Source organism: Vespula vulgaris, chromosome 1, assembly GCF_905475345.1.
Source record: "Vespula vulgaris chromosome 1, iyVesVulg1.1, whole genome shotgun sequence".
Taxonomy (NCBI): Eukaryota; Metazoa; Arthropoda; class Insecta; order Hymenoptera; family Vespidae; genus Vespula; species Vespula vulgaris.
The window spans coordinates 19262744-19323691 of record NC_066586.1 but is presented as its reverse complement, the minus strand read 5'-3'; the positions used below and the strand labels follow the sequence as shown (position 1 = coordinate 19323691).

The 60948-nt window shown below is 38.8% G+C and overlaps 4 protein-coding genes and 1 non-coding gene across 22 annotated transcripts in view; 3 read left to right on the top strand and 2 right to left on the bottom strand.

Annotated features, from left to right (window-relative positions):
• The first annotated feature begins 8786 nt into the window (after positions 1 to 8786).
• Positions 8787 to 8868, top strand: Trnas-cga (transfer RNA serine (anticodon CGA)). The gene has a single exon. It is a non-coding gene; the product is annotated as a tRNA-Ser (tRNA).
• A 2621-nt stretch (positions 8869 to 11489) lies between these two features.
• Positions 11490 to 16772, bottom strand: LOC127065911 (splicing factor 1). 3 transcript variants are annotated; one of them, XM_050998951.1, is made up of 10 exons: positions 16532 to 16675; positions 16303 to 16447; positions 15907 to 16059; positions 15164 to 15239; positions 13293 to 13445; positions 13058 to 13164; positions 12817 to 12983; positions 12572 to 12730; positions 12214 to 12491; positions 11490 to 12127 (listed from the first exon to the last, which is right to left on the bottom strand). In XM_050998951.1, the coding sequence occupies exons 3-10, from the start codon at positions 15959 to 15961 to the stop codon at positions 11569 to 11571; spliced, it is 1554 nt and encodes a 517-aa protein (XP_050854908.1). In that variant the 5' UTR covers positions 15962 to 16059; positions 16303 to 16447; positions 16532 to 16675; the 3' UTR covers positions 11490 to 11568. The 3 variants fall into 3 exon arrangements, with proteins under 3 accessions (XP_050854908.1, XP_050854918.1, XP_050854897.1); XM_050998961.1 differs by lacking the exon at positions 16303 to 16447 and having other exon boundaries at positions 16639 to 16772; XM_050998940.1 differs by having other exon boundaries at positions 16303 to 16653.
• A 236-nt stretch (positions 16773 to 17008) lies between these two features.
• Positions 17009 to 27315, top strand: LOC127065867 (uncharacterized). Of its 4 annotated transcripts, none has more exons than XM_050998846.1 (13): positions 17009 to 17143; positions 18331 to 18446; positions 18535 to 18716; positions 18962 to 19224; positions 19347 to 19542; positions 19645 to 19934; positions 20012 to 20412; positions 20525 to 20670; positions 20784 to 21109; positions 21207 to 21341; positions 21426 to 21607; positions 21747 to 21901; positions 22761 to 27315. In XM_050998846.1, the coding sequence occupies exons 2-13, from the start codon at positions 18368 to 18370 to the stop codon at positions 23682 to 23684; spliced, it is 3279 nt and encodes a 1092-aa protein (XP_050854803.1). In that variant the 5' UTR covers positions 17009 to 17143; positions 18331 to 18367; the 3' UTR covers positions 23685 to 27315. The 4 variants fall into 4 exon arrangements, with proteins under 4 accessions (XP_050854803.1, XP_050854772.1, XP_050854792.1 ...); XM_050998815.1 differs by having other exon boundaries at positions 19642 to 19934; XM_050998835.1 differs by lacking the exon at positions 17009 to 17143 and adding an exon at positions 17154 to 17900 and having other exon boundaries at positions 19642 to 19934.
• On the bottom strand, positions 27305 to 30909 carry LOC127065922 (cytochrome P450 4C1-like). Of its 6 annotated transcripts, none has more exons than XM_050998974.1 (14): positions 30747 to 30909; positions 30226 to 30397; positions 29742 to 29900; positions 29533 to 29642; positions 29283 to 29373; positions 29017 to 29208; positions 28842 to 28935; positions 28655 to 28757; positions 28452 to 28566; positions 28266 to 28381; positions 28117 to 28185; positions 27856 to 28024; positions 27599 to 27778; positions 27305 to 27533 (listed from the first exon to the last, which is right to left on the bottom strand). In XM_050998974.1, exons 3-14 carry the CDS (start codon positions 29893 to 29895, stop codon positions 27370 to 27372), a joined length of 1557 nt encoding a protein of 518 aa, XP_050854931.1. In that variant the 5' UTR covers positions 29896 to 29900; positions 30226 to 30397; positions 30747 to 30909; the 3' UTR covers positions 27305 to 27369. The 6 variants fall into 6 exon arrangements, with proteins under 6 accessions (XP_050854931.1, XP_050854956.1, XP_050854938.1 ...); XM_050998999.1 differs by having other exon boundaries at positions 29742 to 29833; XM_050998981.1 differs by having other exon boundaries at positions 30226 to 30357; positions 30747 to 30908.
• A 26766-nt stretch (positions 30910 to 57675) lies between these two features.
• Positions 57676 to 60948, top strand: part of LOC127070393 (mucin-5AC-like) — a 183238-nt gene continuing 179965 nt past the window's right edge. For 4 of the 8 annotated variants that reach the window (XM_051008349.1, XM_051008340.1, XM_051008286.1 and 1 more), the window contains exons 1-2: positions 57677 to 58278; positions 59394 to 60317. The gene's annotated coding sequence lies outside the window, so the exon portion shown is untranslated. Of the gene's footprint in view, positions 58296 to 58328; positions 59071 to 59393; positions 60318 to 60948 lie in introns of those variants that run through there. The other 4 variants (XM_051008324.1, XM_051008315.1, XM_051008306.1 and 1 more) reach the window with 3 other exon arrangements.

The following is a 60948-nucleotide window of genomic DNA, read 5'->3' as shown; positions in this document are numbered from 1 at the left end:
TGAAACGAACTCGGAAACGGGTAATGTCGTAGGTAGACCGTGACGGTAGAACGCAATTAATTATGCGGTATGATCGTTCACGGTGAACAGAACCAACGTCAATGTTCTTTCAAGACGATTAACTGGTAAACTTTGTCACGAAAGAAAATTCAAGAATCAACGATCAAACGTGTTCTTTTTTTTCCTTTTTCTTTTTTTTTCTTTTCTTTTTCAAAAGAAAATGAAACTTCGTCCTTGCAAGGATCGTTCGATCAGGCGATGAAAATAACAAGGAGTTCTTGCGTTTACTTCGACACGCTAATTGCGAGCTTTCTAAACGTCCGACACGATTTCAATGAAGTTCGAGCGTACTACATCTTGCTATCTATTGTAGCAATATGCAAATGGAGTTGATGTTAAGAAATTAAAGAACATCTTGTAAATCCGTGACACCCAGTTGTAATCTTACTAGTAATCCGTGTGTAGCTCTTTACCATTTAAATGATTTCCAAGAGATATCGCGGTGGTTATTTCATAATTAGATATTTATATCTTATTTATTTTATACGAAGAATAATAAAAATAGATATATCCATTAGATTAGATTTCGTTATATCGGATTTAATATTTCTACGTTATCCTCGTCTATCGTTATCGAAAAATCTCATCTCCTTATAATACTTAAATTTAATCTTTGTCAATTTAATTGGAAAGTCGAGGCGAAACTTGCTATTAGTTTTTATCGAGCACGTTCTCTTTCGAAGTTACATCCGGAGTGAGTTAGCGAAGCCGAATCAACGCGCATTTAACGGTTCCGAGAAAAAAATCGAGTCGAACGAATCGCGACCGGCAACCGGTTAAAATCGCATTCGCATAATCGAGATTATATCGAATAAGATAAAATACTTTCACGGTAGTTGCGTCTGTGTTGTTCGAGATCAGTCTGTAAATACGTGCAATCGCGTAGAATGCGTTTGTGATCGTGGAGAATGCCAAAGCAGGGCGTGGTAGAGCAGGCAGTGATCGGCTCTCCTCTACAAGGCCGTAGATATTCCGGCTGTGAACTGTTAGCGACAAGTCAGCACCGTCGTCGTCCTGTTGGTACCTACTTACTACTATCTCGAGTTCAACAATTTCCATCTCTCTATCTCTCTATCATCGCTATCGTCGTCGTTGTTCTTGCTATTTCAAAAATAATTTCCCTCCCACTGTATACTCAAAACTTGACAAACACTTGAATTTTTATTTTTTGTATGAAAGATAAATATCTTATATCTCTGTGAAAACAAAAAAATTGAAGGTTATCGGAATTATGGATGATACTTTTACAAAGAAAAAAATATTGGCATATTTTCGATAAACAACGATTTGATTTTTATTAGGGCGAATATGAAAGAAAGGCCACGTTTCAAATAATCTGATTATGTATACCACCCAGGTACACCAGGTACCAACCGGTTTCGTTACGACCCGATCGTAGCGAAAACTAGATAAGCGGATACGAATCGTGAATAGTAAGAACAACCGAAATGAGATTAAATTATCGTATAAAAATTTTTCTATAGAAAGCATTTCGTGGGTATCACTTTTGATCGTATATGTGTGAACGTATTTATTTATACGTATTTTGCAACGTAGTATATATATATATATATAATAGAAGAAAAATACGAGATATCTTCCTGACCTTTTTAATTAAGTATGTCATACACAACTCGATGCACTTCATTTAATTTCGATCGATTATGCTAATTTTTAAACGTATCTAATCTCGACGGAATAACAGAAACTATCAATGAAATTCATTTGTACGTGTAAAATAATTCTTTCTTTTCGATCGTTTTAATTCAAGGAGAATTATTCGGACGTAAGTACGATAATAAATCGTAAATACATATACTCGAATCTCCATTGAAGTTTACATCATTCGTCACTACCATTCGTGTCTTGTGCAGGCGTTCACATCTCTGAAAAGATGTTGGACGACTTAACTAAAAATCCTTGCACGAAAAAGATTAAAAAAAAGAAAAAGAAATAACCAATTGCTAATGAGTATAATAAAGATTTTGTGAAAAAAAAAAAAAAAAAACATTTGCCAATATAAATATACAAGGGTAAGTAAGTATTTAATGTACCTGTCCTTTTGTAATATCGGAAAGTACTCGGCGAATCATTAAGAAACATAGTCGGATTAACAGTCACGAAGGATACGGTGACAGAAAGTATTAGGATTAGAATTAATCTTGAAATTAGAGTAGACGTGGTGTTTCCTAACTGATAGAGACGTAATGCTTACTCCGTACTGTCTAGTGTCTAGAATCACGTAGACCAATTCGACCGCCGCCTAGTCTATATCTACGTTTACATGTGACTTTTATTTTTTCTTTTTCTTTTCACTTTTTCTTTTTCTTTTTCTTTTTAACCATGGCGACGACTAAAGGATCACAGGATCGTATTCGTAGCCGCGTGGACGCGTTTTAAGAACATCGGTAACATAAGGACGAGATATTAGACGCCATCGTACGCGTGTAAATCTAGACGGTCAGAATCAGAAATCAAAGTCTCATTAACAATAAGAAAATATCATCGATGGTAACGAAGCGTTTAAATCGACTGTTACAACAATAAATCGCTCATCGATCGTTAATCGCATCTATCGTAATCGTACATTGTATCTCGTGCCATTAACTTCAATTAATACTAGTATCAACGATCACGCATTTTTCATCGATATTAACACAAGATTCTTGCCGCTAACCTTTACTCGCAACTTATGTACATCGACATATAATATTTCTACATCAAACTCATCATTCGCGCACGCTCGATTTATAATCATTGAGAGATACTTAGCGCGGCATTAAGTCTATAGAAAAGACCGTATCGATGATCCTAACAGATATGTAATTATTTACGATCGATGCGAGGAAGAAAACAAAAAAAAACAAGAAAAAAACAAAAAATAAATAAATAAGTAAATAAAAAAGAAAAAAAAAACTCGTCCGAGTAAAAGTCAGAAAATCACTTTCAATTAATAATCGTTACACGGTCAATTAAGAATTATCGAGATATGCATTTCGTAAGCCGATACGATCTTACGTACTTACATATCCAAAGCGAAAGAAGGACGAATACATATATGTACGTATAACCCATCTATCCTTCGATCGATGGATCGATCGTCAATTGCAATTTCATATGTCAGCGTATTGAAAGACGGCGAGATCGATGACGGATTCTATCGAAAGGAACCGTGGAGAAACACGAAAATAAGTAAAAGAAGCAAACGATAAGTACGGGCAACTGTAAATCTTCGAGGCGATTCGTGCAACTTACCTACCTATGTATGTTTCGCGTATCGAATATCCACGGATCGCGTTTGCTTACGAAATAAAGATATACATATACATACTTACGCGTTCACCAAGCGGTTCGAGCAGTTTGAGTAATCGCCCATCCTTTTAGCTTTTTCCTTTTTCCATCCTTTTTCCCTTCCACCGATTGTCGTCTCCAATCTCTTTCTCGTCTCTCTTTTTCTCCTCCCCTCTCTCTTTCTCTCTTTCTCTTTCTTTCTTTCTTGCATAGGTCGCTCTCACTGCTTCTCTCCTCTCTCGTCTCGAAGTCGACATCGTCGACCTGAATTGGGTAAGAGAAATTACGCTCCAGGCGAGGGCGGATTATCTCTACCGTAGAGAGGCCACATCGTGTTCTTCTTCCCTTCTTTTTTTTTTTGCATTTTCTTTTTTTCTCTCATTTTTTCTCCTCGTCCACGAGACCGCCATTAATCAGCCATTATTTCGTATCCTCGCAATTCCTCGTTCGCTTGAAATTTCACCTGAAATTGAAAAAGAAAAATTGCATCCTTAAACGAGACTCCCGCATGTATTTTTTACGAATTCGAAGCAATATATATATATATATATATATATGCGAATGTATGTGTATATATATATATGTATATGTATATATATCTTGACATCGTTTATGAGAAGATATTTACTTTCTCAAAGAAACAGTGATCACTTAACTAAATTAGTGTTATATGTCAGCATTCTCATACATGCTCTTTTCTCTTATTACGCATCAACGATAAATTATACGCGTTCCTTCTTATAATTCTCTTCTCGTGCCGCTCGACGAACTACTCTAATTACATTGCGATAATATCGTAAAAGAGATCGATTCTGACAGTTTTACTTATTCTTACCGCATGTAGTAACACGAGATACTTTCGGATAATAAGGAAAATACGTGTACGAGAGAGATAGAAAGAAAAAGGGGAGCTATGTCATTGCGTAAGTAAAATTTTCTATACGCTTTATACGTCTTCCGTGTACCTAACTCTTTTGCGCGGTCGAGCAATTCGAAATTAAAACGTTGCTTCGTACTATATACGGTACGTGTCACGTTTCATGGATATAATATTCTGTGGGGTGTCGGTGTTAGTGTCTCTAATGGATGGAAAATATCTTCTATCTCGCGAACAAAATTATATAAAAGTATTTAAGAATTAATCGATTGAAGAAATTAATCAGAAAAGAAGAAAAAAGAAAATGAAAAACAAGGAGCTCTCGCAGAAGTGTAATGCAGATTCGAGGTTGATATTATCGGAGCATCACATTTGTGTGTTTCCACTCACGCACGAACAATCAAAAACTTATAACATTTGTGTAAATACGAGAAGATACTCTTTGGAAAAAAAAGAAAAAGAAAAAGAAAGATAAAAATAAAAAAGAAGAAAAAAGAACGTATACCGTTAGTAATACAGGTGTGAAATGTATAGCAAACTATATTCTATCTTATTTTCTCAGTCCTCCCGGGTTTTACCGAATAACGTTTAAACGATCGAGAACTACAACCTTGGAAATTATTTTTACAAACGTTACACTCTTTACATCGACGAACGAAAGCAAAAAAAAAAATATTTGGAATAATAAGAATTTTTTGAACAAAACGAGGATCGACTTTTCTTCCAACGAAGGTAATAAAAATTGTCTCGGCGATATCGATACGCGGTGTAATCTGGCTACCATCGAAATTAATATGCATAAAATCGTTCGTTCGATACGAAACCTTTCACATTTCCAAGACGGGAGAGGATACCGATGGCGAGGGATTAAACTTGGAAAGCAAGATCGGGTTAACGAATCAAGCAAGCACCGATTCGTTTACAAGCGACTCGAACTTTACACGCGGATACATATGTAGATATAATACATACGTGTATTCGGTTTTTCGTTCGAACGATGGCCTGTATATTATATTCGTGCGAGGTAATCGCGCGAGAGAGCTGAACGAACGAGAAGAAAAATGAGTTTGAATCGGTTTTGACCGCGTTCTGACCCAACTGACAAGTCTCGGTGGTACTTGTCGAGCGTGCAAAAATAAAAGAGAAAGAGATAGAAAGAGAAAGAGAAAGATACAGAGAGAGAGAGAGAGAGACCCGCCTTCTTCGAGAGATCGAAGGAGAAAAGTGCGGTGCGTGCCAGGTCGTGCCGTTGCCTGGAATGCAACAGCGTGAAAAGGCCTTGGCGGCGAATATAATTAATGGAGGAAAAAATCAGCGACAACTTTCAATCGTTTCTAGCCGACCCTAACGAGAAAGATAGATAGAGAAAAAGAGAGAGAGGGAGAGAGAGAGAGATAACTCGAATCTCGTTTCGTTTTTGATCTTAACTCTGGTCACGTGGCCGTGTAATCGAAAGGGAGATATCGTTGCAAGCTGTACAGTTAGAAATTACATAATTGTAGGAGGAAAACTATAAAGAAAAATACATCGATATTTCACCCTTCACGAGTAAAATTACAATCGGCTGGATTTGTGATCTTGAGTCGAGTACTCAATGCTAAATGTAAGTTGAGAAAGACTCCGTTCGACGGCTTTTCCACTTTCAAGATCTTTAAGATCTCGCGGAATTAATCTTATCCGCGTCACGTGGCCGTGGAAAGTCGCGGTTTTTCAGATATCACCGAGTAAAGCTAGGAACACAAATTCCCGCTTGAGTGGATCGTAAGGTTAACTCACAATCGGTGGATATACACTTTCTCCGTGTGCACAAACGCCTTTCTCGTTACACGCTCACACGCGCGTCTACACGTGCGGATAGGAATAGATATACGAGAGTCGTGTGTAGATTGACTACCACACGCAAACGCGTATGAGAGTTCGGCCATCTCGAGTCCTTGCGAGTCCGCTAGTTTGATTCAGGCCAGGACAAGCTCGAAAATAGTTTTGTAATTGAATTTCAATTGAATCGACCCCTCCGGCATCTCGCACACATCCTGCCTTGCGAAAGCATTCCCCGATGGGCAGGCTAGACGGCTGGCGATCTAATCGAGTACCGTTCGTTCCTGGTTGAAGTAAAAGTGAGCAGCAGCAGCAGCAACAGCAGCAGCAAAAGCCGATGTGTTTCTTTTATTTCTATTTATCTTTCTCTTTTTCTCTTTTTCGCTTTTTCGCTTTTTCTTTCCCAGACTAGCGGCGCTCAATCAACGTTACGATTACGGCTCGCTTTAAAGAAGAATCTTAGAAAGAAAGTAACATCAAACGATATTGTTTACTTCCTTAAAAATTATATTATCGCTAACGAATGAAAGAGATTTTGATAAATTTTGAAGGGACGACAAACGGAAGAAAGAATAAGAAAAATAGATACGGATCTTGTGCACAGTTACGTTGGCCCGCTTGATCGTTCATCCGTCCACCGGGCGTTCTATTCCTTCTGCTCCGCTATAACGTTGCAAGAACTGAAACTGTGCGATCGACTCGCGTGAAAGTCCGTATCTCGGCGATTAACGGTAATTGTATCCCGATGTTATCTGATATTTTGGACGAGGAATATACGTCGCTCGGTTCTTCGATCTATTTTATTCTTTCCTTCGACTTCTTGCCCCGTGAACGTTATATCATTACGATTATTGCTTAACGCGGGGAACGAATAAAGTTATCAACCATGGAACATCGATGTTAAAATGACAAGAGTAAATGAAGTCGTATTAATTATAACTATATACGAGAAGCCATCTGAATTCATGAATAGATCTATTATGAAAATAATCAATTTTAAAATGACAAATGATGAATTTATTACGAAAAAAAAAGAAATAGAGATTATCACGAATTTCTATCTACTTTTCGTACTCGATTATATTTGGAGAAATGCGAAAGTAGTTCATAGTTTGGTAAATGTTATAGTAACATATATCAATCGTAAGCTGTCATATTGCGTACTACGCTCTTGCAAAATGACATTTGCTTCTCATCGGTTATAATCAATCGATTTTGTATTTTACGAACGATATGCGAACGCATGCGTAGACAACTACTACTATATATATATATATATATATATATATATATATATATATATATATATATAAAACATAAATTATTACAGTGTATTTACACACACAAACGTGTAAATACATAGAACACAGTAAGGTTCGGTTCCAAATGATTGTAGACAGATTGGATAGGATAGAGTCGGCAACGTATATAGCCTAAGCAAAAACGTGTATACGTATACTTATATCTATATACATACGTGTGTTCGTTCTGGAATTTACTCTCGAAACTGTTGTGGGTGAGAGTAAGAAAACTGGGACTTGTACAACTCGTAAGAATGCAAGTGTAACGGGTGACCGACGATATAAAGATCAACCGCCTGTGATTTATCACAACGACGTATCGCGATGATCGCCGATCCGGGATAAAGAAAAATTGGCCGTTGAAAAAAATTAAACGAACCCGCATAATTTCGTAACGCTCGATTCGATGCCAAATCGTTAACCTTCTCTTTCTCTCGTTCTTTCTCTCGAGCTCGCGCTTTAAAAGGAAATCTCGATCGCGCGGTGTTCTGTTGGACGAAGCTCTCCAAGAGTTTTTGTAACGTTACTTCCGCATCATGTCCTGTCAATTAAATCCTCTTTCTTACGCGGAACAGGTAAAACGTCAGCGTCGCTTTCTTTTTGCCACTCTGCCTATCTACATATATATATATGCGTAACGTGCGCATGTATATTTCATTTGGTCCCTCTTCATTCTTCCTTTACTTTTATTTAACGGTTTACTTTCACGCTCTCGATCGATTCGTGACATCAAGAAGCTTTCTACGAGAAGATATTTTTCTTCGCCTAAAGGAATCTTTTGGTCAAACGAACTCTACAAATAAATATCGTCGAGGAATATAAGAAAGCTCGCGGAAGAGGAAATTTCTAAAATGGGCATTTTCGAACACCCGTTATATCATCACGTACGCACATGCCGTTGCACTTTATACGGCAAGGACGCAATCTGGAACAGCCGCAAACGGACTCGACTACTTGAGAGATTGCTGATTGCAAAGTTGACGGCTAACTAGGCAGCTGCTTTATCGGCTTGCACGTAAATGCATAAACATGCTTCGCGAGAGACAAACATATATACATTCTAGAAGACGTTTCCTCTTTCTCTTATTCTCTTTTTCTTTTTCTTGTTCTTCTTTTCTTTCTTTCTTTCTTTCTCTCTTTTCTTTTTCTTTTTTTATTTTCCTCTTTTTATACGTTCTCCTTTGCCATTTTACGACGAATTATATCATTTGTAATTTATCGTCAAAACTTTTTAATCGACATCTATCTAACGATATATATGTTAAAAAAAAAAAAAAATTAATGAAATAATTCAACGGAACGAATAAATCATTAAACCTTTCGCTCTATACATGATTGTTAAAATTTTCATTTTAATTCGTTAGTAATTTGACGAACAAATGCTATATCTATGAGAGGGTTGTTTCCACCCTTGTGGCCGCAAACTATTGAAATATCAAGCAGTCGTGGCCGAGTGGTTAAGGCGTCTGACTCGAAATCAGATTCCCTCTGGGAGCGTAGGTTCGAATCCTACCGGCTGCGAAATATTTTTTTCTTTCTTTTTAAAAGATCGATTTAACAGAACGACCATCACAAAGATTTTTAGAATCCTCCTCTTACACATCATTATCCATGTAAGAAACTTACTTATAAATTTTCCATTCTAACCGAGCAACATAAAATATTAACGCGAGTTAAGTAAATCGGATAACCTTGTTTATTATTTTGTCGAAATTGATCGTAATATTGAAAGGAATAAGTTAAATAATTAAATACGATATAATAACGATTCTAATAGTTGACAGTCAAAGGTCAGTCATCTATAGTCAATTCACTTACCATGCCGCGAAAATGGCTTGGCTGTTGACCGCTGCTGATTGGCTAACTGTAAAATGGCAATTCCGCTATTCTAGCCGACAGGAAAAGGACGATCGTGCTGTCTCGGAAGGCGCGGAGAGCCAAGGTGATTATGTGGCCTTGTCTCACGTGATCGTTCATTAATGTTTATGCGGGGCGCGAATGAGAGAATTTGCATTGTTGTTTATTTAACGAACAAAACGACGGAAGGAAATTCTCTTGTTCCTGAACATTTGAAAAAAGGAAAAAAGAAAGATCGACGTTTTAATCGAATAACGTCGTAGATCGAAATTTCAACAAATTTTTATGAACTTCGTAATTTTGCACGAACGATCTCATTTTTCACCATTGGAGATCGTCGTGTTTCTCACGTAACTACAATTTTTTTTATTTATTTTTTTTATTTTTTTTTTTTTTTTAGGGGGAAGGGAGAGATATTTTCTCTAAGCAAGACTTCGAAAAAATTAACCTTTCACCGCATTCGCGCTATTGCAGGAGCGTGAGTAGAAGAAGTAGAGAGCGAAGAGGGAACGGAAAGAGAGAGGTCCATTTGTTATATTCAGGGACGCGTCAAAATGATCAGGAAAATATGCACGTGAACTTAGAAATATGAAGATGATTATAAGCAAAATTGAAGAATTTAATGTGTGTGTGTGTGTGTTTCTAGTAACGTGCGTTGATTTGAAAATATGATTTACTATGTATTATTTGTCATAATTTGATAGGATTATATTATTATGCAATCGTAGTGTCTCTTAGAATTACTTACTTAAATCATTAGAAGTTGTAGTACGAAGAAACGACGTTGACTCGTCGAAGTATCGCGATAGACTGTGGTAGAACATCCGACTATTTGTTGAAGTTCACATGTAAATATTACTATTTTTAATGTATACCTTTATTGTGTACAGATTACACATTAAGCAAACTAGCATTGTCCCCGTAAATATTTTTACATTTTTTTACTTAATACGTAATACTACTAACATTAATATCCATTAAGATTATGAATAGGAATTTAATTATTTTATTCACATCATTACCAATCCAATAGCAAATCCAATAACAAAACTACTTTAATGGAATAAACTCGTAATAATAGCTTAATACTATAACCTTCAAAAGAATTCGGTGATTAGCCAAAATAATATTTATAATTCCTTCAGCAATGGACATATCTAACGTATACTATATATAAGCAAAAATTTAGACATTTACTTTTCGTAACTATGTATACAATGTTTATGACTAATTATATATATCTTATACTTTCCTTTATTCAATAGTTTCTTTATGATCACGCACGCAATCGATCTATCGGTAATGTTCTTTCTAAATTGAATCTTGCTATCGTATATAAATAGAACGAACATCGACATGAAAAATAAAATTATCGTTTGTTGGAAAAAGCAATACTATTAATTTATAAATATGTCCATTTACTTTAACTGATACTTTGCGTGGTATTAAAACTGACTATATTTTTCATGATGTAACTACAATAACTTGTATATACTAAAGTAATGTTATCCTATCGTATTTAAAACATACATCATCCGTGTTCACTACCTTTTCATGTTTGTGCACATATAAATTTAGGTATTTCTCTTCTCTTATCCTTTTCTTCTCGTATAGAAAGCTAAGAAATATTTTTTCTTCCGTAAAATCGATATCGCAAGATCATCATTTTCCCTTGGTTCTTTTTTCTGATACTTCGTCCATGTATATCGGTGGAATTTTGTAACATTATATGCACAAACAATACATTCTGGGCAAGTTTGTACTAATAAGAACAGTACTTTACTACTATTCTTCGTAATAAGCTTAATATTAATGTGCAGTGCAAAGAACCTGAGTTAACAGGCGAATAGCACTATAATGACGACATCGTACGAAATAACAAACAAATGATATTCGTATAATTAGATGTGCAATGTCAACAACGTTTTTATCGTGAAATTAACAGGGACATTCTGCATTATAAAAATGCGTAACGTATGACGATCGGTTTTTTGTTGTTGTAAGAAAGATTAGTTGTATTGTTTAAGTTTATAAACAATGATAAACAAATCTAGATATTTCAGCTACATTATAGCAACGGGAGTAATTAATATCCTCGCGCAAGTTAACATACTGTTCGTATTCCATACAATACATTATACAGTTATATTAAGAACTTGGGTCTTCGTTATGCGCAATGCTATTTGGAAAGAACAAAGTTGCACAGAGCATAACGTTCTATTATAATTATATAAACCAATACATCAAATGTATTAACTATTCCTATAATTCGATGATCAAGTCTCTCAATGTAACAAAATCGTATAATTTATCTTACTACAGGGTTTAAAAACATTTAATCGTGCGATAGAATTATTTTTCACACTAACTAGTGGGCGGCGGAGGTGGTGGTGGTTGAGCCAATAACGTAGGTAACGTGTTCAGATCGATTCCCGGTGGAGCAGGAGTTTGTTGCTGCTGTGGCGGAGGTGGAACGGGAGCTGCCGGGGGCCAGCCACCCATTTGTTGAGGTTGCCATCCTGGAAATCCTGGAGGTGGTGCCGTTCCTGGAGGGGGTGGACGCATCGGTCCTTGCTGCCCTTGTTGCCACGGTGGAATACCCATTCCAGGCGGTGGAATTTGCGTTGGTGGCATCTGTCCTGGTGGAGGTGGCTGATTGTTTCCAGCCATCCAAGGCATCAAGGGAGGGATATTTGGCTGAGTGGTAGATCCGGGAGGTGGCGGAGGTGGTTGCATGACACCCGGCGGTGGTGGCATACTAACCGGTGGTTGCCATTGCATGTTCATGCCATTCATGTTATTGACGTCGCCTTGACTCCACGGTGGCGGAGCCATGCCCGGTGGTGGCATCATAGGTCCACCTTGCATCATTTGAGGCGGCGGATGTGCCGGAGCGGCCATCAAGGCGCGAGGTGCCTGTTGTCTAGATTGTAAAGACGAAACGAAAGGATTTCAAATGCGAAATACGAGTGTTACATGCGTTACATCTTTATAACAGATGGTGTATACCTATCGAAAAGTCCAGGATAACTTGGATTTGGTGCAGGTTGTCTAGTTTGACCAGATTTCGATCTATCCGGTGGAGGACCCTCGCCCAATTCTGCCATAAGAGACATATATTCTTCGTCTATCTTTGCCTTATCTCCACCAGGTCCCATTCCTCCCATTCCCGCAGCTGCTGGACCGCCTTGGCCAGGGCGTTTAGATCTACAGTCTCGTGCGATGTGCCCAGCTCCTCCACAACTTGAACATACTATATTATTGGTAACATTTGGTTTGTCCGGACACTGCAACGAAAATGAACACATTTTTAGTAAGCGTGTAATAGCAATCTCGGATTCTTCGATTATAAACAGGCACTACGTACAAGCCATGATTTGTGATCGGATGCTCCACAATTCGTACATCGAGGACCATCGTTTTCGCGCAGTGTTCCATTAAGTAATGCTAGCTCTCTTAATTGATTACGTCGTAAATCATTTTGACCTTCAGGAACTTCTACACCTTGTCTTATGATTTCGTGGATCTGATAAGAAAATAAAAGTACTCTTTAGAAAAGTTACGAAAGGGAGATACGTAATCACAATCTAAAAGAAATAACATTAAACTTACTCTTTCAACAGCCTTCTTTACGGCATCTAAATTATTTGCAGTTATATAAGCATGCAATGGTTCATCTTCTCCAGGTAAAGGTTGTCCATCTTTTCTACCTACTTTGCCTTCTTTTACAGAACCTTTACCGCGAATAATAATTTTTGCGCCAGTCTCCTTTTCCATTGCTACAAATACGAAACAAAACGATGTTAAATATAAAACAAATAGTGGAGATATTACTTAATTTACAAATTCCTACATTTCAAAGTATTTCCACGTGGTCCAATAAGTAAACCAACAAAGTTTATGTCTGGATGTTCTTCTTGTGGAATCATTACTTTATCATGGACACGTATTATCGGAGGCCTAAAAATATATAAGCGTTTTACATACATTTTGGTCAGTAAATACCATCTATCGATATATATTATTTATATATACAAATAACAGTGAAATATAAAAAACGTTAGATAACGAATAATATGTCTATATACTTGTAATCTGGCGGTGGCTTAAATTCTGGATTTATTTTGAGAATCTTCTGTATGAGATTGTGTCGTTCTTCTTCCAATTTACGTCTTGTACGATATTCTCTTGTATTTAACCGTTTACCATCACTACTGTATATTGGCTCTGGTGATGGAGACCTGAAAAAAAATAAACAACCGTAAAGATACAAAGTTTTCATTAAGATGGTACTAGCATACAAGCAACCTGAACCTACTACGATTGTGTGATCAAGTGAATAAATTTTAATGGAGCAGTAATTTTTTTTTTGAAGTCTAAATAAATTTTGATTTCAGTGAATTTTTATTATTAATAAATTTTAGACGAATTTTCTTTACTATATATCTGATACTCTTTGACTATGTTGGAAATGTATTCTATATATAATTTTAATGTAATCGCGAAAAGTTGAATAAAATAAAAATAATAAATTAAGAACATAATTTAAAAAAGTCGGTATAAAATACTTTCAATAAAAATAACAAACAAAGATTTTTCAACTATATAAGATAATGAAAACTTTATAAACGCGATGGATTACTTTTGAAATTAAGACAAGATGAGATAACTAAAAGACTCCGTTGTATTGATTAACGATGCAAATATATTTCGTTGTAATCATATTGCTTAATAATCTGATTGCTTGAGATTAGAAGTTGACATTATACAAACAATACAAAGTTTGCCAACAATGCCAAAGTATCAGAACAGAAGATGAAAAATATACTATCGTTAATAGTAGAATTGCTATATGTTTATTATTCTATAGTAGGTAACCACTGGAAGACTGCGCGTTTGTGCACGGCAGATATCGGTATGATGTCAGCTGCTAAGAGATAGATCCTGTGATTATTAGGAAATAATTTCTGACAGATTAGTTATCATCATCTTAAATACTTTACTATGATGTGTAATACTAATGAAACACAAAGACATAACATAACGGTTCCAGCTAAAATCAGAGAAGTTAAACCTATTGGAGTAAATCAATTTATTAGAAAAATTATTTAAGTTTATTTCAAGTTGCACCTGAAAGTAATGTAACAATGAAAGTTACAAAGATATGCTTATGTTAGCAGATGTTATTTTTATAATCCAATATTTTCCTGAAATCTGCTCGATAAAATCGTAATTAATAATAAAATATCTGCTGTGGTCGGTTAATAATAAAATTTCCCTATTATATTATTATAACCACATTAAAATTATTAGTGTCTGATAGATTGAAATTGCCGTGCAAGTCACGGCAGCCTAAATAGAGAAAAAAATTTATGCTCGAGGTGACCCATGCATCCCTTTGCATTATATCTTAAGTAAACTTTTTATGTTTAAAAATAGTGAATTGCCGACTTGGAAAATACGTTTTTCAATAACTTTATAAAAACCCCATTTGCATCAGACTATCTCAGATTCTACATATGCAAGACAATGACTATTTAAAAAATATATGAACTAGGATACCCACTGCAGATTAAGCACTGCCACTAATGTTTCATTTTCTCTATGTAATATATATATTCATATATATATCGAATATTGAATATTTATATAAAAATGTCAGAACTTTAACTGTACTTCTAGCGATAGCAACAATTTATCTGGTAGCAGTGCTTAGTAAAAAATGAATTAATAAAAGAAATTGATTAGGGCAAACCAATGTTATCAAAATTCATCTTCTGTGCTGCGTGATGGCTATTTACTAGTCCATTCTTTTCAAATGGACATCAGTATCCCATATTAATTCAATTGTAGCCATTTAGATATTTTAAGACCCCTGTATTATGGGCTGCAGTATGGTCAGTAGATAGGTATTGTAGATATGTAATGGTCATTTTTGGTATGTAAGTTTCGTTCAAACCTTTCCTCAGGATTAAGCGGTATTCCAAGGTCTCCAGTACGTAGCTTCCTGCTGATTTCCTCAATTTGCAGCTGAACTGTAAACCAACGGGTTAGAGGGGGCAGAAACCCCAACAGTTAGATATTGCCAATTTGCTACAACCGTATACGTTTTATAATTTAAGCATGATTTTAAAATATAAAACAACACATAAACCTTCAGAGAATAAAATTCCTATTAAGCTTGGAATATATCCAAAGCTGAAAGATATTAATTTTTTTTTTTTCAGAAGATTCGGATATCAAGGTTTGTGCCTTAAAAGAAGGTCAAAAGAGGCCTTAAAATTCTCAAAAGAACGAAATTATTGAAACTACGCGTATTTATATTCGAGTAATTTAGGAATTTTAAGTAACTTTGCGATGTTAGAAATTGACTCGACTATAAAAAAACAAAGTAAAAAATTTCAATAATTGCTCTATAATTCTAACTACTTGTAATAATTGGCAATCCTTATTATCGAAATCCATGATCTACTTGCTTCTTAAAAAAAAAAAAAGTTAGCCTTACCTCTCGTATCTACAAGTACTTAGTGACACACATATTTATACTTACATAATTATATATAATTTATAATGATATACTTTAAAAAATAAATATTGGAAACTTATATACAAAAGTCTGACTTAAAAAATATTCTCTGTCCATATAAAGGTATATTAAGACTAAATGATATGAAAAATAATACGTAAGAAAAGATTACTTACAGAGATAAGCTTTCTCCTGTTCGGGGGTCAGATTAGTGGGTAGAACTGTAGGCATCCCGGGTATAAAGGTTTTGTCATGTTCACTACCACCCCATCTAGTTTTCCTCCTCTTCCTACGTTCCTCTTTCGTTTCTTTCTCCTGCTTAACATCGCCTAAAATAATCATTGATCATTCTCAAATTTAAAACGAGTTTTCCTTTACGAAATAGACGCTATAAGAACAAGAACGACGTACAATATACAATATGCAAAGTAATACATAAAAGATCTATAAGAATAGATTTACATTACAACAATATTTATAGAGAGTCAATGTTATAAAAAGTTATTACAATATGTATTGAAAAAATAATGATGTATATTCTTATAGAGAAGGGGGACGATGGTTTTACGCACTCTCAGCTTCGCGCTTTCTGCTTTGCGTCGTAGAATTGTTATTCGCGTTGAGAGGTGTTCCGTTTGCGATCGCTGCACTCACCGCAGCAGCTGCGGCTGCTGCAGCAGCAGCCGCGTTAGCAGTTGCAGCGTTTTGCTGCGCATTCTGCAAATAACTCGGATTCAACAACGACGTGAAATTTCGTGATTGATTCATCGCGCTCGTTGAAAACTCCGTCGTGTCGCTTACACGTTGTTCCGTCCTCGTCGTTGTTGTTGTTGTTATCGTCGTAACGTTCTCGTATTATTTCAAGAGAAAAGTTTGTACATAAGACTAAGAAAATGGCGATTACTGACCAACGAACACTCGTTTCTTCAACTTCATGGGCGTACCAGACATGGACGTTGTTATTCCAAGAATGACTAGTAAACGCGAACATAGTTGTACACCCTGGCTATTTGCGATTGGTCCGTTAAGAGATACGACGCGATTGGCTGATGAAATTCTCCAATCGGACTCGACGTTTGACCATTCCTTCCTCCTAATCTAAAAAAATCAAAACGTATTTGTATCTCATTTATTTCTTTATACTCGATGCCAACATCTTTATTGATAAATATCCTGCAAAAATATATTTACATCTCCATGGGAACGAACAAAATGGCTAAGGAAAAATGGCGCGGTATGGAACGCGAAAGGAACGATCACCTTGGTGGAGTGTGCCCCCCTTTCGAAAGCGTTGCCCTCTAGCGAGGAATGTGGCAAACGCGAATTTTTATTTCTCGTGCGCGGAGTGAAGTGTACCAATTCATTGAAATAAATCGCGATATATTCGGTTTCGTTGTCGCATTTTCATGTCGTGTGAGTAATCGAATGATAATTCTTTGAGCCCGACCGATCGTTCTCCATCTTCCTCGACACGTGGAACCTTCCCAGAGCCTTGCTACGAGGATGCTTCTTTTGTTTATTTATGCAGCTGTAGTAGTACCAGTTCCGAAAAGCTGTAAAAATACTACACGGACAAATGATAAGATTCGCGATCCCGGGGGAAATCTTTTTACGAGGCTATATTAGATCCGACAGAGCTCCGATTAAGTTTCCCTTCGAACGACCTACGAACGCGTTTAAAGCGTTTCGTAATATCGAACAAATTCGATATCTCTAAATTATCAGCATTCCAAAATGTTGACACCTCCTCTGTCAGAATGCTCTGCTTTGCTACTGCTATGATGCTTCCGTCTCTCTTCTAGTTATGCGTTCCTCGTAAGAATGTGTCTTCCTCTTTCTCCCTCTACCCCTTTCTCTCTCTCTCTCTCTCTCTCTCGCTCTCGCTCTCGCTCTCGCTCACTCGTTCGTCTACCCTCCCTCTCGCGCCTTTTCGTTCGCCGAGCAGTAATGTCAAATATGAATCGCACGAATAGGACTGCATTCCACGGCGGCTCCGTGTTTTTTTACGTGTTCGCGACATGCTAGCACGTAATCACGATTAATCTGCAAACGTAGTTTTTTAATATCCCTTCGTTCGTATGCATTTATAATCTTCTAGAAGAAGATAAAGTGCTCGAAAGTTTTCACCGTGTTTCGTGAATAGAAACTTAGAAAAGGAGATATAAAAGTAGTACGTGTTTTAAGAAAGCAATGAAATTCCACAGAAACGTCTAGGCTGTCGATCGTAATTTATATATTCGGTGATTACCTGACACGACGATACGAAACGAATTTGTTTGTTTTTCATATTTCTTCCTTGATTCGATACTCGATGTACAAACTTTCGGTATTTATATTTTGGATAATTGGAGATTAAATCAATGAAATAAAACGATTTTGAATAATATTTAGGTATTCCACGGTATCGAGAAATATATTTATTAGGTGTGATAATTTTATTAGAGAGCAAAGTGTCAGTTGTTTTTATATTACTTATATATCCGTTATAGGAAAAGTCTATTAAAACTAGAAAATCTGTGTAATTCTATGAAGCAAGGTTATTGTCATAATTTCGATTACCTTTATTGAGATTTTGAAATGAATTTCATATTTATTTTTAGATGAAACCTAAGAAATCTAAATGAAATAACAGCGATCATGAGCTCGATTCAACAAAGTGGCAGGTTTCTTCCATTTTCTAATAACAATATACAAAGAAAGCAGTTGTCAATGCAAGGTATAATTTTTAATATGATGTTATTATAAATTGTACGAAATATAGGATTTGATCGTTTTAATGCTTCGTTGGTACTGTATTACGTTAGGTGGTTTACCTCAAAGCCTTAGCGGTAGTGATACAGATGTTTCAACTTCGAATGAAAATTTAAGCAACGAAGAGCGATATGTCATCCGTCATACAGCTCGTCAAGAACCACAAGGTCAAGAAAATCAGCAACAAAGTCCGTCTAGATCTTCCAGCCATAAAGAAAATATACCCAATATTCAAGTAAATATGATACTTTTTATATAAATGTATTTATATAAAAAAATTGATAGAAAGGTAATACGTTGCGATAAGCGTTACGTGGAATATTAATATAGGATTAATTTGAAAGTTCCATGTAAAGAAGTAATTAACTTGTTATTGGATATTACAGAGAAGTAGTACATTTACTTGATTGCACGCTGTTCAGACCTACTACTATACAATCAATGTTGTGTTACATAAGAAATTCTTTTGTTAAAACACAGGGTAATCTACTCAATAGAAATAGTTTGAAGGACAGTTTGAATGGCTCGAACAGAAACAGTTTGAAGGAGAGTTTAAATGGTTCTAATCGAAATAGTCTCAAAGACAGTATCAATGGATCCAACAGAAACAGTTTGAAAGATAATTTAAGTAACCGCACCAGCGTAGGTTCTAACAGAAGCAGCTTGGATGTTTCCACAAGTTCGTACAATACTCTTATTATTCATAACGCGAATGATGACAACTCGTGGACACCGTCAGGAAGGTAAATAATTTAAATAATATTATAAAGCGTATCAAGCGTTGAATCTATAAAAAATATTTACAAACAATTTGAACATTTATTACTTAGTTTTGCGTTATCTCGTGTATTGTTATTGTTGTTAGACTATCTGGCATAGTAAGAGAACATGGAGATATGGGTTATGTGTATTGCGATGGTGGTGGTAAAGGACATTCAAACAGCCCTACGATGCAATCGATATCGAACATCCCTCACGAAGATCATCTTTACGAACAATCTGGAGGTGGAGGTTGTCAAGAAATTACAGACATACCTGACGATTACCTTAGTCAATCACAGGTGATTCTAATATAAAAATTATGATAAAAGATATCCATATCTTCTGAATATTATCAAATTAAGTCATAAACAGAAGAATTAATAATTCATTATTGCAAGCAGGTATTAAAGCATCTCGCCAAGGAAGTAAAAGTGCCTTCTTATAGTAAACTAGTAAATAATGGAGGAAGTATAGAAGTAAGAATGAGAGAAAGCGAAAGAGGGAAGCAGAACGACAGTGAATTCGAAGACAGATCTCCGCAATCTTATGCTTCCACTCTTCTGCCTTTAAAAAATAAACTTAGATTTCTTGGACCTAATGAAAAATTAACGTTATCAAGATCGCAGCCGGACTTATCAAGGATTGGTAAAGGAGACATTGATTCTTACGATCCACGAGCTACTTCTCCAAGGTATTATAACATGAGTAATATTAAAAGTTTTATTAACTTTTTAATTCATATATTCGAATTTATCTGTCTTTTGTTAGACCTCAAACCAAAGGTCGGGAAGAAATAGGAACCGCGATGGGTGAAATCTGGCCACCATCTGAAATGATTCAGATAGTGATCCAAGAAAACAGTGCCTTAAAGTTAGAGTTAGAACGTTGTTACAACAAAGTTGCAAAGTCTCAAAAGCTGGAGCAAGAAATATCAAAGGTTCACCGTGCACACGAGGAACTAGCTGCTTCTTGCGAGCGAAGAGAAAAACTCGAACGTGCAGCTAGATTGAGGTTACAAAATGACTGTAGACGATTGACAGAATTAAATCGTGCATTAAGGGATCAAATCGATTTGTTATCTTCTCGAACAGATAGTCCTCCGATCGTAGAATCAATGAAAAAAGAATTGACGCAACGCGAATTGCTTATTGGACAGCTGATCTCGCAGAGTACGTCGATATTCCTTTATTTTTAAGAATTCGATTCAATTATTATTATGTGCGAGCTTATATATATATATAACTATATGTATATGCATACATATATTTTTTTTATTTATAGATAAAGAGTTAGCTGCCGCGAAGGAAAGACAAGAAATAGAATTAGCTGCACAAAGGGCAACGCTACAAGAGCAACGCACACATATCGATATTTTGGACACTGCTCTTACCAATGCACAAGGGAACGTTGTACGTCTTGAAGAAGAGGTACAGACTTTTATCCTCGAAAGTTTTCATGTCAAATTTATATTATTAACGTGACGTAAATAAGTTATGATGACTCAGATATATCAACGTTTAGAAATGTTATCGTTTTGTAGTGTCGAAGAAAACAAGTGTACGTAGAAAGAGTCGGTCAACTTCAACGAGCTTTATCCTCCCTTCAAGCGTCCAGCGATAGACGAGAAGAAACCGAAAGACAATTGAGAGGACAACTTGAAAAAGAATTAAGAGAGGGAGGTGGGGGAGGTGGTAATAATAGCGAACAATCTTCGAGCGGTGAAACTATCGCGGATTTAAAACGACGGTTACGCGAACGAGACGAAAAAATCATGTCTCTCGAAGGAGACGTTACTAAATGGGAGCAACGTTATCTGGAAGAGAGCGCACTAAGGCAAGCTGCTATAGACGCAGCTAGTCTTCCAAAGTACGTTCGTATACGTTTATCAAGCGTTATATGATAAATATTTAAAAAATTTACAAGTTAAATCTATGTATATATATATATATATATTTTTATTTAGGGATGCAAAAATTGCCGCTCTAGAAAAAACAAGCCAAGATGCAGAAAAATTAATCGCAGAAGCTCGTTCCGAAAAAATACGACATATGGACGAAGTGCATGCTGCACAAAAGAAATTAACTGATCTCGAGTCGAGGTAAATTGAAAAATATTACAATTTTAATGATTTAACGCGTAAATCCTTATGTTATATATCATGTTAATATTGTATATAAAACAGAATGAAAGATCTGGAGTCGAAGTTAGCCGAGAGGGATGCTATGATAAGAGTTCTACAAAAGCACACATACGACAAAGATAATAGTAGTAGTAGTGGAGTCGGCAGTTATCCTGCTGCACATTCGTCTCATTCAAGTACGTCGGCAGATCATCATACTGCACTGACAAGCACACCAGAACTTGGTAAAGATATAATTTAAAGAAAGAAAAAAACACGATTTTAACGATCAGCTTCTTCAGCATTTCAAATTGCTTCCTTTTTCAAATTGCAGTTATATTATATTAAATTACAGTTACATGTCTTCATTAATTTTGTTTACAGTTAGCAGTGTCTTAGGCACTGGAAGCGGTTATGGCAGTACCGGATCTTACGGAGTCACGGACAGTTACAAATATCGAAAACAAGGAAGTTTCGAGCAAACGAACAAGAGCCTTGACGATCAGTTGAAGGAATTAGATTCGCAGTTACTCAGCAAGGTAGGCAGAACCTTTTTCACGTAGTCGCATAATCGAAAAAGAAAAAAAGAAATTTTAAGACGACGAGCCGGCAAGCGGTATATTCGTTGAGACAATGAATTATAATAAAAAAAGAAATAATAATAATTATTACAACCAGGAAATACGAAAGTTAAAAGTGCCACTGTTGGCACTGTATGGTAAAACTTTCTTCTTCGTATATATTCGTGAGTTTTCATATGTACACGCAATATTGAAGTCGATTCAATTTTGCGGAAAATTACATTTTAATTTCTTTAGCTCTACTTCTAATAGCCGTTGCAGATAACGAAAGTTTTACAGATCAACGTCAAGGTATTTTTGTGTTCGTGTTATGTTTGAGGTAGTATCTTTGATAAAGTGGAAATAGTCAACACGATTAACGACGAACGTCTTTGCTGTTCTTTTTGTTCGCTATATATCGTAATATCTTCGATGAAATTAAAATAAAACGGAACATAAAAGCCGTGTTTACTATTTCCAATCAGAGTTTTTCGATTGTCATCATTTGCATAACACTGTGTGATCTAACGTAAAATATTTTACAATGAAATTTCCGAACGACGAGAATCCTAACTACATACTACATTCGATCGGCATCTCGTAATACTAATCAAACGTGAAACCAAATTAAACGTAGATTATAGAAGAGATTGTGAATTGGCACGCGAAAATTAATCTCGAGTTTCTCCTTGACAGAAAATCCCACTAATTCCAAAACCAAAGTCAAGACCGATCCAGTACCATCCTTGAGTGTGCATGCGCTGTTGTGGCGAGCACTAACTCCGTTCCAGGTCCCGGTACTCCTCTCCAACGCAGGCGTTCTTCTCTCTTGTTTCAGCGGGCACTTTGCTGTTTTCCAGGATTCTCTAATCCAGGCACTGCGTCGCGAAAAGGAAAAATACCCAAGCCATTATTGGCGGGTGTAGACAGTACAGGTAGCTCGAGTACCGCTTCGAGCAAGAGTCGTTTGTTGGACGACTCTGGAGGCGAGGCATCCGCCGGTATAATGGAATTCGCAACAGCGAGCACAAGACTGAAGGGTACCGTTTCGAGATTGTCGGATGGCAAGCCGGAGGAGATGTTGCTGTTGGAGAAACAAGGTAGAAGCTCGCAGAGACAAAGGATGCAGGAAGGCGAGCCTCGTCGGGCTGGTAGTCTTCCACCGAGTTCGCTTCCACGACCACCGAGAAGTCTCAAGTCTACAAATTCGCGTTATTGTCGTCTGAGCGACACGGAGACGCGTAAGAAGTCGGATCCTGGTCCAGTTTTGGATTCGTCGATCGGCAAGGGCCGAGATTCTGGGAATTGCACGTTGGAATATGGGAGGTTCGACGCGAAGGCACAGCGTAGGAAGAAGTCACCCGGTACGGATAGTTACGCTCCAAACAGCTCCTTGAAGAAACCGTCGTCTACGTCGGGTCACGAGTACGAGCGACTTCAAGGTGACTCCGATAGGAAGAAATTAACGACCGGGAACGACGTTAAGCATAGGGACGGACAAAATCGTTCCTTGATACCGCCACCCTCTCGTCGAATCGGAGAGTACGGTCGTTTGAGCGACGGCGACGCCTCTGCTAGTAGCAAAGGTGCTCTGAGAAAGCAAACGGGTTCGCGTGGACAGAGTACGGGAAGTACCGTCAGTAGTAAGAGCGGAGGACGAGATTCTGGTGGCACTGCCAGCAGCGAGACTTCTATCTCGTCCTTGTCGCCGATCAAAGCGAGATCGATACCGCGACCAGCCAATTATCGTATCCAGTTCTAATCGGATACAATGGAATATAAGAAAAAAAAAAAAAACAAAAGAGAGAAAGAAAGAGAGAGAGAGAGAGAGAGAGGAACTTATATTTTATTTGTCTTTCCTCTTTGACCGAGTCAATTTTCTCTACGCCTCTCTCTTTCTTCTTTCTATTTGTTTTCTCTCTCATTCGATTCGATAGCAACGGACAACCGATTCAATCTAACTCGTATCTTCTTCGTGCCGTATTCGGTTCCATTCGGTTCCACTTTTCTTTGTTACGTGGAACGTACAATGCAACAGTATAAATATACAGCCATAACGACGATTAGTTTCGCTAATGAATTATATTTCTAATGTGTTTTTGTAGAACGAACGAAAGCACGCTCGCTCGCCCGCCCGCCCGCATGCATCATGCACGCACGCACGCTCGAACTATCGTAACGTGGCGATAGCGTATGACCTAGTCATTACCAAAGTAACTTCCCTACTCTACACGCTGCGAATTTGTTGATTAAGCTCTTATGCCACTTCTTTGAGAAGCGCCAATCGACGCAACCCGTTCTATCTTTACTCTTGTCTATTTTAAAGAGCGATAATCTAAGTGCATTCTTTTGTCTTTCCTTTAAATTTAATGTCGATACTTTCTCTCTAGCAGGACTTCCTCGTATACGTGAAGTTCCATTTTTATTATCCTTCTCATTGTCTTTCGATTAGGATAAATTTTATTTGTCTTCTTTCTCTCTCTCTTTGTCTCTCTCTTTCTCTCTTTCTCTCTCTCTCTCTCTCTCTCTCTCTCTCTATAAGACTGAACAGTCGGACAGGAACGAGGCACAAAACGATTTGTCGCCAGTCGCTCTTTTAGATCTTACGCGTTTCTTATTCTTATTTTTATTCTTATTCTTATTCTTATTCTTATTCTTATTCTTATTCTTATTCTTATTTTTATTCTTATTCGACTGATCTTTGCACGTTGCTAAAAAAGGTCCCCTCGAAAAGACTTCGATAAATCTGTTTTTTTTTCTCTCTTTTCCCATTATTTTTTCTTCTCCCTTGCTCTCTTCCTCTTTTCCAAACGATTCTCAATTTCAAGTGCATCGCGTCGCATCTCCTCTTTTTATTAGCGTTTTTTTTGTTTCGTTTTTTTTTTTTTTTTATAGTTCGAACGAAAACGCCAAAGTATCGTACTTTTATTATTATATATGATTTATTACGATAAAAATGTCTCTCCTAATATAATTTACTATATTTATTTGTTTCTTGTGTTAAATATTAATACATATATGTATGTATATACATATGTATCGTAAATGTGTGGTGGAGGAACGACATGCGTAATTGTTTTTATTTTTTTTTATTTTTTGTTCTCTCTCTCTCTCTCTCTCTCTCTTTCTCTCTCTCTCTCTCTCGCTATCTCTATCTCTATTTCCAATGTGTAACATATTTTACTACGTTGATTGTGATGTAGCATAGAAGGATGTTAGATTCGTAGACGACTAAGAACACTTCGTTTTCTTTTCTTTTCTATTTTTATCTTTGCACGATGGCTTGGTCATCAAGGCAAGTTTTTTTCCAACACATATAATATATTTTTCGGCGGGTATTTACGTTTCTTTGAAATCAGTTTGCTAATAATCTCGACCAACGATAAATCGTTTTCCTCATAAGACGATAATATGATCTCCTCAACTTTCACCTTCTTCATGTTCCCATCAATCTTTTCCTTCGATACCAGGCAAAACGGTAACGATCAAAACGACCGTCATCGACATTAACGAACAGTAATCGTATTTTGAAAAATGTCAAAAACGTACGAATAAATATGATTAAAATAATTACATATAAAATTATATACTATATACATATAATATATATATATATACATATAATTATATTTAATCATATTTATATATATGAAATCATATAAAAGACTCGTACGATTAAACTATCAGATGGATTTTCAAAGTCGTAAGTTCATTATTATGAACTTTATGCTGGTTGTGTCGTAATAGCCGTGAGGTTCACCATCTTTTTATCAATTTTATATGTAGGAAATTTACAGTCATCGTTAATCAGATGACACGTCGATTTTATATTCGCTAAAAAAAAAAGAAAAAGAAAGAAAAAATAAGAAAAGAAAAGAAAAAAGAAAAAGAAAAAGAAATACAAAGAAATTCGAATAGATGAAACAGAAATTGTCATTCCTCTTTTTGATTTCGAAATTGCTATAGTTCCTTTGAACGCGTTATCGCAAAGTTTCGCGTGCCTTAACATGGATGACAAGACAGTCGGCGTTCGTTTTGAAAAAACTACGGTAAAAGATAGAACGCGTTTCGTACTTTGATGATATAATAATAATATTAATAATAATAATATTAATAATAATAATAATAATAATAATAATATAATTTTAATAATATTAATAATTAAAAATAATAATAATATATAGATACACATAACACATATTTATATACAAATGTTTGTACCGCTCGTAATAAGTTTAGAAACATTAGGTTTCTACTCGTATTTTCTTCTCGAAATGTTTAGCTTTATTAGCGAAGTGATTAGCGAAGTATAAGGCTGTTATATCACAATTCTAGTAAAGTCAATTGTACGTACCTAAAAATATTGATGCGAAAAGTAAAACGTCGAATGATCCTTTTCTATATACAAACATATCGGGTGTGTTAATATGCGTTTCTCCTCTCTCTCTCTCTGTCTCTCTGTCTCTTTCTCTCTATCTCTATTTCTCTCTCTCTCTCTCTCTCTCTTTCTCTCTTCGAGACGTCTCGAAGGCAAAATGAATAAGCTGGGCAAAAAGTGTCGATGAGAGTACCTTTTACGTACAAGAATGCCAAATTGCAGCGTCACCAAAGATGCGTCATGTGAATGAAAGAAAGAAAATAAAAAAACAAATACAAAGAGGAAAGAAATGAAAGAAAGAAAAAAATATAAGGGAGAAGAAAAGAAAGAAAGAAAATGGCGTGACTATGCGTCGTATCCAAATATTGTTCCTATGATATTTTCGCGTTTTACACGTATAGTTCACATCTCGTAACTCTTGATGGAGACAACGCTCGTTATCGTTGCAACGCGTTGCCTTTCGTTTGCTCTCTATTTTTGATACGGCCGTAAACGATAAAATATTTATTCGCGAACTATGTTAAACGTTCTTTGCGCGATTCCATTGAATCTATGTAAAGAAGAAAAGAAAAAGAAAGAAAAACGTTCGTCACGTCGGCAAAATTACGTTTCCCTCGAAAATTTTATATTGAAATGTTTGCGACTTGATTTTACCGACGGGATGATCATTCGAATAATAATAAAATAAAATGCACAGCGATATTCGAACGTATCGAATTCGTTGTCTTCTGCAAGTTTCTAATGCGCTATGGCTGGAAAATAGGCAGAGTAAGCGAATTTTAAGAGCGTTGATTATTATTATTATTATTATTGTAATTTTTTTTGTTTTTTTTTTTTTTTATGAAAACAGACACCGTTTCACGCGCTGATATAACTTTATATATTAGCCTTATACTTATCGATAAAGTATAAAATCAATCTGCCAGTCGATGTAGCGTTTTGACGAATGAAAGCTTTGTACGAGAGGTGGTCTGCCGATGTAAAGAAATTATGCGAAATACAGGTTCTGTTGTAACTTCGATTTATTTCATTTAGAAAAAGACGAAAGGTGGAAAGTAAAATTCGTTTCCTATCGTTTTATCGGTATAAATTTGACACAGAGTGGTTTAGACGAGCGCAAAATAATATCTGCTATCATTTTAACGTCATCTAGTTCGTCAACAGGTTCCAAATAGAAGTTGTGTAGTATGTAAGCTATCATTAGTTTAATCTCGAACATTGCGAATCTTTGACCTATGAAAAAAACGATAACACAGTGATCTCGATATTTTTATCATTTTTGCCTGTATCAATATTACCGATGCAGTTCCTTAACCCTGCACTAAATGGGATGTACGAGTAAGGATTACGTCCTTTTACATTTTCTGGTAAGAATCTATCGGGATCGAAAACATCGGGATTCGGCCAATATTCTGGATTTCTATGTAAACTATGGATGTTTACGTGACACGTTGAACCGGCCGGGACTAAATAATTTTCTGAAAATTAATATGATTATTTATTCGATTTAATCGATTAAACAAAAATCTATGTGAAATGTAAATATATTACATACTCAGCTGTAAATCCTGAGATATATAACGAGATATGATATGAACGCTTGGATATAAACGAAGTGATTCTTTTATACATCTTTCCAAGTATGAAAATTCTCGAAGCACAGAAATCGTTAGTTTATAATCTTCTTGTTGCATAACTGTGTTTACTTCGTCTCTTATACCTTGCTATAAATCAATAGATCATTTATTATTCATGCAAAATGCGTCTCTTTCGCGATCGACGTTTTATTAATCTTTTTGAAATAAAAAAATATTACCTGAACATCTTTGTGCTTTGCAAAAAGAAGCAAAGCAAAGACCAAAGCCATTGCCGTAGTGTCGTGACCCTACCAAGATTTTTGTCATAAATTATTTTCATTTTCTCTTGGAGATTATCCGAAAAAGATTCATATTATCTACAACTTACTGCAAACATAAAAGTGTCGACTTCTTCTCGAATACCTTCCTCATCGATTTCATTATCCTTCACAGAAGTGGCTATAAGTAGATCTAGCATAGCGAGTCTTTTCTTGAATAACGAATCTGTGATGAAAATATTCAATTAATATTTCTACCGAGATTATAATAAATTATTAACAAATAATTAGAATACTCTTATCATTCTTGTCAAATCCTTCAGAAAATATATCATTTTCCTCCATATTTTCAAGGTTTTGTAAAAATTTCCCATTAGTTTGTTCATGGAAACGTTTCCTTTCTGCGATTATCTGTAATGAGAGTAATAGGTTAAAAGGTCGTGAAAAATAGGATTTCACGGAATTTGGAATAATTTGCGCGTTTAAGCAAAAAACATACGTTTTTCGAAAAATCGTGCATGGTTTTCAACAGTTTCTTTTGTAGTCGGCCATTCGATGAAAATGCAAATACGCTATCGAAGTAGTACCAAGGTCTTACCATTCTAATAAACGATAAATATTTTCTTAGATTAAATTTTTCTTAATGGGAAATCGAATATATTTTTAATAGTGGTACGATTAATTACCTATACGTCGCGATTTTACCGAAAGCATAAACGGCATCGCGATATTTAGATTGAAATTCGTTCTTCTCCTTTAAAGAGGTACCCATAGCCGTCTCTACAAATGAACTTTTTGTAAAAACCATAATTCAGTATCAATAATAAATATGAATGAGTAAAAAGATGTTATCTCAATAACCGCATATGGTGTTTAAAGTATATTCGGAGATTAATTGTTGTAAATCTTTGACTATAGGATTTCCTTTTCCTTCCTCTTGTAGTGTCTTGATAAAAAACTGTGATTCTTCGTTAAAAATAACAACGAAATGCTTAAGAATATTAAAATGAAAAGCGGGTGTTAATATCTTTCGACGTTTTTGCCATTTATCACCTGTCGCGTGTAATTTAACACATTAAGTATTATTAATTATATCAAATTTATAATTTGCTCCAATTATTGCATACCTGCACTAGTTATCAATCCAGTAGAAAGCCAAGGTTGTAAGTATTTGTAAATAGTACTTTTTTCTATATGTTTTGTACTCTTCATGAGCACCTACAATCAAGATATATATATATATATATATATTTTTTTTTTTCGTAAGATAGCATTGACGGTCGACGTTGAAAAAGAGAAAAAAAGAAAAAAAAATAAAGAGAGAGAGAGAGAGAGCAAAGAAAAAATTTATTCTATTTTGACCTTACAATCACTTACTTCAACATCTTCCGGATGAAGCAAAATTACTATCGGTGTAAGAAAAGACCATATTTTGTAGATCGGATAATACTCTTCATTCATTTTCCAAACGTTTTCAAGTAGATGTTCTAAAGTATAGATAAAATATTTATATTAAGTAAAAATTGCATCGAGCAGAAGGAAATTACAAATTGAAAAATAATCTCATTCGTACGAATTTTACTTACCATTATCAACTTGAAAACTAAGTAAATTTCCTACTATGGGATATGGTTCTGGTCCTGGAATTTTATTAACGATTCTTCCCATTCTCCGATATCTTATAAAATAATGCATTAGGGATAAAAATAAAATAAGAATCAACAAAATCGTGAGGATCATTATGTCTGCGAAAGAAGCACGAGAAATTAGTTGAATAAAGTTCTTCAAATATAGATAGAACGATAGAAAATATATGACGTATGTAAAGATAAAGAAAAGAAAATATCTATTGCATAGTTATTTTTGACGATCGTATGTATAACAAAAATTTAAATAATACGACGTAATGGAAAATAATCAGTTTTTGATTAGACCGTGAAACCTTTACCAAGGATCGATTTTAAGAAACATAAATTCGACGACGAACGTTCGGACAAAAGATAAATAGGTTGGGAAAAGAGGACAGAGGCAGTGGACAAAGTATTAGAATAAAAATTTCAAGTTGCTTACCTTTTCTACAAGTGGTATACAAGAGTGCCTTTTCGTCTCAATGAGTTAGTCAATACGATTTGTGAGAGAATAGAGATCAACTGATTGCAAACTCGCTCATTTTTTAATACAGTCTCATAAATTTATTAGCATCTTTATTAAATGCGGAATATAGACGTATTAATTTATCGTTCTTAAAAGAGAGAGATTAGATTATCGTTCTTAAAAAATGTAGAATATGGACTTATTACTTAGTTATCAATTCTGTAGAATAGTTACTGATTTTACAGAATGCAGAATACGGAATTATTAATTAATTACAGATTTCATGGAATACAGAATATAAATTTATTATTTCGTTTAATTTGCGTGTTAACCAATGATTAATATATGTACTATAACAAAGCGTTTGAGAATGCATCGATTCAATCGTTTTCTTAATCGTTTTAACGTTATGAATGATTGTCCAAAAACGGTATTAAGGATTACTAGTAACAATGTTTAATGATAAAATAAAAACAGAATAATGAAACAATACTTACATTACTCGTTCGTACTGCGATTTCTCAATAACAGAATATTAAACGCACTAATAGAAGAGTACTTATTAGATCGTTGGATTCTTGGTACATCGAATGAATAACTGTTAAGAAATAAGAGATAATACTGAAAAGATGTTATTTTTATAACAGTACACTCGAAGTGGATGTAACAATCTATGAAGAATAACTCACTGATATAAAATCGCAAACTGCAAGATATTGAAGCATTCAGAGTATGAACACAAGTATCCACTTTTTTCACGATAATTGTATCAACACGCTATGTGAACTTTGTCTACCTCAAAAAAAAAAAATATATATATATATTGACAAATACATTAATCTTTAAATAATATTAATTTTTTGAAAATAATAAATAAACTAATAATAATTGCATTAAAAATAAAACTGTAGTATAATTAAATATGAATTAAAAATTCGAACAATGAAATTTTAATAACTTAATGTTTTATTAGACACTATTATCGAGTAGTCATAGTACAAGTGATTAATACCGTTTAATTATTTTTTTTTTTTTCATTTTTTTAATATACAATGTAACCAATAAATTTTAATATTACTTTTACGTCCCTAAATTACTTATAATATTAAAACGACTAAGAGAATTGTTTTATTTATGTATACTAAAACGTTTCATTAATTCTAGTATTTATATCGTTCATTGATAAATACGCATTAAATAAATTAATTGATTCGTAAAGTTTCTTTCGTAAAATTAAACAATCGAATTATATATGTATTTATATATGTATACATTCTATATCTATTACGATAATATATTTTTTATTTCTGTTGTACGATGACATTCTTCCAATGTGTTTTTTTTCAATCTTATTGTTATCTAACTTTTATATATTCATTTGAATATTGAGATAATTGTATTGATTATCTATCGGAAAAAGATATAACTTATCGGATAAAAATAGAAATAAAATATAATAACTGAATATATGATATCTATGATCGATATATGTAATTTAATTACCGTTTATTAAAATCACATTCTTATGTCAATACTTACATTCTTTTATCAAAGTATCAAATAAACTAACTGAAAAGATTCATTCTATTATCATCGAAATGATTTTATACATAAAAATTTGAGTGGAAGCAGATTATCTTAATGATAACTCAGATCGATTACTATAGCGACATTGTTGATTAAATCGATTGGTTTTAATAATCGTGAAAAAAATATTTCATTTGACGAATGTTGACTGAACAATCTAATTAATTTTCGCTGTTGTATTTTAGAAAATTGCGAGTAATTATTAAATTATATTTCACCAGTGGTAAGCCTAAAAATATATCGTGCATATTTAAGACAATGATTCATTTGATAATTTTCTGGGCTTCTCCGTTATGCAATTTAAAAGATTACGAAATATTTTTAATGACCGAACAAAAGAAAAATAAACCATGAAAAAATATAGTCTTTTGTGATTACAAAAATCGTTACGGGGGAACATGAGATTCGAGGATGAGTTTTTGGGATCTTAGCCAGGGTCAAGTGATACTCCAACTCTTGGATATATAGAAGTCATATAGATAAGTTTATTAATCTTTGGCCAGAATAAAAGCTACGTTATATTCCAAGCTTTTTTGTAGACGATCAAGATGACGAACAAGATGTTTTAAGTTATTGCAGTCGTACGAAGCTTATTCGACGGCACGTGTTGCCTCTTGATGCAATTTTAAATCAGTCATCTTAAAAGTGCTGTTCGTTAAAAATACTTATTCTTGTTTTCTTTCGACTTTTTTTTCTTTTTCTTTTTTTTTTTATGACTTTTTTTAATATACTTTTATATCTCGCTAAATTCTGCGCATTTTTAGCGATAAGCTGTTGGTTTGCCTGAGATATTTGTTATTATTATTAGAATTAGCGATAAAAATTCTTATTTTAGGAATAGAGGATAAATTAATATAAAAAATATAGAATATAGTATCGATAAATGGTAATTTTATTATTAGAATAGAGAGTGTTCTTCGTACGATATGAGCTAACTTTTGTGACCTTGAGGAAGTCTTCCATTTTTCTACAATTTGTTGAATTCGTAAAAATTGAGTAGTTTAAAGAAATATGATAAAACATCTTTTCAATATTTCGTCGGCTATTTCAACGATAATGAAATTAATTATATTAATTATTCCCGTTAATAATACTACGAGAAAACTCGTTAGTCTATATGCATCATTCGAATAATTATTTTATAATTACACTAATTGCAATTAATCTTTAATTTAATTTTTATCTAGTGCTATCTGCATGCTATTACTCAATTAGAAAGACTTTTCTAATTCGTCTTCTATTTTTTTTTATTTTATAAATATAAGTTCTAAAATGTTAATTCATTATAAAACATACTTAAATTAATTATTAAAAGTACGTCACATTTTTATATATTTCTCACAATTTCTTAACATGAAATTTCTTCTTCTTTTGCGATTAGTAAAACGTTAATAGAAAATTACTGCAGTAGGATTGACCAGACGAAATCACAAGCTGATTGGTAATTGATCTCACGTGACATAACTAGCTAGACCAGTGTCTACATTATAAAATTATAAGTGAGCTCGACACGAAAAGTGACGACACAGGTGACGCAGAGTAGGCAACCTTCAACTGTTGCCAATCGTTGGCGCTTAACTAATATCTGCGTTCTTGTCCAATTTTATAGGAATTAAACTATCCTGGCACAAAGCTTATAAAAATCTTTTGAAAATTATTATAATTTTATGCATTACACACTTTCCATAACAATAAAAGTAACGGTGATATAGAAATCTCTACGACAACATTACCACACATGTTGAATTCTTTTGTATGGGTAGTGGTCTAGTTTACAAGAGCGTATTATTCGAAATATTCGAGAAATATTTTGTAAATTTAAAGAGTAGATTGATCAGGTTTTTGTGGAATAAATACATTTTGTATTATATTATTTTTGAATCAGTATAAATTTATTACTCGTTCAATAATTTATAAATACGTCTTTATTGCGAACAATGACGTCAGATAACCTTGCAATCTGATTGGTTATCTGTAAGAACCGTAACAATAGAATTCCAGCATATTGAATTTTTCAACGGTTACTATTGCTGTTATGGCTCCTTTTATGGCAGCCAAATCGAGCAACGCGATTGGTCGAAACTTTACTGTTATTGTTACGGAAAATGAGTGTGGTCAACTTAAGTTTGTATCTTAAAGTTACTACCTTTTCATCGAAGCATGTGCAACTTCAGCGGCGGTATCCATAAAATATGAACTACAAGCGATATTAATTTAGGTAACATATAATACATAAACATTTATTAATTATTATTTTCAACAAAATAAGCGGCAAAACATTAAACGAGGTAGTTATTGCGTGCGAGTATCGCGGAACGTGATTTTTGGGGTTTAGAACAGATCGGAAAATTCACATAAAAGTTACGCACACATAACCAGGCGATTCGCTAAACGTAAGCATATACTAATATATAATATTTATTTTTTACGAAAAATGTCGAAAACACCGTTTGTCAGCAATAAACCTAGGCGTATAATATTCTTTTTTTTATTTTTTTATTTTTTTTATTTTGACGAACGATCTCGTTTTAAATAACAAAAGTTTACGCGAAAAAATGGCATTCCCGAATTTTTGGAAAATTGTTTTTATTTTTGCTTAAACTATTTTTTGATACAATTTTTTTTTCAAAAGAATATCTATATTAAATTAGTATTTATTAAATTTCTTAGCGAGAATAACCGCGTCGTTGAAATTAGTCCTACGACAATTTTAGTTTTTACTAGCGCTTCGTTAGGGTAACTAAGAAGCGTTAAGTTCTCGGTAGATAACTGTATTATTTTCCGCACTAATTTGACTAATTTTCTTTTTCTTCTTTTCCTTCAAACAAAATAGTAATGGTCAAAGTTACTTAATAAAATACATTCTTTTATCGATGCTTGATAATATGATTAAACTATATGACTTCGTGACATAATCAAATTTATCATATATTTATCATATTATAATCAAGCTTTTTTATATGATTGCACTTAGAAAAATTTATTTTATGTAACAAGTAGAAAAATAGAGTATAAAATGAGGATTTCTTTTTTTTTTTTTTCATTTCTTAATAAAAGCCTTTCGTAGAATATCGTCGGTATAATGGAGTTATATATGAATTCGCGTTATGAATTACTTGCGAAAGTCTACAGATGGCACGACCATGAATTTTCAACGAACATGTCCCGTGAACCAAAATTACTTTATCGACATACATAATTGTGTAAAATAACTGCGTTACGAGTTGGTCGCACTTTTCTTTTTTTTTCTCTCTTCCTTCGCTTTTCTTTTCTACTCTTTTCTTTTCTTTTTTTTTCGATTTTTCTTTTCGTCAACAACTTCTCAGTCATATTATGGAATGCAATCGTCGTTCGATGAAAAATGAACAATGAATGGCTGTTGCTGGTTATTAACGAGGATTACGCTGTGGAAACGTTGATAAACGTTGAAACGTTTAACCGAATCTGGTAAGTCGAATATGGATCTTCGAAGTATACGTTCGATATTTTCGAAAATCGTATCGTGGCGTATAATCTATTTTAGAATATTCCCCGAAAGTTTGAAAAGCCTGTCACGCATTACGTCAGAACTTCCGAAGGTTAAGGCATTTCTCTTAAATTGAGTTGGATAGTTTTCTAACCTAAAAACTTGGCCGGGTTGGAAAACCGCTTTCTAACGGATTTAACTTCTCGATCTAATATAAAGTTCAGCGTGGACTCGTATCAAAAAAAAAAAAAAAAATAATAAAATAAAATAAAATAAAAAGAGAAAGGATTCGAAAAATGAACGAGCGTTTCGAAAAACAAGGATAACTGCGTTTTACGAAAGTAACCAGTGTACGATCGATACGAGACCATAGATTATCATTCGTTTCGTCATTCGGGATCATTTACATGTTATGTCATTTTTCTAGTGGCCATGATCTTTCGAAACGTAAGAGAGAGAGAAAAAAAAGAAAGAGAATAAATGAAGAAAAGAGAAAAAAGAGGGAAAAAAAGAGAAAAAGAAAACGAATGTACAGCCACGCTTTGGCATGGTGTCTACAGAGAAATTCGATTAAACGCTTCTCGGCTTTGGCCGGAATCTTAGTTAAAGAGCCTGGCAAACATCTCTCACGGTTAACCACGATCCTCGATCGAACGGCCCGTGTAAGAGATGCAGGATTACCGATCTCGACGCGGCAAGCGAACTTTCTTCAAATATTTACCGTGTCGATAAAAGGGCCAGAGTAGCCTTGATATCGGTGTCCTTGCTGATATAACTTACGGCAGGACGTTAAAGGGGTAGGAGCGAAGGAAGAAAGACGAAGAGAGAGGAAGCGTGAGAATATTGGATCGTTTGAAAACGATTCGTCTTTCATGATTTTCAATGGATATCGATAATGTTGTATCCATATATCATACGTTATTATATGCGAATTATCTTCGAATTATTTTATAATATTGTAGGAACGAACATAGTATAGAATATATATATATTTTTTTTTCGTTAAAATAATTTATAATAAATTACATCGATTACGAATAATCGATCTTCTTAATTAAGCTGAAAAGCGAACAAACTAACTTTAGCAGGTTGATCGTCACACGAGCTACATTTAGGATTGCCCGGTACGGACTAATTCATTACCGTAGACTAAAACCGACTTTGCCATGCGCTTCCATATTTACATACGTATTATATATATATATATATAATGAAAAAAAAAATTATATATATATATATATATATATATATATATACTATTTAATTTCTCTAAAGTTTCCGATATCGCTTTAGAAAACTAACAAGAAGTAAATAAGTACATACGAGGCAGATGGACGAGGCACGGCACCCCTCCGCTCCACGATTATTTTCAAAGCTACGTTCAGGCACGCTGCAGGAGTCGTGATACTTCTTACTTTCTTTTCTCGAAAAAATATTCAAAAATGTCTTATTAAATACATAGTAATATTTATAGCGGTCTCGATTAAAAATTTGATTTTCCAGTAATTCGGTGAAACGAGGGAAGACAGACAGATGAATAGCCAGCCAGCCAGCCAGCCAGCCAGACAGACAAACAGACAGATAGACAGACAGACAGACAGACAGACAGACAGAGAGATACTGGAGGTCGCTGCATCGTAAATGGATGACGCGTTACTATGGTAACTCGAGTGTCCTGCAAGGTAGCACGGATCTCGTATCCTTGTACAAGGTGAAGGCATTCCCTCTTATTTCCACTTGCGGACATTAAAGAGAGACAGCGATATACGTCGAAATCTCCGTCATCCAGCATCCCTCTCTCTCTCTCTCTCTCTTCTGTCCCAATAACCCACTTATTGGGTCCGCATTCGCGACTACTTTTCCGTATATAGTCGGAACCGTGTCGCGCGTGGCTCAGCTTCTTCCGTACGGAGGACGAACACGTTCCAACTATTTCATCTAACGATTACACTTTCTTTTTTTTTTTAGTTTCTTTTTTGTGTTTTGTTTTTGGAGAGGATTTTTGTTCGTTCCTTTTTATCGTCGGAACCATTTGTTTAGAAGTTTTTAAACGAGAATGAAAAAAGTAGAACATTCTCCGACTTTGGCGAACTGTCTTCATTGAAGTCTTCTTCTCTTTCGAAAATACATTTTCTCTCTCTCTCTCTCTCTCTCTCTCTCTCTCTATCTCTTTCTATCTATCTTTCTTTCCTTCCTTTTCTCTCCTCCACAAGTCGCTTCCGAGTCGTCATCTGTCGTCTAGCAAACGGATATTTATCTTTAAAAGGATGCTGTGCCACCTCTCTCTTTCTCTCTCTCTCTCTCTCTCTCTGTCTCTCCACTTTTATATCCTCCTTGGCTCCGTTTCCCTCTTGAACGTTCGCAATATTAAAGCACCGAAGACGAGGAAAGGAAAAACAGAGTGGGGAAAGAGAGTGTGAGAGAGAAAGAGAGAGGATCGCGATTATAAATTCGCGAGAGTAACCCGGCTCGTTGAATCGTCGATGAGTTCCGCAGGTGGCGACTAAAATTAAGGATATTGCACGTCCGACTCGACTAGAGCCTTTCTAAATTCTCTCGGTGTCGTCCCTTCTCGTTTGCTTTCTCTCTTCGTTCGTTCCCTTCCCCTATTCGTTTTATATTTCGTTCCATCTTTCGCAATCTTGTTCGTAACGCAGTTTCTTTCCTTCCAAATACACACCGTATAGAGTTATTATTTTCAATGATATTCAAGTATACATATTTAGGACCGAGATATACGATAAATTTTAATTGCTTAACCGATACTTTATCTTGACTAGGATAAAGGGCTCTTCTGCCTGAGTTTACAGTATAATCGCTCTCATTACTCAGGCAGTTCATTACTAATTAATTAATTAATTTCCTTATCAAATTTCTATACGAATTCTGGCCAACTAAATGAAACACAAAGAACTCCTTTTAACCAGAATTCTTTTCTTTTAAGATTTACGAAAGATATATAGATGGATAGAGAGAGAGAGAGAGAGGGAGAGAGAGGGAGAGAGAAAGCATCGAGTTGATACGATAATTTACTTAGGTCGTAATTACGAAAATCGGAAAATATCGTTGACGTCGTTTAAATCGAACGAATCCGCGGGAGCGCCCATGCGAGGAAGGAAGGGCGATTGGAAGGAAAAATAAGAGGAATACACGCCGCTCTCGGTTCGGCGCATATATCACGTCGTCCGCAGTTTATACCGAACGAAGACATCGATTTTACAATTTGTAGCTGATCCCAATTCGAGCGTTTTATCCGTAACGACTGAAACGTTGGACGGTATATAAATATATCGCTTCGATCTCTCACGGTGTTCGTTCGCGAACACGCGTCCTTTTATTTAAACGTAAACGCACGGTAGAAAAGCGCTCGCGCAAGCATTCAATGATACATAATGGAGAGTTGTTCGAGATCGTACAAAAATTCACCTCGATGATTGTTTCCTACGATAAAAGAAAAAAAGAAAGGAAAAAAAGAAAAAAAAAAAGAGAGAGAAAGAGAAGTAAGAGAGAAAGAGAGAGAGAGAGAGAGACGAATTCAATGATATTACGCGAACACAAAATGTTCGGTTGTGCAGGATACAAATAATAACGAGTTTTAATTAAACCGTAACGATTCGTGCACGGCCGCTTACCTATGACTGACACGTCGGGCCAAATTAATCGGACATATTTGAAATATCGGAAAAATAAAAATCGCCCGATCGTCCGACCCTCTTCTCTTTTTTCTTTTTTCTTTTTTTTTTTTTCCTTCTACTTTTTGCTGCTACAACCGCGTAACAAAGCGAGCGGACGTATAGGATACTGCTCGACGTTTATATTCGTTACGTTCACGAATTACATTTTTCTACGTTTTCTACTTTATATTGCATATCGATACTATATATCGATTTAACTGGTAAGATATTATCTCTTCGCTTATTTTTATCAGATCGATCATATGCGACTAATGATTCCATTCGATCGATCGATCTCGATCGTTCAAGAAGTTTCTTCTTCAAATGTAAGAATAAACTTACTCCGAATAAGAATATACGCCATTTAATGGAGAATCCTTTTGGTAGAAAGGATAGACCGAAAAGGGGAATAAAATCTCTGGCGGATAAGTTTACATGCTTTCGGGAGATCGTTCCCATGAGAATGAGATAGAAAGAGAGGGAGAGAAAGAGAAAGAGAGAGAGATATGTTCCTCTGTCTCAGGTGGGGATGCAAAGAGGAGCTCGAAACTCGTCGGTTCTGGACCGTGGAAAAACCTATATCATCCTTCAAGGAGGATTATACGAGAGACTACACCTAATGGGCTTCGCTACTCACCCTCTATGTATCTCTCTCTTTATCTCTTTCTCTCTCTCTCTCTCTCTCTCTCTCTCTCTCTCTCTCTCTCTCCCTTTCTCTCTTTGCGATCTCTGAACCGGATCAAAGCGTTTATAACGCCGGTTTTATCTCGATTTAAAATGTCAACGTGGAGCCACTGCGATCCTAAAGATTCTCGAAATACGATCTCGCGCAAAGTTGTCTACACGAGATCGCTCGTCGTATAAGCCGTTCCATCGAAATTTTCTACAATTTCAAAATATCACTTTTTCCAACAAATATACGTTTTCTCTACCTTCTTCTTTTGTCTGTCTGTCTTTCTTTCTTTCTTTCTTTCTTTCTTTCTTTTTTCAATTCTTCGAATCATTCCGTTCACGGGAATGATAATTTCGTTGTTGAATATTTCTGTGACCTACTACGACTTTTACATAAACTTGTATTCATAACAAGTAAGTAAAACGTACTTACTTACTTAGTTGTCCCATATGAATAAAAGGAGAATTAAACGTCTATTATTATCAGTCGTATGTAAGTACTCACTTACGTACGTACATATATACGCATATACTTAAACTCGCACACGCTTACGTACATACGATCGTCGTTCGTTAAAGAAGAAAAATCGTTGTAAGGTGGATTCGCAGTTGAGATAAACGCTCGCTCGAAGATGGTTAGAAGCGAGCGACGATACGACTTGCCCTAGTTTAGGGCGCATACGTATGGAATACCAGGGAATAGGTGGCTTCATTAAAACTTTGTTACTGCGTACTAACCGTACGCGATATGCACGGACATGCACTTACACGAACACGCTCGTTTATACTCTTTCTCTCTCTCTCTCTCTCTCTCTCTCTCTTTTGCTGTGTTTTCGTGCAGTATATGTACATACCTATATGTACATACATATATGTAAAACGTACACGGACGAACGAACGATATCGATTTGCCTGTTCGCACGTACGACGATGGTAATGTAAGGTCCATGTACGCGGAAACACAGATGGAGCGTGTGCCACGAGCCGGCCCGTAAGTCGATGGTGCATAGAAGATTAGAACCGGAATAGGACGAAGTGTATGCCACAAATCGCGTCTTGAATCGATATTTGTCCGATATATCCGTTATATTCCAGTTTACACGATGCTATCCTCCTGAGCTCGTTCGACTATCGATCGACTACTATCTCTCTTCCCCACCCATATCCTCCCTCTCTTCCTCCCCTTCATTTTCGTCAAATCTTCGTAACCCACTGGTTTTCGTTTCTCTCTCTTTCTCTCTCTTTCTCCCTTTCTCTCATTTTTTTTCTTTTCTTTCATATTTATAAACCTATAAGTAAATTTATGTATGCCCTCGTAAAGTAGATTGAAACAAAATGGATTAAATACGTTGTATCGTTGAACGAGCAAAATATTATGGAAAAATTCTTTCTTCGTTTTGTTGAATTGACTAATCCAAGAAAACGAGAGAAGATTGTGCACTACTGGTGAGAGGTAAAACGGATAATTCGATGCATAACAAGTGGCAAACGTAATACCATATACTCGATATCATTACTTGCGCGTTATATCTCGCATAATTTCGTATTAATCAGTATTTTCAAAATGTTGGAAAAGTTTAGCTTTGATTAGTCTAAGCTAATCGACTTTCTCTCTCTCTCTCTCTCTCTCTGTCTCTCTCTCTCTCTCTCTCTCTCTCTCTCTTTGAAACTTTCTTTCTATTTTTTTCAAAAGCGAAGTTCTGTTAATTCGCAAATCAATTCGTTCGCAATAAACTCATAACATTGATAGCTTCGAAATTAATCAAACTTTTGCTGATACATAAAAGAGTCGTTTTTAATGAAATGAAAGGGATTCGAGATATCGATCGTCTTTTTGATGAATTTTACAGTTAACAAAAAAATATATACGTATAAAAAGAGAAAAAGAGAGAGAGATAACAAAGATTGTCCTTCTTTCGAAAATTATTAAAAGAGCACGTGTTCGATGATCGATCCTCTTCGAACGACCGGATATCCGAGTGATCTTCTTCTCGGATCTTTTTCTTTGCTAGCGTGTATTTGCGCACGAATGAAGATCTACTAGAGGAGTCGCGCGTTAAACGACGCTCCATTATGTAAGTCGAGATAGCGATTGAGTCTCTCTTTCTCTCCATGGTCGAGAGGCCCGATGGTCCCGGGTTCTGTTCTATTAATAGACTGACCTTCCTTGCACCGTATAGCTAACGTGGAGAGCGAGATCGCGTCGTCTGTTCGGTCTCGTCTGACGAGAAGAAGAGAAAGAAAGAGAGAGAGAAAGATATATATATATATATATATATATATATATATATATATATATATATATATATATATATATGAAGTTATCTTCGATTTTACTCGGCAAAATTTATTTATTTATTTTTTATTTAATTTTCTCGTTTCTTTTGTATTTTCGACATTCTTCCTCCTGGCTTTCTCTCTTTGTATCCATCTGCTAATTATTACGTTTCATAAAACGGCCCTGATAAAATAAATTAATTCGATCGCTTTGTACTTTGAAAACGAACGCATAGGTGAAACGCGGTGATTAATCGTCGTCGAGTGATCCTCCGCAAGCTGATTTAATCGCTCTACCGGATAGCTACAAAGTTAATTGGCTCGATACGGAGAGCTCGAACGTACTCCACTTTCGATCTGTCTCTCTCTTTCTATCCTTCTCCTTCTCTCTCTCTCTCTGTCTTTCTCTTTTCCTCTCTCTTTGTTTCTCTCGTTCGTTCAGAAAAATTTCGATAACATTTTCCCGATCTAATTCTATTCTTTATTTCTTTTCTTTTGTTTCTATCTTTCTTTCTTTTTTTTTTCTTTTGTCTTTTTTTTAGTCACCAACATCCGATGGTCGTTTATGCTTTTCGAGCTCAACTTTGCGAATACCATCTATATTTTTACCGAAAGAAGAAGCGCAAGTACTACAGCCTCGTAAACTTGTCCTATCGCTTGCAACGTCCATCGGCTTTTACGAGCATCGCTATCGGCTATTGGTAAGGGGATAAGCAAAGAACGTCTTACGATGACATCGACTTTCGACAAAACTCTCATCTCCCTTCTTTTTTTTTTTTTTCTTTTTTTTTCCTCTTATTTTCTTTATACACATTATACGTGTGTGCGTATATATATCTACGTTTTTTTTCTTACCCGTGAAAATCATGAAAATATACTCTCTTCGTATCCCAAAAGATAGATCAACTTCCTCTCTAATTTTATTTACTTCGGAATGGATGAAACCCAAAACACGATAACATTTAGTATGGATCGCAAACTGTAACGACGTACATCCATACTTTGGACGAATTATTAACGTCTCATTACGCAGTATAATAGTGCACCCGTAACGAGGGACAATTCGTCCTCGGCCAAATTCGATGCGATTTTGGTGCTCGTTGCATAGCAATATAGCGGCCGTTATACGTTCGTACTAATTGAAAGCTTTTCGAGTTGCAAGCTATAAGCTTGAAAAGTTATTTCTCCAGTGTTTTCATATTATATTAGAATGTGCAAAATGAGTGTGCGCGTCCATATATGTGTTAGAGAAAGAATGAAAAAATGAAAGAGAAAAAGAGAGAGAGAGAGAGAGAGAGAGATCGAAGTCAGGGAGAAATCTCACATTTTTCGCTCGTTGTCTGAAAAGCTGCTACTACGAGAATATATATACATATATATATATATATATATATATATATGTAGATAGATAGATAGAAAGAGAAAGAGAGATAGCGAGAGGGAATTCTGGAAAAGAAGGGGAAAATATGAGAGGAAGGAAAATAGTAAACGAAGCGGAGAAAGTTCGAGTCGAGCCGAGAGAGCGAACGAGCATCTCTGTCGCTTCCATAGCCGTCTTGTATCCCTCGAGAACGAAATACAATGCTGAAGGAGAAGGTGAACGCAAGGGGGTGAATAAGAAGGAAAAAGAGAAAAAGGAGGATAAGAAGAAGAAGAAGAAGAAGAGGAAGAGGAGAAGGAGGAAGAGAAAGAAGAGGGGTAGCATCCGAGAGGGAAATTGTGTAATTTATTCAACGGCACGAGGGTCCATCGCGTACTCTTTCTCTCTCTCTCTCTTTTATACACACATATACACACGTACGCACGCACGCGCGCGAATATATGTGTGCGAGTGAGCAGAGAAGATGTAATAGAGGGGTGGCGTCGGCGTTTATAACAGAAATAAAATCTCGGTAGCTTTTGGAAAGTGAACGAAAGGGCTAGTGCAACGCGAGTGCACCGCGGGGAATTACTACGAAACAATGACCTTCCTCTTTCCACTTTTTCTTCCTCTCTGTCTCTTTCTGTCTCTCTCTCGTTCGTTCGTGTCATATTTCCTTGTTTTTCTTCTTCCGTATATTTCGTTCGACAAAATATCGAAAAGGATCGAATTTCGTTATTCCCTTCGATCGAACGATCGAAGAAGGTATTATTATCTAATAACGTTTCTCAATTAGACAAACAGGATATACGTGAAAGACTTTACGCGTTAATTCAAGATTTTCGTAACGCACATTCCAGGTCTTTCGCACCTGCGAACCGGAATGACACGATAGTGAATTTTTGTCACAGAGGAAACGTTCTCTCGAATTCATCCCCTTCGCCAAGCCTTTTTCAGGATCGAACGACGACGATAAATCCTTGTACGGTTAGCGTGGAATTCGTGGCCCGAAACGTCGTTTCCCGAAACGGAGGAAGAATGGAAAAGGAGGAAGAGAAAGAGAACCCGATAGAAAGGCTCAACCCGCCGCGCGGTGGTATAATTGTCGGCGCAATTCGTTTTAAAGGAAATTAAATTTCCGAATGAGAAAGAAAAATAGAAATGGAAAGAGAAAGAAATAACGGTATCGATTTATCCGTTTTATCCTGGATGGTTTCGTCGATACTCACCTTTTATCCTTTCCATCTCGTTCTCAACTTTCCTCCTCTGACTTTTAATCGTTTCTCCAACCTTGAATAAATTTCATCCCGATAAATTTTACTCCGGGAAAGTTCGAGAAACTAAGAACCGATAATAATGAATAAAAATACGACGACCGACGGATCGTTCTCCGATTTATTATATCTCTAACTCGTCATTAAAAATACGTGTATGCAGTGTGAGGGTAATTAAGGAGAAGGAAAGTTAAGTTCCTACGTGGCGATCGAACTTGTTCGTCCCCTTGGTTCCCACCCCCTCGTAAATCCCCTGCTCCGCTCGATAGGAAGTTACGCGCTCGTGACGTTTCGCGCTTGCCAGCCACGGGAACAATTTAATACCGTTATTTGTGAAATTGGCACTTATGTACACATCCGCTCCAGACTCGGCTGGTGCGTTCGCTCGTTCGCTCGCTCGTTCGCTCGCTCGCTCGCTCGCTCGCTCGTGCACGCAACGAACGCGTCTCTTTTCGTCGTTCGGAGAACGAGTCCTTCTCCTCCCCCTTCTCCTCGTTCTGCTCTTTCTCCTCCTTCGCCAGCTCCACCTCCTCCTCCGTGCTTTCCAGGTAGACCGGGGCAAGATCGTAACGGTACTCGCTCGATCGCAACCAGGATGGGATGGAATGGCACGGAGTTACAAGGCGGCGGTTCACTGACCGACCGACCGATCGACTCCGCTCGCGAAGAGGTGGTGCACAAGGAGGCGGAGGAGGAGAAGGAAAAGGAGAAAGAGGAAAGGAGAAACGGACAGGAACGGCGGAGAGAGGGAGGGAGATGGATAGAGAGAGAGAGAAAGAGAGAGAGACTCCGTACGTTTCGTGCAAGAAGTGCTACTCTCTCGTGGTCTCGTAACTCGATTCTTAAGCGGATATCGTTTCCACCTTCAGGACGACGTGTCCGTCCTGAAAGGAGATCCTCCTATCGTGCATCAACGCGTTCTCAACATAGTTTCTTACGTGGCTCCGAGTTAACGCGATTATCACGTTCTACGCGTTGGATTTGCCATTTCTTTTTTGCCTTTCTTTCCTTTTGTTCTCTTCTTTTAAAATTTGTCGATTGTAACGAACGAATCGTCCGCTAAACTTCGTTGACAAAATTATTCAGGAAAAATCGTAGAGCGAGAATCGACTACTCCGGCCGCAAGTATTTCGGGTAATCGATGAAGAGTAACGTCGAGTCTATCGGACTGATAGTTTCCTCGTAACGTTCGCGCATCGTCGCGAGTTAACCCAGGAACTCGCGTTGGTCGGCCTCCTCGTTAAATCCTATCGGGTAAATTCGTATTTAATCCGAACGATAATGAACGGGATTTATCGTTGTTATCGACTTTCTTTCGATCTCGATAATCCGTTCAGTCCTCTTTTTTTCTCTCTTTGAAAGGGAAGACAAGGGTAGCGCTTTGTTAAAAGAATCGTCGTCGGAAATCGTTGAACGATCGTTAGACACGGTGATTTGCCTGGCAATAATTAATATCGCGTAGGTTGATATCGGTCGACGTCGTGTCGGATATGGCGGGAGGTGTGGAGGCTCGGAGGAGGCTCGGAGGAGGGTCGGTCGAGGGGTTGGTGGTTGGAAAGGGGTATGGAACGCGGTGGGCGTCGGCAAAGAGCGAGGGGTGCCGTGCGGAGGATTGCACGACTCGGGGAGGGGGATGGACGCGGTCACCATGGCAACTATGGCTGGGTTCCAGGGAGCTGCCCGATGGTTTGGGTAATGTTCCGCACCTTGAAATGGATCCCTCTCGCATCGCTGGCAAACGGTGTTAGTCGGTACCGAGCGCACGCCTTCATACTCGCACGTGGATCGTTTCACTTTTAATTCTCGAGCTCTCGGCTCTCTTTCGTATTCCGAACTCGCTCTTAAACTCGGAGAATAGAAATCTCTTTCTCTCTCTCTCTCTCTCTCTCTCTCGCATGCACACGCGCGCGCGCGCGCCTTTGCGTTGCTTTATTTATTTGCTTTGCCGTTTTATTCTCTTTTTTTCTTTTTCATTTATTTATTTATTTATTTATTTATTTATTTTCTCTTTTTCCTTTTCGACTCGTCCAATCGTTTATGATTTTTTAACGAAAATGACAAGACAACGAGTTTCGTAAAAATTAAATAGGCCTCATCGGCGACTCTTTCGAAGAATTAGCTCCTCTCTTCGAAAATTTATAAGGCACTCCCGCCATACGTCTAACCGAGAAAAGATACGAGGGAGAGATCGTAGGAAAGGAAAAAGAGAGAAAAGGAACCAACGTCCCTCGACCTCGTAGGTATTTTTCATAAGGCACTTTAGCCGAGTGGATTGAACCCGAGGATAATCGCTTTGTGGGCGTACGAAAGATCCTGTCAAGGACGATGAACTCTATAAAGACGCAGAGTTGAAAATTTAGAGAGATACGAATCTTGGTAACCACTTCGTCGAAAGATTATGAACATCCTCGGGGTGAATGGAATAATCTATGAGAGGAGAAATGGAAGGGAGAGGGAGGGGAGAGAGGAGAAGTAAGATCGTTCGAATCTGTACGGTTTCTATCAGTTAATAAGCAAAAAAAAAGTCAAGCTGTCGTATCGGTGAAAAATCATTAACGTTCCGATATCCTTTAGCGGATTTCGATTGGCGTGAAAGTGAAATGTAGTGAGGGAAAGAGGGGAGAGAGAGAGAGAGGGCCGGGTGGGGGGGGAGGTATTAGGTCGAGTAGATCGAGAAGATCGAACCGGTGCTTGTCACTCGCGATAGTACGTTCGCTGCCCAGTTGTCTGGATTCTACTGGAAGAATAAAAGGAAGAAGAAGCGGAGAAGAGGATAAAAGGAACAGGGAGGTAAAGGATCGACTCGTTGTACGTCGGCGTAACGAAGCCCGGACGAAATGCAACGTGGCTTATACGGCGATGCGCACCTAACGTATTTAATGGTTACGCCGCTAATGAGAGCTAATTACCGCGTAAATATGGCCACGGCAAACGGGCGAAATGATTACGATAAGCTCCTTGGCCGGTGCTAAAGGAACTACGAGTCAAATGGAGAAAGGAGAGACGGATAACCGAAGAGATCCGAGAAAAGATCGCTAGAGAAACCTACGAAATCTCGAATCTCTTTTCTTCTCTTCTCAGCTTTATACTCGGCTTCGGTTTTGACTTTGGCTTCGACTACGGCTATTCGGTCTACCTACCTCTTCTTCCTCTTTCTCCTTCTCCTTCTCCTTCTTCTTCTCCTTCTCCTCCTCCTCCTCTTCTCCTCCTCTTCCTCCTCCTTCTTGCCTTCTCAAGGTCCTTTTAGAAAGGATTCTCTCTTGAAAGAAATATCGTCGCAATAAGAAATGTTTCTTATTTCAAGCATCCCGGTGATTCGTGGAGAAAACACGAGGATCGGTTTTTGTTTGAACAAGGATATACATGGAATATATGTATACCTACTTATACGTATATAGATGTATAAGCTATACAATTTACAGAGCGTTCGTCCGGATATCTACACGGAAAAGAGGTCTCTCTCTCTCTCTCTCTCACGGTCTCTTCTTATCTGTCAAGTACCTCTCCTCGTTGCCCCTTCTCGATTCCTTCGTTCAGGAACGAAAGAGCTTCCAAGCAGCTTTACATAAATAACACGGCTCATTTGCGTCTCGTATGACAAGACTAAAGACGCGCGAGCTTTCCCTCGCGATCTCATAGCGATTAGCCACGAATTTATCTAGACTCGATGTATATCTCTATTCGCTTTGATCGAAGAGAACCAACGTATTTTCTCGTAGTTAAGCGAAAATATAATAAAAAGGGAGGATTGGTACGGATTTAAAAATGGGCGTCGGAGACTCTTCGCAACTACGTCATTGGCGACGATCGCTTCGGTCGGTCGCGGATATTCTCATCATCGTCCTGCATCACCGATCTACGCTTTCACTCTTACGTCATAACATCCAGAGAATCTTAAAGCTTGCGTCATCGTAGGATAGGAAGTTCTCGGGTTCTCGAGCAGAGATTAAACGTACCGATTGACTTCTAAAGTTAGACGCGCGTTAATTAGAGAAGCTTGCCTTTCTAAAGGCTCGAACCTTTCTTTTTCCTTTTTTCTTCTCCTTTTTCTTTCTTTTTTTCTAAAACCATTTTCTCTTCTACCATTTTCGATCTCCTTTCGTAATACAAGGAATTATTGTAATAAAATTATTCACGTTCGCACGTTTTTGGATTTCCTTTTTAAAATAGATAATTTCGATGGTTCGAATCGTTTCCCGTTTACCGTGTCGTTCGATTCCGATCGAGAGAGAGAGAGAGAGAGAGAGAGATCGAACGCCGAGAAAATAATGGAAAGAGCGAAACGGAAACGCGCCATGGGAGTAGCTTTAAGTCTGACACGCGACTGACGTAAGCCTGGCTCTGTTCGACCGTCGAGGAAAAGGAAGGAAAACGTGCCGAGCGTCGATAATTCAAGCTCGGCTCGCTTGTTCGCTGACGCGTTGATCATTGGACCTTCGAACGAGAAATCTCTCTCTCTCTCTCTCTTTCCCTCGCACGCACACACGCACGCACGCACATAGCCGATTCAAGAAGAACGTTATCGTATCGAGAGTTTGTCTGGCAAAGTCAGAACAGCAAATTCCAGAAAGCGAGGCGATCGGAAAATCTGACAAAAAGGCATTTGAAGAACGATCGAACGTTTTTTCTAATCGAATAGATAGATGAATGAGAGATAGGTCGGTATAATGACGTTTCAAGGTTAACGAATTGGAAGAAGCTGTAGAATTTCCTGCTCGCACGGAAGTCACGGTCTTGAACGCTAAGTTCAAGGTCACGCGCTCTCCTACTACCTCGGCCACGACTCGGCTCGACCTCTCCTCGGGATCGGAATCGCGATAGAGTGTCGAGTTTAGACGTGACTCGATCTGCCTTGACCAAGCCTTGCGCTTGCCGCACAGCTGACGTCTCTAATATCTCTCTCCCTCTCCCTCCCTCTCTCTCCCTCTCTCTCTCTCTCTCTCTCTGTCTCTCTCTCTCCTCCTCCGTCCATCCGTCCGTCGCGCCTTCTCCCTTGTCCTTGGAAAACGGAAACTTTGCGTGCGCAATCGTGCGTCTCTGAAAAGGAGAAGCTGATAACCGATGAAAAAAGAGGACGTCGCGTCTGACGTACGTGAGGATTAGAAACGTATACGCGTATAAAAGGATAAGAAGCATTAAGAGAGATAACTGACTATTATTTCCTTATCCACGTCGAGCTCAGGATCGAGATTTCCGAAGGAATAGAATATTTCGATGGAACGCCGTGTCCCACGAGATAAACGACCGATCGATTTTTCCCTTTGTTCGCGAGTCCATTGTAATGTTGACGCGACGGGGAAGAATGGCAATGGCAGTTCGTTTGAGGAAGAGGGACTCGATGTTTCTTGAAAATCGAATTAATCGTTATCGTCTATTGCCGGTCTCGAAAATCGTAGAATACAAATGTTGGACGAGTAATCATCGATTGGCGTTCCTTCGATATTCTTGCGCTATATAAAGATAGTATAATGCATGCATAATACATTCGGTACACCCGTCGAGTCATTGTCCTTTTCCGATTCAATGGATGAATCACTCTTTCCTTCTCTCTTTCTCTGCCTCTCTCTCTCTCTCTCTCTCTCTATCCGTCTGTCTATCTCTCTCCTTCTCCTCGTTTCTGTATAATCGTGTCGATCGTGCAAATACCTTCCATGCGAGCGTTCCACGCGTTACCATTTAATCGATCGCATAATAACGATAACTCCAAGTGCTTCGAATGGGAGTGAACGTTACAATGCACTTATACGTCAGTTCTCAAAGAAAACAGCGAGACGGTACTCGGTTTCTTTGAGTCACGTCGCGTAAATCGAGGTCAGGCAAAGGTTAATGCGAATAAAAATAGCTCGTTGATTATTTCCTCGATGGTGTCGTTTATGAAAGTAAGTAAACATCGTTTTTCCCGTCTATGTACGTACGCGCGCGTGATAAATAGATCGCGCGCGAGATGAGGTTCGAGAGGATTTCTACGAACGAATAGAAACGCGACAGAGAACGTACTTGTCGCGAGGAAGGGTTCGTACTCGGTCGAGTCGATTCGTACCGAGGCGAGGATTCTACCTGGCGAAGAGAGCAATTAGGATCGTTCCGTTCGGTTAAGTGCAGTTAACGAAACCTTTTAACGTACTTGACATCGTTTCCGTCGAATGTTTAGGTCAGCAACATTAGCGCGTGCCACTCCCGCGTCGTTTAAAAGACGCGAGTAGAGACGCGAGTAGAGACGAGGTTCTATCCAAGGATCGTCGGTTCTATCGAGAATCGTGTGGGCTGCCTCAACGCGGGACTGTTCGAGCTAAGAGGATAAACCCTTGACCTACTTCGAAACTACACACAGGTGGCTAGGTAGATTCGTTGAGAAAGAATACGTCGGTTAGAGAAATTCGATGTGGTTAACTACGTACGATAGACCGTCTTATTTTTACGATAGGAACACGACTCGAACGAGGAGCTACGTGTGAGCGCGTACATTCACGAGCGCGCGTGTGCGCGACTCCTAATTACGCTATTAAGCTCGCAGGGCGCGCACGCTACGATGTATTCAAGCGTTTCCATTCATTCGCGAATAGTTTTCAAGCGTTCTCGCTACAATACCACCGAGCTACCGTGCCGCGGTACACTCTCGGTTACATTGCCGATGTATCTACAACGTAACGTCCACTTTTACGAAGGTACACCGTACACGCATCATCCGTCTAACCGTATTCAAAGTTCCCGTTTAACTATGGCGCAATGGTTCGTACAAACGCTATTTCACTGATTATCGCGTTACCTATTATAAACGATCCAAATGTACTACGGCAAAGCGGAGCGCTCGCATGGCAGAGCTCGTTAGAAACGCGTTCTCATATATTATTTCGAGAAACGAGATAATTCGTTCGACGTTGATACGGTACGCGACGCGCGCGTACGCTTTTAAATATCGTATCGATACAAACCCGTTAAACTAATTATCGCGAAGATATTTACTCGTTTCGCGTCGATCCACGTTAATACGTTCAACGAAGGAGGACGTATTAAAAGCGGGGATTCACGAGCTCGTTGAATTCTTTCCTCGCGGTAACAGTAGCGCGAAGTCAGGCTATCAACGTCGCGTAGACGGTACACGCGCGTGTCGGTAATCCTCTTATCGCCGGGGAGACAGAGGTGGGCGTGCGCTCGGAAAGGGGTACGGGAACGCGGGATCGACTCCGTTTAAAGTTTCTCGCGAGAGTTCGTCGAGCTCTCGTATCGATTTATCGCCACGAGCTCCTTCGACATCCAGTAAACGAGCGAATCGAAGGAGGGCTTTTAACGAGGAGGAACTCGATCGCGCGAGGTGAAACGCTCGATGTCGTCGTCGCGCGAAGATACGAGATAGAAAAGAAAGAGGGGGGGGGGGGCGGCGGACGGTGCTCGAGCCACCGAAAAGGAAGATAGAACATGGTCGGGGTAATCGATAGCGCAGGTGCTCCGAGGATCGTGCTCGGAGCAACCACCGTACGAGAGTGGCACACGGCCGTCTCGATCGCACCCGTACATACCTACCTACGTACGTACGTACGTACGTACGTGTGCCTCGATCACGATTCCCCCCTCCCCTTCTCGTAGTCGTCGACGTTGGCGTAGCCACGTTACTGACCTACCCTCGATTCGTGCGTTATACGAGGGGTTATCGACACCGGCCACATGCAGACGCGTCTGGGTTGCGAACCCGAAGGGGCTGCCCGGAAGAACGCTTTTTCTTATTACTGCGATTTCGTTCTACGAACCTACGCGCCCTTCCAAACGATCTTTGGACTCGAGAGTCCCTATCCTTTATATCGATAAATATCCCGTTCGAAGCACGTACGCGATATTCTTAGGACGAAGTAACGCGGTTAAGGTGAAAGTGGCCAAGGGAAAGAAACGCAGTCGAGCAGTTACTGCGCCGTTATAGGAAGTCATTACACCCTCCTCGTATATTTAGCACATTCACCGGCGCAGCCGTGGCCGTCGGCAATGGACTCGATCTGGCAGTGAGCCATTATTCCCACATATGATGACGTTGCAAGGCTGCATTATCTAATATCTACCGCGTTCGAGTATCTCGATACGTTATTTGTTTGTGTCGCTTACCGACGTTTATAAACTCGACGCGCGAACCGTACGAACACACGCGTCGTGTTTTACACGCTCGTCCGTATGTTACAAAATTAAGCTCGACGCGCTCGATCGAACTTTCGTCGAACTTTAAGCTTCAGGGTTGCTTCCTCGTACACCGCGTTGCGACCATACCTGCGATCGTTCGTAAAAACGTTACGATTCTTCCAAGGGATAAATCGCTTTTCCCGACAATCAAACGATCGGAGCAAATTGGAAGAAGTTGAAAAGATATTTCGGAAACATCCTCGGTCTCGAGTGAGACGTCTCCTCTCTCCTCTCTTTCTCTCTTTCCGATTCACGTGGAAGCAACGTTGCGTGGAGGTGAACTCGCCACGTTGCCAAGTCGATCGAGTCGCAACAGCTTTCCCGTGTTGAAAACGCGCGGTTCTCCTCCTCCTCCTCCTCCTCCTCTTCTTCCACTTTCGCGACGAATCGAAACAGAACGAACCAAAGAATTTCTCTTCGAATCGATCGCCCGCGCCTCCGCGTTTGCGATGTCGCCGAGCAGCGAAGAAAGATCTTTTATCTTTTCTCCTTTTCTTCCATTTCCCTTCGCGATTAGAAAATCCTTCGTAAAGATAGAATCCCGCGATATTCTCTACGTGGAATTACGCCCGGTAGGGTGGAAGTAACGCGTCGCGGCTCGAGCATCCAGAAGCGCACGAGAGGGTTCGTCGTGTGCTCCGAATACCGCACAACATCGGCCTCGAATTCACGAATCCACGGACAACCGTACCTAAGGTCCTTGGCTCTTTGGTACGCACGAAAGAACGATAATACCGAATTTTATACTTATCCGTTTACCTCGCGATCGACGATTCCTAGTCCTTCCCTTTCTTCTTTCTCTCGCTTTTATTTTCCTTTCTTTCGGTCGATACGACGACTATCGGTGAATAGAAATAGGACTTTGATACGTTTGCATCGTGATATCTCGAAAACGAAATACGTAGTATAAATTCTCTTGAAATGCTTTCAAAATGCTTTGGGCACTTTCTTGCGTCACGAAAGATCGGAACGGAGTCCGATGGGGAGAATGATTTGGGTCGTGACCCAGATTCTCCCCAGCGGTTTCTTTCTCTTTCCCTCTCCCTTCGAACTCCGTTCACTCTCTTTTCCTCTTGGTCTCCCCGTCTCCGAGCAACGTTCTATCGGTTCCTCGCTGCATACACCGTTCGCTCGAGTTGCTACATCGTCGGAAGCACTGTAATTGGACGGCCGTTTGAGATAGCAACTAACGGTCGTTTGGACGACTCCTTGGAGATTTGTAAGATTTCGAAGCTAAAGAAAGGGATAGTACGGTAATGACTCATCGAAATCGTATTAACTTTGTGTTATCGAGAGATATAAATACGGTGTGACGAAAAGATGATATCGTTTTACGGTCATTTACGTCACCATATTTGTGTTTTCGTTTCTTGTTTTTCTTGCCAAGAATACGAAGGTCGGCAAGATCATTCGAGGAATGCGAGCTAAGGTACAACGAGCTAAGGGACGAGCAACAAGTATCAGCTCGTTTGTTATGTTAAGGGACTTATTTGTGCGGAAAAATACTTTGGGAGTTTTCGCATCAATTAACGGTGTCGTAAAGCTATGATCATAAATCTCTAGGCTCGATAACAATGCGCGCTTGACCGTAAATCCATGTAATACCTACGTCCTTTCTCTCTCTCTCCCCCCTTCTCTTCCTTCCTTCTTCCATCCAAAGTAACAAACCCATAAGATTTCAAGGCAAACGGCGACTGACAAATTTGGTATCGAAGGAGACACCCTCGTTAGCTTCGCTTTTCACGAGTTCTTTCGAGTTAGCCCACAGAATAGACGACGATGGGAGAGAGAGAGAGAGATAAAGAAAGAAAAACTCCACGTTGCAAAGCAGCAAGACTTGTTTGTTTCGAATTGTGGCGGCTTCGCGGTAAAAGCGGATTTATGAGTGGTTTCTTCCGTGAAAATGACTCATCCGTAAATGTTGTGCGCTCGCTCGAAGAAGAAAGAAGAGGAGGAGGAAAAGAAGAAGAAGAAGAAGAAGAAGACGAAGCATTTCGGTCTCTCTGCTCTCGTATGCATTTCCGGTGGAGAAAAGCGAGCACGAGTTTTGCAGTTCGTCTTGGACGAGTGCCACTTTGTGTTCCGACTCGTACTCGCAACCAGTTCGATACGTTATTACCATATTAAATAGAGCTCGTTACGAGAGACATTTTCGGCATTTTTCGTCGTCCGTTCTTATTATTTTTCGATTCGGTCGAATTCGATCGGTGGAAGGTCGTTCGCGACTATCGTCTTTTATCCGTCCGTCCGTCCTTCTCGTGTACCCTCTCGGAGACATGTGCGACGTCGAACAACTTGTTGGACATTGGCACAAATCGTGACTAAGCACGTACCAAAGTTACTCGAAGCGTTCTCTCGTCTCGGCGCGACGCGTTTCAAGGTCCTAAGCGTTTTCGATCGTCGCGAAACTCTGGCTCTTCCAAATCGCTTCTCTCGCGTTTTCGAGATCGCTCGATTTCTTTCCGAAAGGTCCCTCGCCACCCTACGAGAGTATCGAACTACGATACGTCCGTTCGCGAAGAAAACCCAAGTAAAAGAATTTCAGGAGGGAAGAAACGATCTCGTTGTTGGAAAAAGCCCGGGGAAAATGCTTTCGAAGTAACTCCGTCGTATTCGGTGGACACTCTCTGGATAGTTTCCAGAGGCAAACGGGAGTCACGGAAAAGTAACGATCCCTTTTTCTCCCGTTTCTTTCCTTTTTCTACCATTTCTTTCTTTTTTTTTCCCCCTTCCATTCTTCTTTTTTCTTTTCTTTTCTTCCGTTTTCTTCTTTTTTTTGGAAGCTCTCCAAGGACGATTCTCCCGATTCGGTCGTTTCTATTTTATCGCGCGGCTGAAAATTCCAGAAAGATCAATTACCAACGACGCTCGACGTTCCAGTTGACGCATCTCTCGACGTTGCAGTTTTGCACGACGGAAGTGGCTTAGTCCGATATCGGGCACGTTACACGTGCTACGCTCCTACTAACGTTTAACGTTTCCGTAGCCGTACTCGGAGTCTTTGCCGACTTCAAAGGAAAAGACGAAGAGAGGAAAAAAGGGGAAGTTAAACGGTAAAGCGTTTTCGAGTAATTGGAAAAAGGTATTCGCGGTGGTATCGTCCAAGCTCTCGTGTATGGGCCAGTACAGTCGTCGATGCTTTTAGGGTTCTTGCCGGTTAACGGAGTAATACGCTTCATTACTTAATGGCGTGTAATTCACTTCGCTTCCTCGTATAATCCGCTTCAACGCGTGCCCTACCGCACGATTTTAATCGAACGCGTACGGTCCGACGTTCCTAGTTCAACGAATCGACCGCCTTCCGCCAAGGAATCGTACGCGAACTTTGCAAAGTCGAATTTGACCTGGCAATATCGTCGTCGAATCGTTTCTGATTTTTTCCCTCTCTCTCTCTCTCTCTCTCTCTCTCTCCGCGACCTGGTTTCTTTCGTCGTCGGTACCAACTAATTGGATCGAAGCTTCTTAATCTTTAACAATATTTAACCGACGATTCGGACGATTCGATAAGGTGGGAGGAATCGGTAGGACGGTGTTAAACACTGCTCGCTCTTCCTTAAACGCTTTCCTTTCACGCAAAGCAAACGAAAGGTTTCAAAGTATCCGTTTATAGAAGAGAGGCCTTCCTACGTGTTTGCCGAAGAAAACGTCGATGGTTTCGAAGGGGAAAGCTCCCTCTCTCTTTCTCTCTCCCTCCCTTCCGCAACTTGCTACCAGAACGGAATACAAAAAGGTACTACCTTCGACAAGTCGATAATTGGCATCGAGTTATTCTCGGGTTAACTACGTCGTGAGACGCGTTCGTCCGAAAAGACGACACCCGACACCGACCTCTCCCTCTCTCTCTCTCTCTCTCTCTCTCTCTCTCTCTCTCTCTCTCTCTTCCTTCGTGTTACCTTCTTCGCTCCTTTTCTCGAGGATCTTATTCGTTCGAAGAAAAGAGGACTAGAGGAAAAAGCAAAAAAAAGTAATTCGTAAAAGCGATTCGGCGGAGGAGAGGACGCGTATAATTACAGTGCGGTTTAAAACGAGACGTTACCGGGCGGAGATACGTTATTACACGGCGTGTTATACGGCAAACAGGGGAGATATAGAGAAAGAAAGAGGTGAACTAACGAGGCGAAAAAACACGAGCTCGTGCCACCGGTTCACGATCGTATTTTCGACGCGGAAGACCGCAAACGCTATTACTTTTACGTAGAATTTCAGGCGACGAACAACAAGTAGTAGGTAGAGGTATATACGTTCGTACATATAGGTATATATCGCATACGTACACACACACACACACACACACACACATATGTGTCTATATGCGCGTTACGACGTATATAAGCGAAGGTATAGGCGGGACAAACGCACGACTCGAGAACTTTCAGGGTCACGCGCGTAAATAAGTACTTAAAGAGTGTATCGTACCCGTGAACGTTTGCGTTCGTTCCTTCCTTCCTTCCTTCCTTCGTCCATTTTTTTCATTCATTTTCGTTACTTATCTCGCAAAAGAAGGCGCAAGAATCGCGAGAGGAGAGATCCGCGAATTCGTCGCGGTGCTGCCAGATAAATTCCTCTCTCGGAGTTACGGCGGGCGCGCCGGAAAGTTTCCTGGGAAAAGCGTGCTACGGCGACGTGAAGCGCGAAAGAGGCGGCGGGAGGGAGAGAGAGGGAGGATAGGTCGAAGCGAAGGAGAGAGGAAGAGCGAGAGAGCGAGAGAGAGATCGTAACGGCTCGACGAGAAGAGTGGAAGCGAGAGGATCGACTGCCGGTGGAGGAGAAAGAGGAGGAGGAGGAGAAGGCGGTGGCGGCGGCGGCAGCGGCACAGGAGGAGGGAGAGCGCGGCGTGGAGGGGGAAGGACGACGGCGGACTAGGTGGGGATCAGGAGAGAGAGAGAGAGAGAGGGAGAAGGAGCGAGGGAGGGAGGGAGGGCCGCTATCGGCTCGCCGGCCTCGCCGAGGCGCGCGGCGCTTAGTTCGAGTCGGACCTCCGTCGCAGTCGGATCGTATCGTTCCGCCCTATCACACCGTCTCTCTCTCTCTCGCGCGTGCTCTCTTCTCTCTCCCTTTTACCTCTCTCTCGCGCGCACACGTTCTCCCTTCTTCCCGTCCTCTCTCGTTTTCTCTTTTTCTCTCTCTTTTTTTCTCTCTCTCTCTCTCTTTCTCTCTCTCTCTCTTTCTTTCTCCCTTTTTCTCTGCGTGTGTATTTATACGCGTATAATAGTATCTCTCTACGCGTATATATATATCTCTCTCTTTCTTTCTCTCTTGACAACGACGTTCAAGAGTTGTTCCGCCCAGTGTAAAAGAGCGAAGAGAAAACGCTTTAACTCGGGGAAAGAAGAAGCAAAAGAAGAGAAATCACGAGCTTTCCCGCGATCAAAGCGCGTACGCGCTTTCGCCGATGATCCTCACCGTCGCCGCTGTCTCCGCCGCCTCCGTTACTACCGCCGCCGCCGCCGTCGTCGTCGTCGTCGTCGTCGTCGAGAGGAACTTCGATGTAACGACGCGAATTAACGATAAACAAAGAGAAGAGTGAAAAGGAGATACCACCGCGGAGTCTCTACGGTAAATAACGGATAATGGTGCGAAAGAGTTAATATACGGTTTCGCGCGCGCCTCGAATCTCGCGGTTTCCCCTCTTTTTTTCGCTCGAGTGCACAGGTGTCTCTCGATCTCGAGTAACATTATTCGATGGAAAGAAAAGAAGAAGAAGAAGAAGAAGAAGAATAGTGATAGCGACGAAGAAGACGATGACGACTCGAGCGACGCGCATTTCCTTTACGTAACGAAAGCGCGTTAAGAGAGAGAGCGCGCGCGCGCGCTTGCGCTCTATATAATCCTTTCGTCGTCGTCGTCGTCCTCGTCGTCGTCGTCGTCACCCCGTTGTCGTCGTCTACTACTACTGGATGACTTATTTCGTTGGAAAAAGACACGTCTCTGTGCGTGCGTCTCTCTCTCTCTCTCCCCCTCCCTCTCTCTCCCTCCGTGGGCCTTTTGCTGCGCTTCGATCATCGGCATTGCTCGTTTTCGTGCGTCCTCGTGCCCCCTCGTATGGCCCCGTCGATCGGCTACCACCTCCCACCCTCCGCCCTCTCCCGCTCATCGTCGTCGTCGTCGTCGTCGTCATCCTCCTCCTCCTCTTTTTCTCCTCCTCCTCCTCCTCCTCCTCCTCCTTGTCTCTCTCGCTCTTTGTTGTCAGTGCCTCCGTGAATTCCATCGCGCGCTGTCGCTGCGTCGGGCCGACGCGCTTCTCGACTTTCGCTCAAGGATTATTCCCGTCTTCTACTTCTTCTTCTCGTGCCTCGTCTTCGTCTTCGTCGTCTTCTTGGCTGTCCCACGTCTCCGTTCCCGTCGACGGTACAACAACGTTTTACGCGAGTTAGAGCGTCTGCTCGTTTCCGTGGACGGCCTTCGATCGATCGATTCACCGTATGCTGCTCCTCGTCTCTTTCTCCCTCTCTCTCTTTCTATCTCATTGTCACTCAGTCACTCAGTCAGTCAGTCAGTCAGTCAGTCAGTTTCCGTCGGTGCTCCTATCGACTACGCGCTCATATATCGGATCGCTAATCGAAAGCGGTTGCGTCTTGTTGCTCGCGTCGCGTCGTGCGTTGCGTCGTTCGCCGCCGCCGCCTCGTGTTCTCTTACGAGCAGTGTATCATTTGATCGTTTACGTTTTACAGGAGCGCACCGTCCTGAAGTTCGTCGACGAAAACGAGAGAGGAAGCAGGGACAAGTATATATCTACGAGAGCTGCTGGCTGGCCCGCGACACGGCCGAGTTGGAACGCGCCTCGTTTTCGCTCCTATCGTCTTTGGGAAAATAAAAAGGAGAGAGGATAATCGACGAAGAAGTAATATCGAGGAAGAAGGAAGAAAGAGGATTATATATATATATATACATACATACATACATACACGCGCGCATATATATATATATACACGTACACAGATATAGTGGTGAGATCGGTGCTGATTGTGTTTTGTGCTCTACCAGTGTGTTAACGACGAAAAAGGCGACGGCCCGTGCAATGGCCGTTTCAAATACTTCGATTCCTCTATCTCGTTGAGAGAACTCTGTCTCCTTTTTTCCCCCCCTTTCTTCTCTCTCTCTCTCTCTCTCTCTCTCTCTCTCTCTTTCTCTCTATCTCTATCTCTCTATTTCTCTCTTTCTCTTCGTCCTCTCCGTTTTTCCGTTTCCGTTCTCCTCTTCGCCCGTGGTTTGTGCCGCGAGTGGGTGCGCCGATCGAAAAGTGTTGCTTCGAGAGAGAGCCAGCGCGCGCGCCACGCAAGTGTGCCCTTGGAATAAGTGTCGATCGATGGGAAAATAGTAAAGAAGGAAGGCAAAAAAATAAAGAGGCTTACTCGCGCGCGTTAAGTTCGCGCGACGACAATACGACTCGTGTGAATATCGAAGAAATGAATAAGTGAGAGTTATTATCGGCTTGATATCGATATATATACATATATATCAGTGTGTACATCCTTCCTCGCCCTTCATTGTGGATTATTATTTATTGGATTTACCGCAACTATCGACGAAGGAGACCGACCAGAGGATCGCCGAAGGATTTCTACGACCAAACTAAGAGGAGATTCGCGGTTTATGTGAGTACTCCGATGAGTTATCTCTTTCATGCGCGTTTGCGAAAAAAACGAAAGGAAAGAAAAGAAACAAAAAAGAAAGCGAGAGAGAAGAGGAAAAAAAAGGAACGCTCCGACGTCGTTCGCGAAAAAGTCTTGGCGGGTGCGAAACAAACGGCGAGAGAAAGAGTCGAAGAGCGAGAGAGAGTTTATCGCTCGATCGGCTGCCATCTTGTTATTTGTCGTCGAGGTTACGCGTTCGATTCGACGATCCCTTCGTCGTGTTTACGTTCTCGTATTACGTCTCTCTCTTTCTCTCCGTCGCTCTCTCGCTCTTTTACCATCTCGGTCGCGTTCGCTCTCGCGGTTCTCTCTCTCTCTCTTTTTTTTTTGTTATATATATATGCGAGCTCGTCCTGTCGTTCTTTTTTTTCTTTCTTTATTTATTTATTTATTTATTTTTTTTCTTTTTTTCTCTCCCAGCAAACTCGCGCGCGCGACTCGAAGCGTGGCTCGACTTTCCTTTTTTCCTCTTTTCTTTTCTTTTCTTTTCTTTTCTTTCTCGCTAGCTCGCCGAACTTCCAACGCGATCGCTCTCGACTCCGTGAAAGTCCGAAAAAAAAGAAAGAAAGAAGGAAGGAAGGAAGAAAAACAA

Excerpts from the sequence above, each read along its gene's own strand:
- LOC127065911 (XM_050998940.1), bottom strand. The coding sequence starts at position 16,498 with ATGAATCAATCACGAAATTTCACGTCGTTGTTGAATCCGAGTTATTTG. Across the intron at positions 13,165-13,292 it reads AAGCCACCGCCAGATTACAA|GCCTCCGATAATACGTGTCC; the intron begins GTATATAGACAT and ends ATATATTTTTAG. Across the intron at positions 12,128-12,213 it reads TATCCTGGACTTTTCGATAG|ACAACAGGCACCTCGCGCCT; the intron begins GTATACACCATC and ends TTTACAATCTAG.
- LOC127065867 (XM_050998815.1), top strand. The coding sequence starts at position 18,368 with ATGAGCTCGATTCAACAAAGTGGCAGGTTTCTTCCATTTTCTAATAAC. Across the intron at positions 18,717-18,961 it reads AAAATATACCCAATATTCAA|GGTAATCTACTCAATAGAAA; the intron begins GTAAATATGATA and ends GTTAAAACACAG. Across the intron at positions 21,342-21,425 it reads TTAACTGATCTCGAGTCGAG|AATGAAAGATCTGGAGTCGA; the intron begins GTAAATTGAAAA and ends TATATAAAACAG.
- LOC127065922 (XM_050998974.1), bottom strand. The coding sequence starts at position 29,895 with ATGATCCTCACGATTTTGTTGATTCTTATTTTATTTTTATCCCTAATG. Across the intron at positions 28,758-28,841 it reads GGTAAAATCGCGACGTATAG|AATGGTAAGACCTTGGTACT; the intron begins GTAATTAATCGT and ends ATCGTTTATTAG. Across the intron at positions 28,025-28,116 it reads CAAAGCACAAAGATGTTCAG|CAAGGTATAAGAGACGAAGT; the intron begins GTAATATTTTTT and ends ATTGATTTATAG.